Below are 72,089 nucleotides of genomic sequence, written 5' to 3'. Positions count from 1 at the left end.
TAATATGTTACAGTATTATTTATATTTGCTTACAATTTTGTAAAATCTCTGTAATGAATCCATTACAAAACGTAACTTGACATGTAATTGGCACATGTTCCTTGAAAGCATCCTCAAAATGTTCCAGAGCAGCAGAAATGTTCAGTCAGTCCATGATAAGGTGAATCTTGACATCCATTGACTGATAAGTGACCTTGTTGTAATAAAAAAAATTCTACTTCAGGAAAATGTGTGTGTGTGTGTGTGTATGGGAAACATCCTTTACAACGCAACTTTTACAACGCACTACCATTACGACGCAACCTTTACAACGCAAGTCATTACAACGAATTGCGCTGGAGGGCGCTCTAGGATAGGGAATAGTTTAATTACTATCCAACACTTTCCCTACTATCCACGGGGACTGGAGTTGGAATAGTAAATTAAACTATTCACTATCCAGCGCCCCCCCAACGCAAGTCGTTCTAACGACTTGCGTTGTAAAACCTGTGTCGTAATGGCATGCGTTGCAAAAGCATGCATTGTTTCCAAAGAACCCATTGGCTTAGAATAGAGGTGATAATGCAAGGAGGGCAAATCTATTTTAAGGAAAAGGTGCTCCGTGGCAGAGGTAGAGCGTCCTGAGTTGTAGTGGTATTAATGAAATATGCAGCTGTAGTTTATTGCGGAACAACAAATTATTATTGTATATTGATTTTATTTATGCCATAAGGTGTTACTGCCCATAGTACATGTAAAGTAATTAAGGCGCACTAAGTAATGTTGTATAGGCTAGAACTGAAAAGTAAAAAAAAGCAGGAGGCCTGTTTGTTGCTTATGTGATTTAGTCAGAGAACATAGGGGCCTGAAAGAACATATATTTTTATGTGCTGTCCATGCTGGAAGGGCATGAAGGGTGCAGTGTAGTTGTTGTTCAAGCCTGTGGTGAGGTGTAAGTAGGCAGTGTTGGGTAAAGTGTTAAAAGAGCCTAAAGGTAGATTGTGAAGCTTTGCAGTTGGAAAGGCAGAGGAGCTTAGTGGTGCTTAGACCTGTGGGTGGGTGGAGGAGGCATTCTCACAGTGGCTCTAAGATTGTGGTGTCTGTTTGTTTACAAGTAGCCGAAAGATAAGTGTTATAACTTGGACGTTTGTGCATGAAAGCACAAAGGAGTGAAATTACCATCCTGGAGCCGGTAAACTTGCTGCCTGAGTGGAAGTTAGGACTTTGTAAAAGCAGGAGGGGTGGGGTTGTCTAGGGACAGAATAGGAATATGTAGATGGGTGTAGTGAAGCTGAGGTTTATGTGGTTCATGGTGCCACTGTACCCGCTGCACAAATGTAATGTCTGGTCTGGTAAGTGTAGCTCAGAATGACCAATATGTATTTTGTTGGTGTGTGTGCCCCAAAGCAGGGTGATAAGTTGCGGTGTTAGTAAACAATATCCATGAAAGAGCACACTTTACATTTTACCATTGAACTAGAGTCAAAATGTATATTCTGGTGCAGTTAGTGTGTGGCATCCCCAGGTGCAAGTAAAGGAATTATGTTCTTCTTGTCTGTTTAAACTGAAGCATTAGCGTAGGTTTAATCTTTCCATAAGTACTTGTTGTCCTGGTGTCACTGCTCTTGCTGTTTGGAGATAAAGTGAGCTCCTGTTCAAAGGATAGGGAAGAAAGAGGTGGTTTGAGGTCCTTAGAGGAGCAGTGATGTTGTGTTATTGTTTGTGAAGTGACTTTGCCTACTTGCCTCTTTTGAACTTGTCCTGGTGTAATTTTCAGACAAAGGGACACGTTTAGCAGCGCCTACACTGTTGTCTGCTTTCATTCTAAGCAGCAACATGCAGGTGGGGTGGGTTTTAATTTTGTTTATATTTTCACCTCCAGTTGGGCCAAAGATAAAGCTCGAAGTTAAGGGGCGATCAGACCTCTTTTTATTCAAATATGATCCTGGTTGGGTGCAGTCTGGGGGCTCACACCTAGATGCAAATGGAAAGAAGGGGAAAGAAAGACTCACAGCTTGTCACTTCACAGGTGCTTAAGAGAGGCATGCTTTTGGCTTTCTTCAGTCCCTGTATTTCATAGAAATGCATGCACTGTAAGAAAGTCAGATGTGCTGGTATGTTCCAGTATTTGTATAAATAACAATGTAAATATCACTTTTTTATTTCTTTTATAGCGCTACTTATCCCAGTGCAGGGTGTCAGAGCATTTTACATAACATACTATATATAACCTATAAATTGTCAATACATCATGTAAGTATATAACCAATTTACAAGATGTTTGTTGCATAAAACAGTGAGGATTAGAAGGTATAGGAGTCAGATGTCCTTTAAAGCTTACTGTGCTTTATTAGAAGGATTATCATTTATTAACTGCAAGTAACTAATGGATCTCTGTGTTGAAAGCAGTAACACACTTATTTAGTTAAGATAAAAATCTGTCATCCGCAAGTTACAAGATGTGCTATTTAAGGGTTATGTTACAGCCTCGTAAATTGGAGCATAGGAGGGGCATGAGCCAGCTCCATGTGGAGAGTAATCTACATTCCGCTTTCCTATAAATGTAAATGTAAATGTAGACATACTTGTAAAGCGCACTGATACTCCTGAGTGTCCTGGCGCTGTACATATACCGCTAGGGAACCCTTCCTGTTTTTTCCCCGTGAAATGTCCACTCCTGGGCATTCCCAGGGTGCAACCAGGCATCCCTAGCGCTGTAGGGGGCCGTTGTGGAGACTAAGCAAGCTATTAAACAGAGTTGCAGCGTGGGGCCCATGCTTAGAGTAGGCACCGATGCGAGAAATCAGGTCCGAGGAATTATGAGCCCTAGATCCGCCGAGACCAGCCAAGGCAGGAATTGAACCCTGGTCCCGGGCCAGACCTCTGCATCAGGGTCTGCCGCTTCTAACCAGTGAGCCACACTTCTCCACATAACACATAAACACTCTCATTTTGAAGTCAGTGAAAGCAAGGTAAACACTAAGCTCCCTCCTGAGATACTGCTTGACATATGACCTCTGTCTTTGAATGCACAGCAAATGTGACAAGATAGAAGTAGATTGAATGACCTTTATGCAAAGAGAGTTCTTAGAATAATACAGTAAACAAAGTTTGGGCATAGGGAGGGACAAACTTAAGCTGGACAACCAAAAGCCAATAAAGCCAGCAAATAAAAGGCTAGAAAAGGTGGGTTACAAACCACAAAGCCAGTGGTAAGCAACAGACGAATACGTTCCTGGGTCCGCTTTCTGAATGACCCCAAATTGTCTTTAGCAGACCAGACAGCTGTGCTAATAGTAGAAGAAAAAAGATGAAAGAAAAAATGGATCCATCCGCATAAATCACAAAATTCATGAAATTGATACAAAATGTAATTGTAACTGCTTTTCATGTTGAATTTCCTCAAATATAATTTTCTCTCGCCTTTAAAGTAAAGATGTTTCCAGTATAAAATTGTCAATCACATGTGCTCCATTGACTCCAGTTCTGAATAACTAGCCACGTCTGACAGTTCCTAAATTTGCTTTTAAATGAAAAGTAGTGTAATAGGAGTTACAAGGGTGATCTAGCTAGCTAAGCTATTATAGTTGTAGGCACAGATGTAAATATGTATTTACAACTATTTCAGCGCATCAGCCCCAAGTGCAACAAACTTTCAACATTACAACAACGTGCAACAAGGGCTTGGAGCTGAATTACATTTCCTGTAATTCTCTGAAGCAGATAAACCCAACTTTTCCATCTTGCCTGGTGACCACTATAAGTAAAAGAGCATTGCAGTTCTCTTTATTATAATTTCATAGGGCCAGACTGTGTATGACGCTTCCTATCACTGCTCTTGGAAAGTTCAACACCAGCATAAAAACTCAAGGTATTTACCATTTTCTGGTAAACCTAAAAACACACCTTTATTTGTTATCTCCATCATGAGAGGCAATCTCTTAGTTTGCAAAATAAAAGTAAATGAATCAGATGGCTACAGACAGCCTGGGAAGGTATTTCTCAATCTGTAACATGCTACAGAAGTGATCCATCTAGCTAAACAATTGCAGTGCATGTTAAAACAGAACCAACAAAGTAATGGAATGTATTTCTAAACTTTAAACACAATGGGCCCTATTCACAAAAGTGCATTTATGGGTGAAACTTTAAAGACACACAAATGTACCCATGGGCCTTGTGTAAATCTCCATCTAAATTTAGCGTAGATATTCCGGAGGAGTTTTACTTCTAGTTGTAGGAGCGTAGACTTACATTAGCAGGTGGGGGCATCAACGCGTACAACTTAAAATACGCCTGTGAAGTACTAATAGTAAATTTACATGCGTAATTCAGGAGTAAATTCACCTTGCAGTTCCCCATAGGCAGGTGGACGTATCTGTCCACACTACACAGAAATGCAAATTGCAAAGAATAGGGAAATGGGGATCACCTGAGGGTGAGGTTCTGTGAATTCTGAACCCGTGGGTTCCATTTTGTGTATGGCAGCCATTTTGTGGTTGCCCTCACATAGGCCGATGATTGTGGCTGAACTAGTCTTTTTAAGGACATATACACCTTAGCTCGAGTTCGTGCTGACTCCTGTTTGACCTGAGTGAACTGACCCTGTTGCCTGAAGCTGACCTTGTTAAACCAGTTCCTGCCCTTTAGCTGATCAAGATTAAGGATCAGAGCACAGGACATCATAAAGTTTTACTACACACAAACATGCCTTATCCTAACTTCTATCTGTTTCTGTTCCTTCTTTTATGGTCTGTTTATGATATGGGTTGTGGTCTTTTTATTATGGATTTGTCCGGCTTGTGTAAGAAGGAATGTTAGGTATTTTGCATGCTTGCAAAAGCTAGGACTGCCCCTTACTTGTATGCTGAAGTTTGTAACCCTAAGCATATAAAAGGCCTCTGTTTTCTGTATTCTTCAGACTACCTCATTCAGTTGCTACGGCTTCTGTGTGACGTGGCCTCACTTATTAAATTTAATAAAGATATCCTTTCATATTTCAGCTTCTGTGCCAAGTTCTTCTTCCTATTAGTAAGTATTCCCTGAGAATGAAGATTTCATTTCTTCAAATGGCGCGGCCAACGTGGGCCTCATCAGAGAAGTGACTTTCTGTGGAAGTGATCTTGTCAGAAGACTGAAATCTACTGAGGAGAACAGGACGGGACTCTACTACTCTGTGCACAGGAATTCTGGAGATTCTCTGTTTCTGCAGCCCAGTATATTTCTGCTCTTCCTGATTTTGATCCTCCACATGATGTCACTCCTGACTGAGAACCTTTTTGGCGTGAGTATTCTAAAAAAGACCGTTAGGTCATGTAAAACTTGACAGTTAGAATTTGGATAACCTTTTGATTAGTAAGAATAAGAAGTACAAGTGGGTCGCTCCCACGACTTTGTTTGGTTTCTTGGTTTTGATTTGGTTATTGCAATTACCAAAGCCGAGGGTCTCGTATATTTGCAAGTATATCGTTTGTGATAACCCCTTGAAGTTTGAAGCTAGATTAGTGAGCTATAAGATGCCTGGTCTTAGCAAATTTAGGACTGTAACTTTGTAACTTTGGAATTTGTGTTGGCCAACTTTTGTATTTGTATAGGTTTGTATATGCGAATTGCAATTTGTGTAGAACAGGTAATGAGGAGAATTTTCTCTATTTGGTTTAGTTGAACGGTGCACGTACGAAAAAGTACATTAAGCACTACATTGATTATAATATTGTATATTTTGCAATATTTTTGGCATGCCTGTTTAAAAGCTCACATAAGAAGAATGTGTGGCTGTATTTGGAAGGTACCATAGTGTGATGTGAAATTAATTAGCCGGCTCTCCTAGAGGGAATACTTAAATAGGTTTAAGTATACAAACATATTTCTTCCTTGGTGATTCTGTAATCCCCAGGGAATTAAAATATGACAAAATACAAACAAGGATCCTTTATTCTGTGCATTTTTTTGATATGTAGAACAATTTTTGGTGTTCTGCTAGCCAAAATTAGTGAATTGAGTGTATTTTCGCTTCTTGGACATACATCAGTCTGTTGGGCTGTTTTTGAAGTCTTTTGGAACACTATTGAGAAGCGTTTCTTGTAAATATGACTTACAACTAGTATTTACAAATGGTTTGGTTTAAGTACAGTCTGTGGGCTGTCCTTTGTTTTTGTTCTGAGTATTGGGTTGTGGATTAAATGTGTGTTTAAATGACTATGTGGTTTTCCCATTAGTGCAATTTCTGTAAGTGAATAGCGTTGGCGCTATTTATGAAATGTATGGCTAAAGCGCACCGTATTGTGTGTCCTGAGTGTTTCACCCCTTTCTGTTTATGTCTGAAATAAGGGATGCAGCTTGCTTTTATATGTGGTATTATCAAAAATGATTGGGTTTATTAAAAATAATTATTAAATTATGAAAAATAATTATTAAAAATAAGTGCTACAAAATTAGTTTTTTACTATTCATTAAGCTTAATACTCATACTATGACCCCCTAGCATTAACATTTAATTTGAGTTGTGTTGCACTGCATAATGAGGACATTAGCATATGACATCTCACTTAGCGCAGGCGTAAAAAAACTCATTTTTCTAAGGATTTACATGAGATATGTCTAAATGTCTAATATCTGTAATGTGTAAAGAACATTCTGAGGATGATTAATATGTAACATACTTATAGGATATTTTTTTTTAAGTGCCCCAAATATCAAAGTCGAATTTGGGTATTTTTGCCATTTATAATAGCTTTAAAGTGCTTTAGGCTTCAGAAAATGCATACTGTTGGACCCGGCCTCGTGGCGTGGTCCTACCCCTCCCGCATGGAGGGCCCCGGACGACATCGGCCCTCCATCCAGCCCGGGTCGGCCTCGGGCACACCTCTGCACGCCCTCCAAGCCACCAGATCCGCCACCCCCCGGCGCACCACCACTGACACGGCACCCTAGGGCTGCCCCAGCATTGCCGGTCCGGTGCCCACCCCGGACCCTCATTCCAGGCCCGACGCCATCTTGGGCCCATCACGTCACAGACACGTGGTCCCAGACCAGCCGCGGCCACGGCCCCAGCGAGCCCGCCATCGAGGCACCAAGAACCCTCCGGGTGGTAGAGTGGCCCCTCCACCAGAGACAAGGAGAGCGGAGTTTCGATGGCTCTCCAACCGTCCCCGGATGTCTGGTTTCGATCGCCCTCCGGCCTCCCTGGGCTCTGGCTCTACCCCCCCGCTGGGTGTCTGGACACCATCATCCCGGCCCCTCGGACCCCCAGGCGAGAGGGTCCGGACATCAATGGACTCCAGACCTATATCTGGGCCAGCCCCGGAGTCGGACGGCAGTTGTATCCCGGAGTCGAGAAGCCCTGCTGATGCTATCGCGGCTGACCCTGTGACGAACTCCCCTTGCTGTTCTACTTGGAACCTGCTGGCGCTGCCGCGGTCCACACTCGCTGAACCATCTCGGAACCTGCTGGCGCTGCCGCGGTCCACACTCGCTGAACCATCTCGGAACCTGCTGGCGCTGCCGCGGTCCACACTCGCTGAACCATCTCGGAACCTGCTGGCGCTGCCGCGGTCCACACTCGCTGAACCATCTTGGAACCTGCTGGCGCTGCCGCGGTCCACACTCGCTGAACCATCTTGGAACCTGCTGGCGCTGCCGCGGTCCACACTCGCTGAGCCATCTTGGAGCCTGCTGGCGCTGCCGCGGCCCCACCTCCCGGGACTCCCCAGCTCGAGGATTGAGAGCTGTGCGTAGAGTCTCCTTGCCACCGACCACCTATAAGACTGTCCCACTACCTTGCCCCTTTGTCACGAGACTTTCCAGATCTCGGGATCTGCTGTATATATTGAAACAATACTTATTGCCAGATAAAGATTGAAAACTCTATCTACGTGTGGTGTATATTTGTAGTGGTGTGGTTACTCTGCTGTATGATTCTAGGAGAGGGCCCTCCCGTCGGAGGCCTCTCGACCTCGCTCGGTCCCTTCTCTGAAGGAGGGGTAGACCTAGGGGTGGTCAGTCAGATACCTTCTGCCTCACCCGGGTTAGCCTTTCTAACATTGGTGGCAGGCGCTGCGATCCGAGCCAACGCAAAATCGTACAGAGAGTGATCTACCCGCTACAACCAAAAAACACACAGAGACCATGACGACCCAAGGAACCAACCTACCGGCCGAATTCCAGAAAGAGAAGATAGAAGAATACAGCCACAAAGAACTAAAACTATTCTGTAAAGACATGGGTATCGCTACCACTGGCCTGAGCACAAAAGAGGACTTCAAATCGGCCCTACAAGCCTGGGTGGAATCCCGAGACAGACCACCCCAAGAGGAGAATAGCCCGAACGTGCAACAGGAAACCAGTGCACCCTCGACGGGGGAAAGAACCGCAACACTAAACGCGGACCTCATCTATGAAGACGCTCGAGAACGAGAGCGCAACCGGCTACACGAATTGGAGCTTGCACGACTCCGGCTAGACGGAGAACTCCAGCTAGCGGAAAGAAAGATAGCCCTCGAGCAACTACGGCTGGAGGGGGATCTAGAAGAGAAACGGAGACAACGTGACCTCGAAGAAAAACGACTAGCCTATGAACACGAACGAGGCCTGAGAGAACTAGAAATCAAGGCCAAGGGCAACGAAGATAGCGCGGCCGGGGCCACGACCTCAGCCCCTCCCGTGGACACCAAGGTTCACCTACCGAAAGATGTAGTCAAAGAATACTACAAGAACGATGATATCCAGCAATGGTTCAAAGCCTACGAGGTGGCCATGACCGCCCATCGGGTGCCCCTGAAGGATTGGGGCGCCGGCCTGTGGGGAAAGTTCGTCAACGAAGGGAGGGACGCCCTGCTGGAACTCCCTGACACCGAAATGACCTCCTATGAGCACATGAAAACGGCCCTACTCACGCGCCACGGACTCACCCCCGAAATGTACCGGCAGAGGTTCCGAGACTGTAAACAAATCCCCCGTACCACTTGGGTAGAATATGTGAACTTTTTAGCAGAGCCTTCGAGGGGTGGGTCAAAGGCCGTCAGGTCACTACCTACCAGCAGTTGGTCGACCTTATGTTGTGGGAGCACCTCTCCAACAACTGCTTCATTGAACTACGACAGCACCTCCTCGACAGCAAGTTGACCGAGCCGCGAAAGCTAGCGGTCGAAGCAGATCGGTGGGCGAGCAACCGCGTCCACCGGAACACCACCGGAGAATACGGACGAGGGTCCCCGGGGAACCACCGGCCGCGAGGCGGCGGGTCTGGCATCAGCCGAGGCCGAGACCTCCCGGCGGGGTCTTCGCCCGCCTCCTATACACCGACCACCAGCCCCAGGGGGGCCCATCCAGCCCGGCCGGGGCCACGCCCCACCGTTACGTGCCACAGATGCCAGCGGCTGGGTCACTATGCCAATGACCCTCTCTGCCCCATGAACCAGCGGCCCGGCCCCACCGGGCCCCCCGGTCGACAAATCGCTGCGGCTGCTCTGAGCGAAGAAAAGGAGGAAGAAGAGGTCCCTATGGAACCAGAAGAATGGGAGTCCGCGGCCATGTGCCTCGCCTCCCTGGGCGACAAAGACATGATCCCCCGAGACCAGATTCCGATCAACACCCAGAAGTACCGCCAGTGGGTCACCATCAACGGACGCCGGGCCGGGGCTCTCCGTGACACGGGGGCCAGCATAACCGCCGTCCGCTGCCATCTGGTGACCCCAGAACAAATCTTGCCCCACGGTCGGTGCCCTGTCCGGTCAGCGGACAATTCCGAGAGCCTGTGCCAGATGGCCCGCATCCCCTTCGAGTGGGGAGGAGTGTCCGGCCTGCTGAAAGTCACCGTCCGAGACGATGCCCCGGTGGACTGCCTCCTAGGGAACGACCTGGAAAGTTCCCCCTGGGCACAGATCGAGCGAAGAGAGCATCTGGGGATGCTAGGCCTTCCTGAATGGGTTTGCGTAACGACCCGATCCATGTCCACCCGGGGCCCCGTCCCAGCCGAAGACGAACCCGAAGAACCTGAATGGCCGGCACCTCTGCCACCCGCCACTGCCACGGCCGAACTCGAACTGGGGCCGCAGAGCCCCAACCATGAAGAACTTCCCGAGCTCGGGCCCCTTCTCGAACTAGCCCAGTGGCGCCAAGAAGGGGGCCCCACCCGCGAGCAGTTCCCGCGGGAACAAAAGACATGTCCGTCCCTTGAGGGACTCCGACAACAAGCCGCCACGCAAGCCACAGGAGACTCCTCGGGGTCCCACTGGATCTATTGGGACCAGGACCTCCTGTACAGTGAACAAAAGATCGCCGAGGTGGGGGACGGTCAAGTGCTAGTCGTCCCCCTCCACTTCAGAGACTTTCTCTTAAACCTGGCACATGACGTGCCCCTCGCCGGGCACCTGGGGCAGGACAAAACCTACAGCCGCCTGGTGACCCACTTTTATTGGCCGCAGATGCGCCGCGATGTGTACAACCACTGCCGAACCTGTCCGACCTGCCAAGCCAGCGGAAAGAGTGGGGGGAAAATCAAGGCCCCACTCCAACCGTTTCCCGTGGTGACCACTCCCTTCGAGCGAGTAGGGGTCGACATCGTGGGGCCCCTGGATCCTCCCACCTCTCAGGGGCACTGCTTCATCCTCGTCCTGGTGGACCATGCCACCCGCTACCCAGAAGCTATCCCCCTCCGGACTATCACAGCCCCCGTAGTGGGTCGGGCGCTGATGGGGATCTTCTCCAGAGTCGGCTTCCCCCGAGAGGTCGTCAGTGATCGGGGCACAAACTTTATATCGAAGTATATGCGGTCCCTGTGGCAACAGTGCGGGGTCGCGTATAAGTTCACCACCCAGTATCACCCTCAAGGCAATGGACTAGTGGAGCGATTTAATAGGACCCTGAAAGGGATGATCATGGGCCCTCCAAGCCACCAGATCCGCCACCCGGCGGCCCACCACCACTGACACGGCACCCTAGGGCCGCCCCAGCATTGCCGGTCTGGTGCCCATCCCGGACCCTCATTCCAGGCCCGACGCCATCTTGGGCCCATCACGTCACAGACACGTGGTCCCGAACCAGCCGCGGCCACGGCCCCAGCGAGCCCGCCATCGAGGCACCAAGAACCCTCCGGGTGGTAGAGTGGCCCCTCCACCAGAGACAAGGAGAGGGGAGTTTCGATGGCTCTCCAACCGTCCCCGGATGTCTGGTAGTGATCGCCCTCCGGCCTCCCTGGGCTCTGGCTCCACCCCCCTGCTGGGTGTCTGGACACCATCATCCCGGCCCCTCGGACCCCCAGGCGAGAGGGTCCGGACATCAAAGGACTCCAGACCTATATCTGGGCCAGCCCCGGAGTCGGACGGCAGTTGTATCCCGGAGTCGAGAAGCCCTGCTGATGCTATCGCGGCTGACCCTGTGACGAACTCCCCTTGCTGTTCTACTTGAAACCTGCTGGCGCTGCCGCGGTCCACACTCGCTGAACCATCTTGGAACCTGCTGGAGCTGCCGCGGTCCACACTCGCTGAACCATCTTGGAACCTGCTGGCGCTGCCGCGGTCCACACTCGCTGAACCATCTTGGAACCTGCTGGCGCTGCCGCGGTCCACACTCGCTGAGCCATCTTGGAGCCTGCTGGCGCTGCCGCGGCCCCACCTCCCGGTACTCCCCAGCTCGAGGATTGAGAGCTGTGCGTAGAGTCTCCTTGCCACCGACCACCTATAAAACTGTCCCGCTACCTTGCCCCTTTGTCACGAGACTTTCCAGATCTCGGGATCTGCTGTATATATTGAAACGATACTTATTGCCAGATAAAGATTAAAACTCTATCTACGTGTGGTGTATATTTGTAGTGGTGTGGTTACTCTGCTGTACGATTCTAGGAGAGGGCCCTCCCGTCAGAGGCCTCTCGACCTCGCTCGGTCCCTTCTCTGAAGGAGGGGTAGACCTAGGGGTGGTCAGTCAGACACCTTCTGCCTCCCCCGGGTTAGCCTTTCTAACACATACATTTAGGTATAATACAAATTTGCAGGCTGTCCCCATTTGGGGTTTGCTTTTAAATGACCCAGTGAGATCCATTTAAGGTTGATGAAATAAGTACCATTGCAACACGCATTTGTTCTAAAAACTGGTATGTGTGTTATTAGGTTCTGTGAATTATTCATAGTAAATATTGTTTAATAATCTGGAAACAGAGATACTTTTTTTAGCGCCTAAAAAGGAGACATTATTTTTCAAAATAGAGTGAATTATTGCAGGTTATGGGGGAATTAGGTAGGCCTTTTGCCTTTGTCAGCCTCAGAATGAGCAGAGGGTGGGGGCTAGTAGAGCTGCAGAGGCTTGCTCAAGTGCTAAGGTGTTATCTTTAGTTTCCCTGTAAACAATGGAAGGAGGCTGTCATGTTGACATTTGTGACCTTTTAAATTAGGGCCTTGTCTCTGTGAAATGCAGAATGACCTTGCTAAACAGGCCTCTAAAAGTAAGGGTTTCTGGTTTCTCCACAAAATTAAAGAACTTAATTCCAAAGGGAAAATATGAAAAAGGTTTCTTTGAAAGTCCCAACACATGCTAAATGCTCTGCAGAAATGATATATTTGTATCTCTGCCTCTAAAAAAATAATGTCTGCTAGTTGCTTTTATTTGACCGAAAATGAAGCATTGCATTAAGTCTTAGACAGAAAATAAGACAAAGCTTTTTATTGAAATTTTGAAGGCTACATGCCTAAGTGAGAACGATTTTCCAATTAAGAATTATTTTTTACAGTGGAAATTGTGGCCCAAAGATAACATGGAGTGTCAGTGAACGAATTTTACTTTTGGAAAGTTAAAATGGCTTAATGTTGCAAGCTGACTGACAAGATGGTAACATTTAAGTAATGGAAATGTATTTTTGTGTCTGTTCATGTGTATTATGTTTTGTCTTCTGATCAAAAGTTATAATTGATGTCTGTTTGTTATGAGAAATGTCTCTCTTTTGTGTGTTGTGTATTTTTTTTGCTTCTGCCCACAGATCATTCATGGATTGTTCTGGGTGATTTTAAGGCTGACAAGACACGTGAGTTTGGTTGGTTAAAAAGGGATGTGTTTTTGCGTAGCCTTTGGGAAGAAATGTTCATGTGTTTTTTTTGTTTTTTTTTTATGTTTGTGTATTTGGTCCTATCATGAATTGTTCCTGCGGGTCCTGTGTGTCAGAAGAGACATAGTGGGTTGTATTTGACAGCCAAATGTCCACTAAATGGTGATTTGATGTCAAAAGGAGGGTGAGGATTTTAAACCTGACAAATTAAGCAAGCCCAAATATTGAGTTTTGGGCTGCAGGTTTACAGTGCATAAAGTAAAGGACTTGAAGTGTGTGCGTCGCCGCTCATTTACATATGCTATTGTCTTGTCTATGTTTTTGTGCTTGATATACAGCAAGTATATCTGATGGCTTGACATGTCCGTTTTGTGCGTTTTTTTTGCATGTTTTTTGTTTTATGTTGTTGTTTTTGATACTATTACAAGTTTACCTGTGTTGTGAAGGGATATACATGACGATGTGTATCCTGCAAACAGTTGGGTAGATTTGCTTTGACACTAAATTTCACAGTAAGACAGACAACACTTCATCAGTGTATGTCAAACTTGGCTTTATTGGTATTTGAAGGAAAATAAAAAAGAGATATACAGAATCAAAGTGCGTCACATGCTGCCCCTCCCCTTAAGGAACAGGCAGCCCTACATTTATGTATCCTGATTGGACGTAAGGATAAAATTATAGATCTGTGACTCTTGTACATGGTGACCTAATTTCTATATTACATTAGTCAGTTTTGTTCGGTTTCCTAAGTAGTGTATGGCTTTGTACCATAAAGGAAACAAGGTTTCATTTTTCCCTGAAGAAAGGAACTAGAACATTAGCTGAGATTACCGTACCTAGTCCCATTTCTCTTTTCCATATTCCTTTCACTAGTCAGCCTTTATTATTGTAGGTGTATTGTTCAGGTTCACACTTCCAGATTGCAGTAATGTACTAGGAACCCCCTATATTATGTATAATTCCCTTTTATATGACCAGACTGTTTTTTAAGAATTTTCTTTAGGCCTACCTCGATGTTTTCCAGTCTGACCGTCATGGTAATGATGGACTGGTTAACTGAATCAATGCTATTATAAGACCAGTTTCCACATTTTGATCATTAACCTGTGTATTGCATAGAGCACTTGATGCAGTTATTAAAAGGGAGGTATCTACATGTCCCTGATAATCTGTATCATGTGATTTCTTTTTTGAGATGTTCTAGATAAGGAGTTTAGGAACACCTAGACTTAATCATTGAGAGAAAAAATGTGTTTACCCCATTAGACGATGTCACTATGTGTGAGGACATCCATTTAGATAAAATTCTCATATAGTTATCTACCCTTAGATGGTAGAGGATATGCTCTCACATGGAAACCCAATTGAAGAAATTAGAGGCACTGTTTTGCTTATTGCCTTTGTCTTTGTATTCTATGAGAATGACAGTGTGTTCTAGACCAGAATTGTCTCATGGCGTATGGCCACTCCCTCGCAGATTGCAGGCCACCTGCTTGCAATCCTCTTGTTAAAAACAAACTGTTTTTGTACTAAATTGAAGGAAAATAACAAATGTGTCCCATTTCCTACGTCACTAGGTTCTGCGTGATTAAGTCATAATAACCTGCGGACCTTTGATGAAAAGCTAATTCCCATCAGTGACAGTCTCAGCACCCAGAAAAGCAGCAAGGCTGGACAGTGATCGCCAGAGCGCCATCCAGGGTATCTCCAAAGAATCGTACTTGCTCCATCAGACGGCATTGGACATCACAGAACCAGTTTCAGTGCAAAAGAGCGAAAGAGAAGGATTCCAGTTATTTTAAGGTTTTAGTTTTTCATCTGTCATGTGCTGGTAACCTCTGACAGTAGGCAGTCCATTGAGCCCTTTGGCCTGAGTTTTGGCCACACACCCCTTTTCTTTGCTCCAACGGAAAGGTAGTGCACCGTAGGATCCAAGACTGGCAAAGGGCACTACATTGTGGTACCTATGATTAAATGAAAGAGCAGCCCGAGCATCCTCTGACACTGAAAAGCGAGTGTTGGAGTCTGAAAGTGTTGCTGAGTATGAAAGCCTGTTGCTCTTTCCTGATTAATAGTACTTGGGTCTGCATGAGATGATCTGTGCCCATGATCAATGGAGAGCACACTATCTGTAGTGCCTGCCGCAGAGGAGAGATATTGGTGCACTGCCTTGAGACATTGAGACTTTCAAATAAGCTGCAAGTGTTTGCCAGGAGGGCACTCCAACGGATACTGAGAAGGACCATTTTCATGAAAGGCCTGAATGAAGAGTCCCATGCGGAAGAAAACAACAGAAGAGGATTTGATGAACAATAGAAGACTGCCGGAGAGGCTTGGACGGACTCTGGGTATTCCCCGTGCGATTGCATAAAATGGGTGTCAGGAGACTGATTTTTGCTGTTTTGCTGGCATTATTTTAAAGTAGTATTCTGTTTAGTAAAAGCAGAATAAGTCCGTTCTCTGTGGAAGAGTATCCCTTTTCACCTCAGAGCATTGATGAGGATCACCACTGTTTCACCTGAACATATAATAAGTTACTGAAATGCATAGGAGCCATAAAAATGTTACTAGATAATTTTAGGATTTGCTTTCCGCTTAGAGTTGTGAAAAATGATAATTTTGCTTGTAATAGTGGTCATTACTTTCTCCTGTTGTCTATATGTTCTTAATAACGTGTTCTCTAGTGTTTTTAAGCATGACGTTGTCTTATGTGGGTTGAATTGTTTTTGCTACTCAATTGACACCTGTACCCACCTCCCAACCTATGTCTCTTCCTACTACTACTTCTTTGCATTCTTTCCATACTTTACCTGAACATGAACTGGTTAGGAGGTCAGAGTTTACTAATAATTCCTTTGTACAGTTTCAGCATCAACACCAGTTAGTAATGAACACCACTAATTGTTGGGTGTGTGGTCTTATGCCACATACTACAGATAGAGGTATTCCCTATTTGGTTCTGCCATTTAGTTACAATGGGTCTGTATTGGCATATCAGACGATGTTTATTTATGCCAACGAAGTCTATCCCTTGCGTTCCATGAAAGATAACTCGAGTAATAATGCCTTAGTGAAGGGAATAACGGATAATATTGATATTGATTCAGATACAGACTGAGTGATTGCCTATGTAAGGGCAAAAGGAGGGTCTGAGGTTCTGTTAATTCTGAACCCGTGGGTTCCATTTTGTGTATGGCAGCCATTTTGTGGTTGCCCTCACATAGGCCGATGATTGTGGCTGAACTAGTCTTTTTAAGGACATGTACACCTTAGCTCGAGTTCGTGCTGACTCCTGTTTGACCTGAGTGAACTGACCCTGTTGCCTGAAGCTGACCTTGTTAAACCAGTTCCTGCCCTTTAGCTGATCAAGATTAAGGATCAGAGCACAGGACATCATAAAGTTTTACTGCACACAAACATGCCTTATCCTACATCTATCTGTTTCTGTTCCTTCTTTTATGGTCTGTTTATGATAGGGGTTGTGGTCTTTTTTTTATGGGTTTGTCCGGCTTGTGTAAGAAGGAATGTTAGGTATTTTGCATGCTTGCAAAAGCTAGGACTGCCCCTTACTTGTATGCTGAAGTTTGTAACCCTAAGCATATAAAAGGCCTCTGTTTTCTGTATTCTTCAGACTACCTCATTCAGTTGCTACGGCTTCTGTGTGACGTGGCCTCACTTATTAAATTTAATAAAGATGTCTTTTCATATTTCAGCTTCTGTGCCAAGTTCTTCTTTCTATTAGTAAGTATTCCCTGAGAATGAAGATTTCATTTCTTTAAGGGCAAACCTTATTACTGGGAACACATCAATATAGCCCACACCAATGGTTCTGCTTTCTTCCCACTTTGTCTTGAGTGTGTGCAAAGAAGTATTAGATGCAAGTTGAGTCATGTTTTCTTTATAATTCATTAAAAGTTTATATACGTATACTCTGTCTGCGCATTTATTATGTTTACATGTTTTAGTGGTCTATATACATTTAGACAAAGTCAAGTCTATGCATGTATGCAACAACTAAATTTATGACCATTTTTTAATTAATTTAATTTTTATTATGTTTTCAGTATTTTACTAGATGATTTGCAAAGGTGTGTTCAATGTCTAAGGTTATTCGACTTTTGTTTCATTTTATTTTATATTCATAGTCTTATTCACGACCTCCATTTATTTATATGTGAATATTTGCAGTGCCTATGAGTCGTTTCGACTGAAGTGGTACTAGAGTGCAAGGTGTACATGTGTGAATTGAACATGACCTACATTTTTGTAGGTGTTATTTTTTGGGGCTTTCTTTATACCCCACCTTTATTTTCACTCTGCTCCCCCCGGTTTGTAGCAAATACCCCAATTTTCCATCCTCGCCAAGTTTACACCAAAATGAGGATTACATTAAACGAGTTCCATTAACTCTAAGAGCTGACAGGACAACCATGGGTATAGATAGTGTTATGCTCAACACTTTGTGAATTTAAGAGTAAGTGCAGAGTACTACAGTAGTGCCACAACACATGCACGTAAATACTATTGTTAATTGGTTGCAATGAGTTTATTTTTTCCTAAAGTGCAAGTCACAAGTATTTAACTCAATCCACATCATTAAAAACCATGTCTACCCATATCTCTATTTAATGTCAATTCTTCCATCTGCTGCCAGACATGGGGGAAATCAGTAATACCAAAAATAGCCACTAGATGGCAGTAGAAGCACAAAGACCATCTGTGATCAGTTACAGATTCAATGTCCTTACTTCAATATTAGAATGTTAACTGATGGGCTAGAAGATTTACATAACACAATAATGTACAGTTTCTAACTCCGGTCTTAACATATTTAAGGAGAAGAGCAGAGATTACTGACAAGTATCATGCTTCATGGGCGATGTTATGAGTAGTGCGCCTTTGGTTTGTCGATAGTGTGGAAGTATTGATTCATCCATTTATTTTACTATTTAAGTGTATATCAATTTATGAGAAGGGCGAAGACCTTGGAATATAGAATACTGATGAGAACATAACAATTACGCACATAATAATATGTAACAACTGTTACAGTCCCCAAACTAGAACGCTGTGTTTGTGTCACTAAAGTGACTCAAAACGAGGCTAAATCTTTCTCACCTATTTACTTTCTAGCGTAAAACCTGTTTTACACTGAAACATCACTTGAAAGTAACGCAAAGCAGCACATAGCGCAACGTTGTATTACTTAGCGCCAAGGGAGGCGTGCCACGGGTGGTGCATGGGCGTTCCCATGCAACTACCCGAGGTGTCTGTCGCTAAGCCCTTTTTACGTAAAAAAAAGTAGACAAGGTTTACTGTCAGAAAATAGCGCCCATTTCAGATAGGCACTTGAAGGAGAAATTATTTCCTGACTTTGCATGTGTGTTGCACTGCAGTGAGAAAATATTTAAAGTCAGTCTATGCATAGTGTTTTGTATTGGAAGGGTAACCGTCCAGTTCAAAACTTATGCTAGACTCATGGAGACCCCCTTGCACTATTGAGCAAAGGTCTGTCTGTGGCGCACGGCTGCACATTTCCGCGCCAGCACTAGGGAGAGGGGAGGAGAGTGCCATATTTCTGTAAATAAGGTGCTCTGCTACTCTCTCCGCACTCAGCACAGCATTTGTGGCCGCTCCGCTGCATTCCGTGACAAACTAGTAAATCTGGCCCTAGGTCTGACCAATCAAAGGCTAAGACGTCAGCAGCAAATGTATGAAAAAGTGGCGAGCACAACAAGTCACCTGGCTGCACTGTACTGCGTCACTGGGAAAGGGCAGGAATGTGCCGGCAATTAAGGCATACGGGCATTCCCGACTTATCCCCGTGCGCTGGTGCACAATGGACTGCCTAACGCCAAAGCAGGTACCCGAGCACCACGGTGCAAGGGTGTCTGCGTTGCATGCAGGATTGTTTTTTTGCAGGAAGGTGTACCGTCCTGCTTAAAAACAATCCTGATAGGCTTTTTCCTCTTTCTATGTGTATGAAAGAGAAGAAAACACAGAAAAATAAAGATGTTTTTCCTTGTTACGCTTCACCTGGGGAGGCATATCTTTTTGGCACATTCCCAGGATTACAAAGTCTTGTAAATCTGGGAATGCGGTAAAAACCATGGGAGTTGCAACATAGTGATTTGCGCTGCGTTGTGTGATTACAGATTTTTGGAGCCACTCAAAGCTATGCAAAATGGCTTTATGTGGCTAAAGAAAATTGGATGTCGAGGTTTGCATTGTGCATGCACCACGTCGCATGGTGCAAACGTGACATAACCCTCTCATGGCGGCTCGCAGAAGTAATGATGTGGGTCGGTGAGACGGAGCGGGGCTGGATGGGGGGGTAGTGGAGTCCAACATACAATGGCAGATATGTATTTATTCATTTACGTTCACCTTTGCCGTCGTATGTCAGACTCCACTACCCCCCCCACCCTTCCCTGCTCCGCCTCACTGCCCCACAACGTTACCTCTGCGAGCCGCCACTGCCTCTCATAAATATGCCCCTCAATCTTTAGGTGAAAGAACTCACAAACAGTTTAGTTTCAAGGAATTTCCTGAAACGCAAACACATTCCCTGCTCTAAAGTGAGGGCCGAAATCGTTCAGACTTAGATCAGAGTCTTTTTGCCCTGCTCTCCCACGTGGTCGTCATGTTTCCGACACCTTTATGCGCGTCAGGGGAGTAGGTCCAAAGATTCTGACCATAAATTCCTAGCAAGGGTGTCCTGGAGGACAACTTTAGAGTCTTTGATCCAGGAAACCTGGAACAGTTTGAAATTGGGATCCAATGGGAGCCAGTGGGAATGCTTTTAGTACAAGGGTAGGAGAGGATGTAGCCTAATGGCTAGAGCTGTCGACCTTGAAGCTGGTGAACCGGGTGTGAGTCTCAGCAAGGAACGCACAAAATCTTGTGATTCTGGGCAAATCACAGAATCTCTCCTTGCCTAACAAAATGAATGTGTCTGTCTATAATGCTACTGGTGCTCATGTAAAGCACTGATACCTTCGAGTCAAGTTTGTGCTATTTAAAACTCCGGGGCGAAAAAAGGGTAACTTTGCAATACCATAGTTTCAGCCATACCCTTCCACAGAGGGAGGGGTTGAGGTAGACGTATTGCAATTACCTAAGCACCCAATAAAATGGTGTCTTGCAAGATCCATTCAGCTGATCTTAGATAAGTTTGTAAGAGAGGAACCCTTTTTCCAAGCACAGTTAGTTACCTGTTGTCAGTCACCATTGGCCGCAGCGTTGAATCAAGGGGTAAAAGATAGATCTACAGCTCTTCGGCGTCGGTCAGAAAGCGAGTTTAACAACGCCCTTGTATACTTTTTAATGCATGTCAGGCATCTTTATAAAGGACCAGATTTGATTCAAATGGATGAGTTTAAGGAATGTATTCCCACCTGCTCCATGAAAGAGGCGGTCATGAAGACTGAATCTTTGACCTTGTTCAGGAAATGCTAATTTATAGGTGTAGTTAGAAGTGTGTAATCAGGCTCAACAATCCCCCTGCTCTTTCTTTGTGTGGCTTAGATACCTAAAGAATGTATGCACAATAGAGTATTAAGCTTCTTAATGTAAATAAATAATTGAGTATTACTTTTGTGGTTTTTAGAGAGCAGGTGAAGGTCTGATTTAGATTGGTGGTAACCGATAACCGGCCAGTTTCTGAAGCTAGCACTGACTATAGTGGATTTATTTATACCCAAACGCTAGTATACGGGAGGAAAATCCACTGATGGGTCCTTCTCCGGCTTTAATATCGGAGCCCATATTACGTAATGAGCGTTCAGTCGCTATTTGCACCGTCAGTGCACCTGATTACAAGTATTGAGCCGCCCTGATTGTAGAACAATTTTGGAATGAAGCAAGTTGAATGCACTTTTAATAAACCTGGTGTAGTACACACAGTTGAAGAACTATTAACCACAAACAAATTGAGGAGGCTTGACACCAGGCGTGTTTATGCCCCATAAAGAACACCTCATTGTGCAAAATGGGACATGGAAAAAAAATACCAGAAGATCAAATAGTAGGGTGTCAGAGAGGTGAAGAGGGAAAATGATTGTGGGTGGAGAATTTTTCCCCAAGATTCCAGTATGTCAGTGCACACAAAATTTTGCACCATGCATAGTCAGTCGACTTAGTTATCTAAAAGTAACGTATCGATGGATGAAGCAGGAGAGATAAGTGGCGTGGTCCCCAAGAATTTAATAGGGCCTCTGCATTGGATGTGTCTTGTGGGACCACCAACAATGTAGCATCAGATGAAACTCTTAAACTTAAAGAATGTTCAAAAAGTATAAAAGATATCGTCCAATTTGATGTTCAACAGATTATGGAAATTGGTAAATTTCCCCAACAATCCATTGCATGTCCAAAAATTATTGCGTACGCTTCCTACCAGCGTCACGATCATCGAGCCTTCCAAACAAATTTTCTCATTAAGGGATTCATTTGATTGACTTCATCGCTCAACCACTGGTTTCTGCTTTCAAACATTTGATGGGAAACAAACAAAAATCATAAAAGAGCAGGCAGAAGGTATTGTTTGCGCCTGTATTCTAGGCTATCCCAGTACTACATGGCAACAAAGTATTGTGACCGTAAAGAACGGTGAGGTGCCATGGCAACAGCATACAGGGAGGATTCACAACAAGTCTGCCTCTGAATTAGTTTGTGTGCAGGGCGCGGCCTTCTAAAGCATTTTTCCATGCATGAATCATTTGGCCATGCCCAGGGATTTTCCAGCGCCTACAGGGATCATCAGATGCAGGGCATGGATTTCTTGCATAATTCCCCTACAGGAGGTGAGGAATGGGTATTTGTGCATTTTGGGTTGGGTTCTATTAGGATCACCGGGGAAAAAAAACACAACCTGGAGGTAAGGTTTGCGTAACTAAGGCAGATCATGATTTTGTTAAACAATTTTTTTTATTTATTTTGACATTGTTTTCTTCCAAATCTGTTGGTCTTAGGGTGAGTAGCTTCCAAGTGCTTGCCAACACAACCTCAGCAATTCCCACATCATCGCACTTCATCCCTATTACCGGACGGGGAGGTGGTGAATGGCGAGCATTGTCTCTGCAACAAACTCAAGTAGGTCTTCCCGAAAGGATCATGTAACAATAGCTAAGAGTGACTGTGGTATTTTTTTTCTTCAGTTTTATATAGCGTGAACTCGACCTGAAGGTATCAGAGCGCTTTAGATGAGCACCAGTTGCGTTACAGATGGACACATTCATTTGTTTCGTTAGGCACGGGGAGATTAAGTGATTTTCCCAGACTTGCAGGATGTTGAGCGTGCTGCCAGACTCAAACCTGGCTCCCCAGCTTCAAAGCCGACCGCTCTAGCCGTTAAGTCATTGTGAGAAAGTGCCATCTTTCTTGTCTTGGTATGCCCCCACTTTTTTCTGAACTGCTGATGTGCTTTGACTGAGTGTGCCCTGGGCTCCTGCCAACCAGGTACACAGGGCCTGTTTTCCTTCCCTAAAAACTGTGTTGAAACAAAACCCAATTGGTATCTCTCTCCACCTATCAGCCCCTAGTAAATGGTACCCTGGGTACCCAGGGCATGGTGACCAGAGAAGACCCCTAAGGGCTGCAGCACTTATTGTGCCACCCTTAGGGGCCCTGTACCGGTACCCACACATTGCCTTTGCAGGCTGAGTGTCTAGGTACAGAACTAAACAAAGAGTCGACATGGCACACATCCCTGTGTGCCATGCCCACAAACCCACTGCCCTGGCATACATCAGTCACCCCTCTAGCTGGGTGCCCTATGCCAGAGGTGTGGGCACAGGTGCATGAGCCCTGTGCCCCTACAGTGCCCCGGGCCATTCCTGGGCACTGTAAGTGCAGTGATGCCATTAAGAGTATATGGTGCGGGAGGTTGTCATTACGAACTCCACAGCACCATAATGGCTACACTGAAGACTGACAAGTTTGGTAACAAACTTCTCAGCACATTAAACCCACACGATGCCAGTGTGAGATTTAATGTAAAATGCACCAGAGGCCATCTTAGAGATGCCCCCCTGAAAACCTAACCTACAATCCACGTCTGGCTGAGTGGCTGCAGGGGCTGCCACACACCAGACATGTTGCTGGAACCCTGGGTATGAGAGCCCCCGCTCTCCTGGGCCTGCAACAATGCACATCCTGGGGGGAGGAGCTACGCTACGAATCAAGATGGCCGCGTAAGCTCCCGGCTCCGCTGACCTCCGCCAGCAGCTCGATTATCCTGTCTTAATCCTGACCTTACACCTGATTTTCTTGTTTATGAAGGTCTACTGCTTCTAAAGGTGCAATCCCGAGATTTCTACCTCATCGGCTGACGAAGATACGCCGTGTTTCCATTCTCGGCCTAACAACGTGTGGAAGCCGGGGCCTCGATTTCTAGACTATCCGGGTCAGAGTTGAACAACATCGGCCGTGAGACCTGGACTGAGCCCGGTCTCCCGAAGAGTGCCTGAATTGTTGACTTTTTGTGACTATCCTTTGAACGATCTACACCGAGGACACACCAGCGTGCCACGCCGGCTGCTGTGGTGGGGGTCCGGTGCCCGGAGACCTTACTGCCCTCCCGGGGTCGACGGGCTGGGGCCCTCTCTGACGGCGAAGGTGTGTTCTGTAAGACGAGGAGCGCCCATTACTTGATATCAGATTTGCGTGGCCTGCGACTCCGGAGAAGCCGACCTCCAGGGTTCAAGTCCGGCTCTGTCGCCTATTGAGAGGGGATGGAGCGGACGGAAGGCGCGCCATCGCTGCAGGCCGTTGTGGCCGCCATTGGGGCGCTCCATTCGCACACAGTCGCTGTGTTTCGGACACTGATGGTGAAAGTGGACGGTATCCTGGAACCGGAGGACTACACCTCGATTGGTTTCCAGCTAGAGATGGTACCAGCGGTGCATTGCACATCAGAGGTCGAGGTCCCCGTGCATAACCCGGAGTTCATGAACCTTGACGGTCCCCTATTACCGACAAGCCAGACCGTGCTTCTCGCTAGCGTCTCTTGCCTGATCCTGCTGCCGCCTAACGCATCTATAGACGGTCTTCCATGTGGCTACGAGTTCCTTGGTGATGGTTTGGGATACTCGCTGTTTTTGGACACCTTTCCTCGTTCGAGCCGTGAACTTTTATCCTGTATTCGATCCTCCTGTGCTGACAAGAACTTTTGTGGACGCTTTGCCTTTTCCTTCAAAATGGCGGCTCGAGTGGCAAAGACTCTTATGACGGACCGTACTGGCCAGGGCTGAACTTTATCGCTGGGTTCCGATAAAATAGCTTTTAGCGATGCCGGGGTTGTGCCTATATTGTGACGAGAATTGGGTGGTTGTTGTTTATCCTCCCCTGACTGGTTTGTATAGTTGCTAAATATTGATTTTACCATGTCTCGGGGTGGTCGCTGTTGGCGGGGGGTACGGGAGACCGGGAGTGTGTTTGATTTCTCCTACTCCGCTTTCTCTTTTCCCTTCCTTTAGGGTAGTTCTTGGGCGACAGGCACGCTGCTAGTGGGGTTAGGCCGTAGCCATTGCAGGGGGTGCAGGGTGGGGGGTTAGGGGTGGGTTTTTTTATTTTGCCTTCTTTTGTTCTATGGCCCCTTTTGTCTTTTCTTTTTCCTTCTACGAGAGATGGGCTGTTTATTTTTCACGAATCCTTTATTGTCCGGGTGTCTTCGCTGGCTTAATTATCCTGTAACATTGTGGACGAGGTCACGCGGGTGGGATTGCTTTGATTGCTTAATAGATTGCTTATTTCCTATTTCCGTTATGTGTACCCGTGATGGGCCTTTTACTTCTTACAGTGATTATTGTTTGTACATTTCCCCCGCCTGGCCCTGTTCTGTATTTTACTGCGAAACACCTGATATCTGTATTGCCTGCTCTTGTTTTACTGTTAAAATAAAAAAAATATATTTTAAAAAAACAATGCACATCCTGGGTGAGGTGCTAGGTCTCCTCCCCCAGGATGGGCAGGGGGAAGCTTCTAAGGCATGCCGCCTCTGTGAGCTTCTGCAGACCATTTGTTGTACCCAGCAACCAGCCCCCAACCGTCCTGACCCCCACTCTGGCGGGAAGACTGGTGGGAAGACTGGTGGGAAAAACTACGTCAGGAAGGGGGGTGTGCCAGCCTGTGCCAACCCCACCCTCAGATGGGGGAGGCGAGACGAAGCACGACCCCGGGCCCGGGCAATCTTGTAGATGGGGAGCCCTGCCCAATCCCAGCTAGGCTCCTGTCCCCCTCCCACAGGAGAGGAGCAGGCTAAGGGGTGTACTCACCCCAGGACAGGGACCCATTGGTCCTTGTCCTTGCCCAACCTGTAACACCCCTAAATTTACTATTTAGGGGCTCCCTGAACCATCCTTCCTCGGATCCCGATACCAAAAAAGAAGAAAGAAGATCAAGAAGAAGAAGACCCGCCCTGCAGCTGCTAACAGGACAACAACAACTGACTTGGCCCCAGCCCTACCGGCCTGTTGATCCTGGAACCTGCTCCTGCCTAAACCCGGTGACCCCCGCGGACAGCAACCTTGGGACACCCAGAGGATCTGCCTGCCTTGACCCTCTTGAAGATTGGAACCCCCATCAGCAGAGGCTCTGCTGCAACAACCCACCTGGTGCCCATCAGGAAGCTCCGGACCAGCCCACTCTGCACCAGCCAAACCCGGGCCGGGCCAACCCGAACCAACACCACGTGGACGTCCCCCTGGTGACTGGGACCCGAAGTCCAGTGCCCAAAGACCCTCCTCGACGAAACAGCCGACGCCTGCAGACTCAGAACCAGGGGCCACCCCAACCGCGACCAGCAGAGGGTAAGCTTTTCCGACACCCAAAGACACCCCTGCAAACGGCGCCCTACAACCCCCTGTGCCTCCCTTTGGGGTACCTACCTGTGCTCCAAGATCCCAACTTACCTCTCCAAGTGCTGGTCGCCCCTGGAGAGTCTCCGTCCCCGAGCCTGCAGCCCTTGTTCCTTCTTCAAGATCCTCATTGGATAACATTGAGCGCCCGACAGCTCAAAAGCACCCTGCACCCAGCCGCCCGAGTGCCGCTGGCTGTGACCCCTTTGTCCTATCCTACTTCCCCCCTTGCCCTGAGCAAGTGACCAGGAGCCCAGCTCCCAGAGCCGCGTGGCCTGCTAGCCAGCAGCCACCAACCGAAGGCCCCCTTTCCCTCATTGGATATCATTCGGCCTACCTACCTCTGCATCTTGCCGCACCTGTGACGCAGGGATTGAACTAACTGTACTTAGCTGACCCTGGGGGACCACTGAGTCTATGCCCAGAACCTTAACTTCACCAACCAAGTACTCACCTGGAAACCGGTAACTAACTAACCTGCCATTGGATAACATTGACCCATTTTGACTCAAAAATGTTCTAAGTGTGAAGTTTTGAAAACTGAAAATATTCCTATAAAATCAGCCAAAGTCCGAATTCTAAAGTACTCACCTGGGATAAGGGGAGAAGCCAGTACTGTACCTTTCAGCCCAGTACTGAACCGCAAAAGTAATCCCTAGCGGGTTTACTAGTGATCTGTATTTTCTCCATAGGAACCCATTGTCTGCTTTTCTATGAAATTTCTTTTAAGTGGCTACGTTTGAAATCTGCATATATTCTTTAAAAATCATACGAAATACTGAAACGCAATTACCTACCTGTTTTGAGTTAAGCCCCAAGTGCTGGCCCGATGAGAACAGTGCTGGGTTACAAAAGTAACCCGATCGTACTTTACCTGCAACCAGAATTCCCTCCCATTGAATAACATTGTCAGATTTACGTTGAAAAGTTTCTAAGTGTGAACTTTTAAAACCGCTTTATATTCATGAAAATTCACTACAGTAACTAAAACGTTTTTGCTAATCTGGTTTCAGCTTAGACCCCAGGACTGAATCTAAGGTCTAGTCCTGGAACTACCAAAGTAATCCATAAAGTAATCAACTGTATGTATACAATATGTAGAAAACCCATTGAGCTCAATGCTAGAGTGTGTTTTAGGATTAAGTTGCTTACTACCAATACTATAATCATTGTGTGCACAAATTTTATCGCTCCTTTGCAAAGTATTTACATGAGTGTATTCATAAAAAGAAAAGTATATTTTTACAACTGTTGGTTCTAAAAATAAAACAACTATATCTGTGGATATAAAAACAATTGGCCTGGAGTTCAGTCCTTGAGTGTGTGAAACTTTTTGCTGACTGATTGTGTACAACAAATGCTTTACACTGTCCTCTGGTACTGCCTTACTGCTCGACAAGCTACCACTTTGGAGAGTAAGGTCAGTTCTGACTTTAACCTCTGTTATACCTCTGGGGTTTGTGGACTCTATACACACTGTACTTCATTCTAGTCCAGTATATATAGAGCCACTTTCTCACAGTCATGTCCACTTGAGCTATAGCAAATGGCTCAGAGCACAAGGATGCTGTCTGTTAGATAACTGCTCATTAATACCTGCACAGATACCTGTGCTTTGAGCGAGATGGAATGGTCAGCGCACCTTTGTGCTCCCATCCATCAAACACGTATTGGCATAGCCAATAGGTTTCGCCTTTGGGACCTTATAGGTGTTTAGCCAGAATGATTGGCTTTGTCAATATCTTTAAGCTATGTTGTAGAGTATTGTGGCTGCTGTGCAGCATTTTGACAAGTTATGATTAAAAAAGTGTTATAAGCATTTGTGTTGCCTTGTATATAACCAAAGACGACAACAGGCGAGTGGAAGTTGGGAAATTGTATCTGATTTACAACTCGAGCAGCGGACGGACACTAGGGGACAATCAACAGATGCTGGATTCCGAGGGCAGACTGAAGTTGTGCTGAGTGATGCCGAGGTGGTGGTGTGCTGGTGTGGAGGTGATGCTCAGGTGACACTGAATGATACTCAGGTGGTGCTGAGTGATGCTGAGATGGTGGCGTGCTGGTGCAGAGGTGATGCTCAAGTGAAATAAGTGGATAATAGAAGAAAAGAAATAAAAATTAAAGTACAATGTCTGATAAAAATGTAGTTGGCGGTAATCATAGTAAATCAGATGTGTGTGTGTGAGAAGGTCCTAGTGGGGAAGGCTTGTTGGAAGCTAGGGAAAGGAGAGTGGCAGAGAAATAGAAGGTGTGGCAGGGAAAATGGAAATGTTGCGGCTATGGTGGGAACATGGAATATGCGAGAGAAACTGCCTAAGCAATGGTAATTGAACGGAGAAGCTTTTGGGGATGAAAAAAAGTGGTTGAAAATGGGGAGCGAGGGGAATTCCTGGGAAAGGAATGGGCGACTGGGACAAGAAAAGACCTGCCTATAGTGCAGTGGTCTTCAAACGTGTTTACGTCGTGCGACCCCGTAAAAAAAATGTTTTAAATGAGGGCCCTCCCAGAATTTTTCACGATTATTCTATTCAATTTCCAATGTTTAAATATGTCTAGACTTATTTAAGCATTACAGTTATGTTAAACCTTTTAAAAATGCAATCAAATACATGAATATCAAACATACTATTCTGGTTAGCTAGGCCTTACTAACATGTAAAAGTGTGATTATCCGAACTAGGGCAGAGAAGTTTGAAGAATCCCTTCCCTTTTGACACATACCACCAGCCAGATATAAATGACAAAAGAGGTTAGTAATGGGCCATTGCAACGGGGCTTACTGCTGATCATTTGTTTTCAGCTTAAAACAAAGCACTGCTATCAGCATGATGCTTCTTTGAACCAGAGCCTGGCGCCCCCTGGGATCAGTTAAGGCCCCCCAGTTTGAAGAACCCTGCTATAGTGTGTGGGTGAAGTATACAGGAGGAAGGTTTACCGTACCTGTGTGCTAGGCAGTGAAGGAGTGGCTGGGGAACGCATGGCAGGAATAGCATGGGAGTGCTGGAAAGTGTGTGTTTTTGTGAGGTGCGGAAACAAGAGTGGGGAGTGTATGTGTTGTGATGTTGGACTGACTAGGGCCATGATGGGATAAAAAGGACAGGCACGGTGGTGAATGGGACTGATTTAGGAATATGGGAAAGGAAAGAGTGACCCGTAGCTGCCTCACTGTTTTGGGGTTTGGATAGGATTGTGTACGTAGGTAAGGAACAAGAGTGGATGCAGAAGCACTTTTCTGGGTAGGGGCGTAATAAGGGGTAAAGTAGATGTGAGTTGGGACAGCTGAAGGATATGGGGGCGAAGAAGTGCCTGGGAGATGGGACTGACTTGGTGCTATGGGAGGGTAGGGCTGAATGAAAAACCCAGGCTAATGGTAGTCACCGTGGTGGCCATCTTTAGAAGCAGCCTGTTCCATTAAATGTTAGTGTTTGACACCTAATTAAGAATGTCATTAACTATTAAAGCTTTTTTTTTTATTATTATTTTTTGGGGTTTTAGCTGAATAAACGTTGTACTAGTATTCCTTCGAGTGTAATAATCAACTCAAGGTTTTTTAATAAAATAATTGATCAGACGGCAATTAAGACTAGACAGTGCAGGGTCCTTTTTGACTACATTTGTATTCTATGCAGACCAGAAATTGAATACTTGTTTTGCCCAATAACATTAAGCTTCTGGAATGTAGAAGCGCAATGAAGACTGTGGGGCAGATTTACAAGCGCCTTGCGACACTTTTGTATCACTTTTCCCATGTTAAAAGTGACGCAAGGGACTTGTAAATCTGCCCCGGTATTACTACTACTGCAATTATACCTCATCTTATTCGTGAGACAATGGCAGTCTCCAGTGAAGCAGTGCCATAAAAGTGGGAACATATTTGGAACCACTCGGCATAACATAAGACTAGCAATTGAGGTAACTATTAAGACGGCCCTGTGATTTATTTTAGCATTTTGCAATTAAATTGATCGAAATACAAACTATTAATCAGGGAACTTAACCTTGATGAAGACTTTGAAACACTCTTGTCCTGAACTCTGGACACAATAGAAGGAATGGCAAGCTGCACCCGCACTTTGCATTGTGATTGCCGACCAGGAGGAACCGTGAACGTGTTGGATGGTCAACTAGAAACAATGAGTGAAATCTGATGGGAGGGAACCAGACACCCAAAAGAGGGACATTTCCAACAAATGCACCAAACAAAGCCAACATTTGAGAATGGCGCAACAAAGAACACATGGAAATCGATGGGCGTTCTTGAAGCCCAAAGAGGAGATACAGCCTTTCCTACAGACAGTGCATGCGCGTTGCCTAGGCTCGACCTAAAAAGTGGAGTAATCCACCTTGCTCGTAAAGGAAGAAGGAGATATTGTGACCCTTCTACCTGGTTAGAGTGATGGCAACTGGGAGGTGAGCTAGAATGTGTGTTGTGTGTCCACTCAGGTGCTCATACACACATTCAAGACACTACACAACTGAGGCCCCACCTACCTGAACAGTTGCATTTCCATTCACAAACACCTCCACTCCACAGGACTCCTACTCGCACACATCCCACACACACACAGACCCAGATCAGGAGGATGGGCATTCCCGTACAATGCTCCTAATGCGTAGAACAACCTTTTAGTCCATATCAGAGCCTCATTCTCTCTTCTTGAATTCCATAAGAAGCGGAAGACCTGGCTTTTTACTTAACTACCATAGACAGGTCTAGGCGCGCATACACACCTGCTCAGTGCCAGAATACCCTTGCATGTGTGCTTTGCAAATGCATATAACAAATCCAGGCATTAAAGTACCTCATGTGAGCCCAGCCATGAGTGAGACCAAATTGAGAGGATTCTATCATCATTATTCTGCAGTCATGAGCAACAACATCCATCTTGTGGCAGGGGAAGCATTTGAAGCTTACAAGATGGCTGCCACTGCTGACTGTGTGAGTAACAGAACACCAAAGAGGGGCCATAGCGGAAGGAAACTTTAACACATATGGCTAGTGGAGAATGATAAGCATTGATGAGACACAAATTCACTCCTAGGACATCTGATCGGCCAGCCTAAAGCAGAGCGCTCTCCAGTGAGATACTTCCACTGGCTCCTCCTTTTGCTCTTCAGGTGGTTTGTTCAAGGCGGTTATTAATGCTAGCAGACATCAGGCACTACCCAGGAATGGGTCTGTTCATTTTTGGTCAACCAGAGTCAACAGAAGAGGATCGGTGCCACTAAGCCCTGAATAAAAAGTAAGTCTGGGTTTGCCAGGGTTCTTTGCTATCACTGCTGCATTTTTAGGTTTTCAGGCAGACATTCACCCATGTGATGGCACAATGCATGGCCCATTTTCAAATGTATGCGGACGACACTCCGGGAGTGGAAGATCACAAGGAGGTCTGGAAAATACCAGAATGCCTGGGATACATTTACTTAGGAGTAGAGGACAGCTACCTATGATATCTGAGGCCAAGGCGGAGACATGGCAGATTTGATCAGAAACACTTTACCCTTCAAAGTGCTTTAGGTCCTGTGAATGTCAAGTCCACAGGCTGTCAGTCATGAACCAGGGCGTTCTGTGCGAGTCTGAACTTGGTATGATGAATGGTGTTGTCAAGAAAAGGAAGAGCTTCCTTGTGAGGCTCTGGAAGGTTCCCAGTACTCCTCCAGGCAAACCTTTTGTGATGGAACTTGAGTACATGAGTTCAATCCCTCATAGACCTTCCACAAGGGAGCTCCCAAAAAGGACGTGTGACAACTCAACAAATCCAAGCTCGACTGCCAAGGTGACCTCTACCCTTAATTGTAGTGCAGGGTTCAATACCAGGTAAAAACATTGATACCCAGGAGCATGGAGGCCCACTCAAATTTAGAAAGGATCCTTATGAAGGTTTGACCTGGTCCTAGGAGCCACTGACATAGGGAGCTATAAAGAGCAGGAAAAGTGAAATAAAGGGAGAAAGTTTGATACAGTCGTGTATAGCACATGAATATAGTTCCCGGTGAGGTCAGATGCCCAGTAGACCATAATGCAGAAGGTAGGAGCCTTGAAGCATAATATGATCTGGGAGAAATTGGTAGTATAAAATATAAAGTAAACCTATATATTGATGCCAACACTCTTTGTGGGTCGCGTTTTATCAGTGAAGGAACCAGTTGGGTCTTGCAGTGTAGTGTGCATGGTAATGTCCTGTATACAACCAAAGACTTCCATTTACTTTTTTCATAAAACAGTATGTTTCCTTCCATGTTTTTTAAGAGTGATAATTGTATTCTATTCCACCCCCTTTATCTCTTCCGCTTTAGCCAACATTTTCTTAAGGTGCAGCAATATCACTCACTCCTGCTGAGGCGAGGGCCAGAAAAGCACTCCAAGAACCACACGCGATTTTAACATGGTCTTTTTAGTTATTTTATTAGGAAGATTTTATTCAACGCTTATGCAGTTTGTACAAAATAACACACTATGCTCCAAATAGTGAAAGTGGTGCAAACAGCATTTGAAATGCACATCGGCAATATTCATCAGGGCGTGAGGTACAGCCGGCTATGTGAATACAGTACAATGTGAGCGAGACTATACTGGAGTTGAGCGAAGCTCCGCCAACACTAGGCGTTGAGAATATTACCGCTTCATGTGTGGTGCATGACTCCGTACACACACACAGATAATGCTTATGTGGTCCCAAGGTGCATGGTGCTATTGCATGGTCTAACAGTTCAATTAGTAGATTATAGACACCCTTGTATTCCACACACACAAACAGTGGCAGGACACGTAGGTGGTTACAACAAATAATGCAATGTCCCTATATAAAGCAGAGGATAAATGCACCATATATGGACTGAGGAATGCCTTGATGGTTGATACAATATATTGTGGAATTCACTACATCATCATAAAATAACTTTCCCATGTAAGCACCGCAGCATGCAATGCTTACAGGTAAACCAGTGCATGCTTGTCCTTTATATACATAATGTAACTTTGCCATATATATACTATAGTGTGCCTTGAGTGTGTAGAAAGGATACAGTGTGATCTGTGCCTTATGGCACATGTGGAGCTTGCCAGTGGAAGCATCAAGTCCAAAACTATGGATAACACCAATCGTTACACTTCTACAACTTCTCGTGGGCTCCCTCGGATGTGCTATGTGTGCTTGTCTGGGGTGCAGAAAGCTAAGAGGGCATAAGGAGACCCTGGCCATGGCAGAGGGGCTATATAAAAATATACTGATGTTAAGTAGCCTAGGTCCACCACTTTGCCAATTTCCCAACACGAAAGGTCAATGTGCCCCAAAAATATTTTCTAACAACCCAGGTTAACCAGAGAAACAAAATGCGGTGAATGGGGAAGACCAGCCGCCTGACCATCCGCAGCTGTTTTCCACTTTTCCTCTGATTCCAGTGGCTTTGGGAAGAGATCTTCGGTAATATTTAGGAGATATATTCCTAGGTCAGGTTATGGATCTACCTGGTTTCCAGCCACCCGGCAGAGCAGTTTTTACAACAAATGCTTGAATATAAAGCTTGAAAGTCTATGGAGAGGAGAAACGATGGCGATCCAGCCCTTAATACTCGCTCCCTGAAGTGGCGACCACGATGTTACGCAGGTAGTTGAGGTTGAAGCACTTGGCTCTTTCAGACTCCGACTTACTGCAACATTTCTCAGTGTCTTTCCAGGAGTCTTTCTTGGTGGAGCAGAGCATCTCAATGAAGGCGGCCTTCTGCAGGAAACAAAGAAAGAGCGGACAGGTCAGAGCCACAGAAACCAGCCACGACGGAGCTCTTTGTAGAGAAACAAGCAGTTCATCGCAAATCACTGCATTGTCTAATGCAAGCTGGAGATCAGTATGGAAGCGGTATAGCCGAAATAGGACAGGGAACCCCCCACACACACGCCCCCCCCCCCCCCCCCCCCCAAGACAAAATCACTTTACAGGTATGGGAGCGGGGGGAGAACAACATCCAAAACAGGGACAAATGGGGTATGATTTTAAGGCATAATCAATGACCTTTTTTGACACATGGACATTTTTGATAAATGTGTCATTTGTGTTAGTCATTGCAACACAGTAGTATTGAAATATAAGCTTTATGGAAATTGTTAAAAAATCTAAATTAAAAAGTATGATTTTTGGAAAATGATATAGAGTGTAAATGTGGTCCTTCCACTTTTGGATTTACTCCTTCTGTAAATGCTAAGCCAGGCTAGGGGGACCTCTTGTTCCGGAACCCGGTATAAGACATTGTGCATAAATGTAGAAAAATATAACAAAGCACATTTGCTACAGTTGCTCTCACTTTTATCTCCTTAATAGTCATAACAGGTGACCTGGATAGCCATCATTGCTCAGAATACTCAGTGACACCCGCTATCAAATCAGAAAATACTGCAGCCAGCCGCGACAAGGACCATGTACTAGCCGACATGATGCTGTTGCAGATATTTGAGAGACCATGATTGCTTAACATATTGTATTCATCCTTGGGCCAAGCTCTCTGTGCGCAATGCATCTCCTTAAAACATCTTATAGTTTCAAAGCAAAGAATGGCAAAGATAATTTAAAAGTTTATTTACCTGTAACAATAGTTTTATACTGCGGTATCTGTCAGTGATTCCTGTGCTTTACATTCCTGTACTTCGCAGCTCCTCAGTCCAGACTGAATAAAAATATTTGTTGAGCGCGCTATCATATCATAATAGGGCATCCTGGTGATAAGGGAAATCCAGAGGAGGGGAAGCATGTGCTAACAAAGGAAAAGCCAGATATTTTTTTTCCCCGAAACAACATGAGATTGGAATTGACCCAGAGCTCTGGGTTGTGGGAAGAGAAGTGTTTCAAGTTTTTGCACCCAAATAAGGAAACAGGCACCTCACATACATGTCCTCATGCTTTTAGTGATGCACTGGAGATTGGTGGTCATGGAGCACAGGTTCCAGAGGGAGCACAAGAAGTGATCCGATCAGGAGCGGCCAGTGCAGGTAAGAGCAGTGGGGTGTATTCGACAGAAAATTATTTATTTCATTTTCTCTCGTCGTCCTCTGTCAAATCCCCCCCATTCTGCCCCTCCGCTCTTACCTGGACGGGTCGGTCCTGGATTCGATGCTGAAAACAGAGAAGATTTGTTTCATGGAACGCACTGTCACAGACACACATTGCCTTAAAGACGGTTTACATGGCCAGTGAGAGTCTACAAAGAACAGAAAGGCGTTCGGAGATAACAGAGCAATGAGGCACCCTTGGGTAAGATACACATCAGTGTTCTACGTCAGTTGAAGGCGGCTTATGATCTGTTAGAGTATTTCAGTTGTCTCGTGGAAGAGTCTTACTGCAATGAGGAGGTAGAGGAATAACAAGTCCACGTATGTATTAAAAACACACAGATGACTGATCCGTTGGGAGAAGGAAAGGCAGTGGTCCAAGATGAATACAAAATATCCTTTCAAGTCCGCCAGGATGGTCAAAGGCACAGATACCCCAGCCACAAAGAAAAACCATGAAGTCAGGGGGGCTCCAAGGAGCCACTTCCATTCCACAGACACCAGAAACCCATCCTAGACTAGTCCAGGAGCGTACTGCTTTCAATTCAAGGAGGCGATCTGTCAGTTGACTTATTCTTCAAGAATTTTAGAGGGGAAGGAGTGACAAAGAGATAGGCCAGAAGTTGTTGAGAAGCTTTGGATCTGCCTGCCGAAGATGTTTTTCAACAAATAAAACAAACATGCCGCCTCGCTTGGACCCAACGAAGAGACAAGATAAGATCAGGAGCTGCAGTCACGCATAGGCAGGTCACGGGTCTTGTGGATATCCAGATGTAATGGAGAAAGCAAGAAGAGTTATAGAAAAGTCAAAGAGAAGGTTGACCTTCTATACAAGGCTAACGGTGCTGAAGCCATCTCCTTGTGTGAGAGATTGTGCTCTGATGTCAAAAGTGAGAGGGAGATTTGCGTCTTAGTAGAAATTAGACAAATAATTGCAGTTTGCAATAAGGCCTTTTGAACTTCGCAGCAAACACCGGCTCAAAGAGATCTCAAACTACGATGTAAACCAACCTCCATTTTTACTGAAAGCTTTGCCCGCTTCCTATATGTTCACTCTGCCAAGAATTCAGGAGTCCCCAGTGACCCGATACGCATTTGTTGGCCAAATACAGTGTATGACTCTTACCTTTTCATATTCAGAGGCTCAGGTACGTCACTCCCATTCTTCCACATGTGTGTTGAAAAACTTGTTTAATCCTTGATTTTATCTAGGATTGACTACAGTAAATCTCTTTATCTGGGATTAACCAAGTAATCTGGTTTTAAAACACTGCATCCAGACTCTTGTTCAGTTTTCTAGCACAGCCTATTTCTTCTCACTTAATCTGCCGGCATTACCTCGTCGTAGCCAAGCCAATGGTCTTTAACAAGGGGACTGTTTTTATTCAGAGACGTTTAATTCACTACACGCCTTCTAGCTCTGTGAGCTCCATCTCAACTGATCTTCTTGCAGCTCCTTCATTCTCTAAACTCTAGCATTGGTGATTATTCCTTTTTTCACTCAGTTTCCAAGTATTACACAAATGTTCCTCTCATTATGTGCCCTGAAACCATCCACTTAATTTTACATCAGAAGATTATAACTTGGGTCTTTCCGCTGACCATGTAGAAAGGCGTCTAACGATTCCTCAGAATGAGGAGAACCTAGTAGGGCAGCAGTGCGCTTTTATAAAACACTCATTCATTCATTGTTCAGCAGGATGGGATATGTTGAATAAAAGTATGCAAGAGAAAGTTTTGGTTTAATGCAACCTTCTCTTCCCTATTCTAGACCTCGAGGCACTTCTAGCTTCGAGCATGGGTAAATAATGCTCTATTGTACCATGGAAAAAGTAAGAAAACAGGCAGCGCACTAGACTAATTGAGGTAGAAATTATATATAACCATTGTCGGAAAGTATGGATTTGGTCTCAACTAGGCCCAGGGGCGGCTCTAGGCTCATGGTGTCCCTGGGCAGGAAGCGTAGGTAGGGGGCCCCGGAAGAGGGGGTCCGGGCGGGGCGGAGCGCGGAGGCCAGTGAAGAAGAGGGGGGGGGGGTCAGGGTGTTTGGAAGTGAAACAATGCCGGAGGCCGCCAAATCCCTGCCAGGGGCTGCCACGCAAATATGTATCCATCCTCAAAGGATTATTATATTAAGGATATATATTGGCGTGGTGGCCCCTGGGGTTTGGTGGCCCTGTGCAGGTGCACAGCTTGCACATGCCGCCCCTGCTAGGCCTGAGAAAAATATATGTTACGCTGGTGAACTTTTGATAATTTTGCATTACTCTTGGTCAGCAAGATGACACATTGTGCAAATATAGGCTATTTGGGTAAAAAGGTATTGGGAGTGTGACATTCGCTGTAAAAGATGTATCGTATGCACATTAGGACAAAGCAAATAACAGAACCAGAGGAGCTGTTATGCGCGGTGCTTTTGTTTTGTGTAAAGTTTTGGTGCAATAAAATGCATCTTGAGGCTAAAAGTGGGTGTAAGGATGGCTTTCGTGCTAATAAAACAGCCCCTAATGGCAGTTTTGCATTTCGCATTATTATGCACAATAGTTTCAAAAAATCACGTAATCTCGCAAACTACGAGAGTTTCACGCACTCGAAGATTAAGCACAGATTTATTTATACCCTTATGAACAACAGGAAGTGGACAGCAATTGACACTCTGTATAAGAAAAACTGACTAGAATCGCCAGGATCTGCCTGGGTTCCTTGAACCTGCAAGGAATATTTTCTTTTAAGTTCAAAGAGGATATTCTTCCTATGAGGGCCTCCCTACTTGAAGTTAAAGACCCGGGCTTCGTAACCACTCCTGGCATGACAGCTGGTAGTTAGATCTCCGTCTGTCTAACTGCGACAGACTTTGAGGTGTCTGTTGGTCACAGCAACAACAAAGTGTTCAAAACTGGCCTTGCATCAACAGTATCTGACACTCTCTTGATATTTGGAAGAGCTGGGTACCACTGATCATCCCTCTGCTTATGAACTTTACACAATGAGAGTAGTGAGTACTCCACAGATTAGCGTAGAGCATTTCACCCAGGTGTAGTGAGTGCAGAACCAAGTATGTGGCATTAGTTGTAGATGTGAACCATGTGCAGAGCTACCATCTTGATCAACGCAGGGCATTTATACCTATGGACGGAGAACGTAGACCTAATCCAGTGACAAACTGTATGCAGTGAGAATGCACAGGGAGGACCCTGATAACCAAAGTGCCTCAGAGCTATGGGCAGTAAGCATGTAAAGTGTCCAGGTGCTATGGTGCATTCAGTGGCATACTGCGTTTGCTGCCCTGCGACGGCAGCAGATAAGAGCGGGGAGGTTCTGCCGATTACTGCGGTTCCCCCCTCACGACGCCCCCTCCCCATGTCACTGGATACATTTGATTTCATACAGCCAGTATATAGTTACTCTAGTACCTCACCGGAATTCTTTCAATACAGTTTTTCTTCTCACAGTAGACATTTGCGGCACACAGCAAGCGGATGACCCAGGGTTACATTTTGTTAGTGTGGGTCTGGAATATTGAGGGGTCACAATAGCGTACCCAGAAATCGAGGAACCAAATATTGAAAGGTATGTTTGTATAGATTTTCTATACCTAACAGCATATACACACCTTGGCGACAAATCTATGTCTTCATGGTACGTAGATGTGGACTTGAAAATCGTAAATCCTTGCCTCCCACTGTGCCCTTGCCTCTTCAGTATTTTGTCTCTCAATATTCTGGTCAACATATTGTGAGCCTTCGATGTTCAGCTTTGATATTCCCTTCCAAAATCATTCTTGGTTAGGATAATCACATAAATCTGTCCCAACCCGGCACCCAGCGCATGCCGCCACGTACCTTTTGTTCCGCACATTGTATTCCTTCCTCCATCGTCTGCTGGCAGCAGTCGTCTGTCAGGCTTTTGACTAGCAAAGGAATTTGTTTCCTAACAAAGACAAAAAAACAAACTCTTTTTCACTCTTAAAAAATGGTGATGTTTTACCATCATTCATATGCCCAAAATCATTCACCGCGTGAAAATCTGCCATTTTGAATGGTCATTTACAGAATGACGGCACTTTACATGTGCTGGAAGGGTGAAAGGAATTTTTCGGCCCAAAGAAATAGTGGGGAAAAAAAGAAAGCCAAAAAACATTTTTCTTTAAAACACCAAAACATCAGACAAGAACCAGGAAGTAATGAAGGGCTACAGTTAAAATAATATATACTTATTAGGAAAGGAAACTTTAAAAAAGAGGGGTCACAGCGGTTCTTCCCCAAATATAAGAAGTCTAAAAAAACAAAAAACAATTCAGTAGATGGTGCTGTACAGCCATATGCTGAAAAATCTAAATTAATGTCAGTTAAAAACAATGTTTAAACGGAAAATAATGTAAAAAAAAAACTAGAGAAGATAGGATCCACAAATTAATAATTCCGATATTAATCTTCCAAGATTAATTTCAAAGTAATTCATGGATATGAAAATTAATCGCATGCATCCACTGGAAATGGGGTTGAGTGATGAATAAAACAATGAGGACCTCTAAAATCAGAATATCAAAGATAACCGGGATCTCAAAGATCTGGTTCATTTGTTTCAAAAACAGAAGAAACTATGTAAACTACTGCCCTCTTATGGCCTGTCATTGTCACAACCAATGTTGTGTCCACAATATACCCAGAAAAGTTCAGAAGGTGACTAGCTCTGTAGAGCGCTATTTCACACATCCCATTGTTTTTAGGACTAACAAAGTGTGATAACATAGAAAGGGAGACACAGCATCAATTCTGCGTTGGAGAGGATTATAGCAGTGAGCAATCACAAAACAATGTTTTTATACCAGGGCGCCATATTCTGTATTTAATCTCCATGTAGCAGCATGATCTACCCTCTCACCTCACAAGTCAGAGGCACCCTTTAGTCTATTATTTTATGCTCACCCCGGTTGAGGATCAATAAATATGTTATTAATAATAAATATATATATATATATATATATATATATATATATATATATATATATATCTTTATTTCTCTTTTTATTTTTTATCGGGAAAAAACTTAGGTAAAGTTTAGCTTAGGTTGATGAGCGATCAAAAATGGTTACAAAATAAGACCTCAAAAGGCAGGAAATAGACCAGTTCATGTAGAAACTTAACCTTAACTCCCACCCTGCGATGCCTTCTTCATAACCTTCACACCTATGATACTTGTAATCTATAATACCAGTAAGAAGGTATGAGTAACTTCTAGGACTGCACAGAATGACAACTAGAAATTGATAAAAGAAGGAACTCAGGCACACAAAGCAGAAACTGCAAAGGTATGGTTTTATAGAAGGAGAAATGAATAACAAAGGATGACACATCAGGGTACCAAACAACTATGCATCACCTTGTTACAGCCTTTAAATAAGCAACAGTAGCTACGAAGATCAAAAAACACAATTGCCCAATGGGTTTGTTCCTTTCCACTCGAACTTACTATCCAACACATTTTTATTGTGACATACTCCATTGCTATTCACTAACCAACTTTAACACAAGATGGGCTGTGGGCATTAAGGGTAAGTTATTACCTTTTCTGGTTTATTTCCTATTGCTTTGTTCTTCGCTTTCTAACCAGTATTCACTCACATTCACTTCAACTAAAGTGTTTTTTTTTAAATTTCGATTTTATTTTTGCGATACAAAATCCAATGCATAGTGGGAGTGCACCCAGGCCTAATGTGGATCTGTGTCCTATGTTAGGAATGAGATTTCACTGCTTATAATTACTCAATTTAAACTCTTTAGGCAATAAGAACCATCACTGTGCACAGATTTAATGAGCCTCGATGGTACTATGCATTAACGAGCATTAATGGCCCCCCATAACATGGTTTTACCAGGGCAGGAACTCCCCATAGAAGTTATTGTAGAGGACAGTCTACATTAAAGCATTGCTATGCGGGCGCCATACAGAGCATCAGTAGTTGATAACATAAGTAGAAATATGTCTTTATATCTCTTTGTTGTCATTTAATAACAAGGGAAACATGCTGAACGACACTACATTTACAGAATTGGTGAAGTTCAGAGTTTACCACAAGGCATCTTTTCTATTTTCTCAAGTTACTGCAGGACACAGGGAGAGATTAAAATACAGAGCTTTGTTTTTGCCTTTTGTTTGTAATTTACTAAAGCTCAGTGAAGAACCGTGAATTCATGGAGATTTACAGGGATGTCATGGTCCATGGACCAAGCTGCCAGCATCTTCCTAGCATTTCCCCAAAGGCCTGGAGAATTTGGGGTTAGTTGGGGACCACTTCCATCGTTGCCAGGATTTCCCCAATTGAGACCGTGCCTTGGTCCTCTTTCACTCTCAAACAGTGAGTGTAAAAAAGGACGCGACAGCCTACACCGTCAAAAAATCATCAATTTAAGGAACATTGAGGTCTACAGAGTGATGCAGTGTAGTATGGGGATTACTTCTACACCCTGGTGTCGTCGACCACCAGTGCCTTCTACTTTGCATTAGTGAGCTATACCACTGAGCACCTGCCCGCAGCATGATGGCATCGCAAATACAAAAACCTTAGGGTCTCTATTCTGAGTCCACACCTTACCTGGAAGCTATTGCCACCTTTTGATTGGATTGTAATGTGGACTTAAATTACAGCTCCCATGATGCAGATGCTAATAATGCAACGATATGTTTAAGCTGAGAAATATAAGAATACACAAAAACTACAGGCCAGATTGTCATTATACAGCATGTTCAATGTTGCTTCAAAGTTTTTTCCTGAACTGCGCCGCTGGACCCCAGGGTTGCCGGCTAAATGGCTGTGTTAACTTATCAATGTTTCTCTTGAATATCCTTTATTTTTTCAGCTGCCGGCTCCTGTGGATTGCAGGCTATGTGACATGTATTTCTTTATTTATTCTTCGAACAATAAAGGTCTTCAAAAAATTTTTTTTTTAAATGGGGATTACTTCTACACTACAGTATTAGGGTCCCTGTAGCATTGTGACCAATGTGTGCTGTAGTGTAGGGAATGTACACTGCTATTCTTGAGCCTCTGGACTGTAGTGTCCCATCTCAGTCGTGCAGCAGAAACCATTGCTATGATAACACATTCCTTGTGTTTTAGGGATAGATGTAAACCTCTCCTAACGTCTATTTTTCTGGGATGAATCTAAAATGCACATATCCCCCAGATGCCGCTACAACCGAACGGTAAACAACGTTTACCACAAATCTTTCTCCCCGCAGGTAATCACAATGCAGTCGTTGCGACGACTGCATTGTGATTCCGCATACCATTACTCCGCAAGTCGGAACAACGACTTGCGGGGGGGGGGGGGTGTTGGATTTAAAATCCATCACCTTCCCTAGTGGCCGCACAGTCTGGAGTTGGAATAGTACATTATACCAACATCCAGCACCCCCCCTCCGCAAGTCGTTGTTCCGACTTGCGGAGTAATGGTATGCGGAATCACAACGCGGTCGTTGTAACGACCACGTGGTGATTCCCTGCGGGGAGAAATACAGCGGGATAATATCATACATTCCATTTGAACCATGTGGGGCTCTACAAGATGGCTTCTCTTCCAGTCCACAGACAAAATAACTCTGCCTGGTTATAGACAAGCCACTTTTCTTCTTCTTCATAAACTGGGTCTAGCGTACATCTGTTCCGTCACAATGTACCACCTCTTCCTGTTCCCCGATATGTTCCCTTACGCTCTCATCGTTCCTGTGTTCCCGCCTTCTTCAGAATCGCCCTTTCTTCCTGTTACACTAGTGATCTATTATATTCTGACTTCGGAAAAATCTCCGAAACTTTCTATTCTTTCACCATTACTAAGACAGTTCCTTTTAATACGATACTTGATGAGATTACTTTACATCTTTTTCATAGACCAGTGTGTATTGTTTTTGAAACTTATTTCTCATAGACAAATCCACTGCCCTCCCACTCCCAGGCAAACCCTCACCATGCCACCATTCCTAGACATGTTGTTCTCTCTCTTCCTCTGATTCCTAACTAATACCTATCTTTGCTTTCTTTTACAGCAAGCTCCCTTTATCCCATTCCTCGAGAAGCTCTCTTCACCCGTCCCTACACAGCCTCCTTTCTTTTACTATTAGTACACCTAGCCTCTCAATTGCCATTCCAAGATAAGCTCCCATATGTTCCTGAACGCGCTTCTACACCCTCTCCTCTTGGACAAGGCACATCTCTTCCCATTCGCGGACGAGCTTCCTTCCCTTCTCCATACTCCTCAGTTCCCAGACAAGAGCCCTTCTTATTCCATCTTAGATTCCTCCTTTTTTCCTTTCCAAGTCAAGCTTCCTAGGCATCCTATCCTGATACATGCTCCTTCCTCTTTTAATTCCCACACACACTTCTCTCTCGTCCCATTCTTAAACCCATGCTCCTTTCTCCCACCCCTAGACTAGCCTCCTTATCATCCCCATGGCTAAACTCACTCCTTGTTCCTTTCATTTTTAGACAAACGTCCTGCTCATCCCATCTTTAAACACACCTTCTCTCATCTCTTCCTTGCACCCCCCCCCCCCCATCTCCTCACATTTGAAGCAAGATAGCTTCAGATCCCATACTTGGGCATACTCCCTACTTCTCTCATGTATAGACAATCTTTCTTATAATCTCATCCTTACATAGGTTCTCTTTTCCTCTCATTCTCGGGGTGGAGTAACAATAGCCCCCGCAGCTCTCGCGGTGTGAGAGCTCCAGGGACCCCTCTCTGGCACTGTCCACGGGCGGCCTGAGAGCTCCTGACCGGGTCCGTAGAGTGGGGGGCTCCATGCCCTTTGCAGGACCCCCCCCTCAACTTTTGTTATGCCGCTGCATTTTCTGCAAGCTTGTTTCTCACTCCATCCCTAAACATACTGCCTACTGCGCGTATATATATGACCGCATTCTTCTAATCACATACTTAAATACACCCCTTTCTCCTTTCATTCCTATACAAGCTTTCTTCTCATCCCCTCCTTAACCCATCTTCCTACAGCTACTATTCCTACATAAGCTTCCTTTTCACTCCTTCCCTGAACCCATTTTCCTACAGCTGCTATTCCTACACAGGCTTCCTTTCCACCCTTCCTTAAACTATCTCCCTCCTGCTTTCATTCCTACACAAGCTTCCTTTTCATCCCTTCCTTAACCCATCTTCCTACAGCTGTTATTCCTACATAAGCTTCCTTTTCACTCCTTCCCTCAACCCATTTTCCTACAGCTGCTATTCCTACACAGGCTTCTTTTCCACCCTTCCCTTAAACCATCTTCCTACAGCTGTCATTCCTCCACAAGCTTCCTTTTCATCCCTTCCTTAACCCATTTTCCTACAGCTGCTATTCCTACACAGGCTTCCTTTCCACCCTTCCTGAAACTATCCCCCTCCTGCTTTCATTCCTACACAAGCTTCCTTTTCATCCCTTCCTTAACCCATCTTCCTACAGCTACTATTCCTACATAAGCTTCCTTTTCACTCCTTCCCTGAACCCATTTTCCTACAGCTGCTATTCCTACACAGGCTTCCTTTCCACCCTTCCTTAAACTATCTCCCTACTGCTTTCATTCCTACACAAGCTTCCTTTTCATCCCTTCCCTTAAACCATCTTCCTACAGCTGTCATTCCTCCACAAGCTTCCTTTTCATCCCTTCCTTAAACCATCTCCCCACTGCTTTCACTCATACACAAGCTCCCTTCTCAGCTCTTCCTTAACCCATCTACCTACAGCTGTCTTTTCCCCACAAGCTTCCTTTTCATCCCTTCCTTAAACACAACTCTACTCCTCTCCTTTGTAGACAAGCTTTCTTCTAATCGCATTCTTAATCACAACCACTATTGGTGTTCCTAGAAACAGGGCCCAGACACTCACTGTTTGGTCTGCAGTTTTGCGCTTCCACAGATCATGGCCAGGGCTGTGGCGTTGATAAACCCCAGGTCAATAGTCTCGAGTTGCTTGTCGTAGCCAGGATGAGGGGCTCTACTGGCGAAGCAGGCCAACTGGGCAGAGGGCTCCAGTTCTTCACAGCATTCGTAGTGCCTCGTTTTCACCTGCAGTTCTTGTCGACAGAAGTCTAGAAGCACATCTTCCCACTAGAGAGGAGAGAAAGAAAGAAAGCATGTAAACTATGTGAAAGGAAATGGTGCTTGGACTTGGCTGTCGCGGTTTACCGCCTGGTGTTCATTCCAAGATGGCAGCTGCAGTATGCAGAAGTCATATGTTTTGGGTGCTCTAGGATGTCATACTCATTTAGTATATATGCACCATCCTTATTCTCGAGTTATCAGCAGCCTGTTAAACACATTCTCATCCCCTAGAACAGCATCCAGCTTGGAGGCAATGTTTTGTAAGAACTATGAAAGTTGAGTGATACCAGCTTGTTACCTAGGGGCACCAATGAATGTTTATAGGGTGGTAGCTACCTACGTTCACCCTTAAAATAAGGCTAATGACTATTATTAATCAGGGGAGGAGTGATGGCTGTCAATCATACCTGGACAGCCAAACCAAAACCAGGGATGGGGCCTTAAGTAGCATTAATTTAAGGCTGACAACGTCCTCTTCCTTCAGGTAGCGATTGTTATGCCCGCTTTCTCAAACAGTAATCATCAATTATTTCTGCTAACTGCTAAAGATCTCTCCCCTATCAGTGAAAAGCATACTAATTTAGATTAATATCTGATTGTTGTCTAATATCCTTGCCTTTGCTAAAAAAAAATAATAATAATTGTACTAAGTATAACAACTATTTCAGATGTTTAACTCCATTCTATGAGCAATTCCTAATTATGCATAGGTTGGCACATTACAGGGAAGGCATGCACTTTCTGGTTGAGGGGGCTTTTGAGAGGGTATTGCTGTTCACCCCTCCTCAGTACAATATGTGGTCCCCAGAAGAGGCATGTATGCTTATTAGAGACAGAACATACATTAATGAATTCTACTCAATGTTGAAGTTAGCTTTCAAAGTGGGAACTAACAAGTCAGCCTTAATGGGAATGTTGGCTGGTATGCTCTGCAGACCCTGAAAATATTAGGTGGTGTAGCTGGCCTTAATCCCTTATGGGATGTGAATGTTATCTACATTGATGGCCAGTGGTATTCACTATTTACAACTTCCTCCAATCGCTTTTTGTGATTAATTTGTGCAAGTGTTTTCAGGTGCTCAGCAGTATCACTTAATTCTTCAAACCAGAACTTTTTTTATGGCTGTCTACCACATGGTGTCACTGTCTGTTTATTTCAGCAGAGCACATTAGTTTAGTAATTCCATATGCACTAAAACATAATAGTATAGGCACTGAAATTTTGCTGCATTGGCAGGGGCAGTGGATAGTACATGCTGCAGTTGCATCCTAGGAGATACCTTTAGCCCTGGCACTTATTGTTTTAGAAATTAAGGCACTAGTTTGATGTTATGCTATAAGTGACATGGGGCGTGCCCGGACGTAGGTCACTTGCTTGCTGTGCCAAATGATCCAAGCTATACCTCGCTGCTGAGGCCTAACACTGCCAAAACCAGTCCCTCTGCTCACTTCTGAGTGGGTTTTGACTGTAAGTTCTGGTTTTTATGTATGATGAACACGTCATCATACATCTTTAAATGCTCCTTACATTACTTATTATGATCGGATTGTGTAGGGGTGCTCGACATCTTTTCCATTTTAAAGCATGATTCCATCAATATGTCAACATTAGTGATATCATACATGAAGTGCAGTGGTAAGGTGTGTGTGAAATAACTTTTATGACATCATGAATCATCCATGGTGGGAGCTACGGTAAAGTTGCCCCCGTAACGTGTTAATATTTGGTCTATTTAGATTTTATTTGTACACACTTTAGTTCCCATGTCAAAATTAACTAATCCTTGAACAAACTTTTCTGAGAGGGAGTGAAAGATAGAGACGGTAAATGGAAAAACTGAAATTATACATCCACGTTCTCAGTACCATTGAAGTATATATTTGTGTGTAAAATGCTGTGATTTTATGGATGTTAATTTCCTTCCTGCTTGCTTCTTAATTTTGACTGGTGTCAATTGTTCAGGGTAATGTTATAGTAAGCACTCCAACCCCCACGCCTACACTTACCACTGCGTGGGCACAGGTGATGTTCTCATTTTTGCAGCAATTCTTAAGATCGATCTCCATGCGGTTGATCGCTTTGATTTGCCGCTGCAGCCATCCGTACCCAGTCTGGGGGTAGTCCTTGGTGGTGTACTGGGGTCGGAACTTCCTGAGCCGGCAGATGTTCTGGATGCAGCTATCTGAGGGTTCTCCTGGAGGGAAGGACAGCTTGGGCACCTTCACCCTACGGCTGCTTCCAGGTTTTGCTTTGCGGCACTTGCCGGATGCAGAGGCCTGGTCTTCAGAGCAAGGGCTGAGAGATCGGGGGTTGGCTAGCTCTGGGACATCGATACTCTCCCCTTCCAAAGGTTCAGGTGGACTGTCAATCGTAGACTCATAGCCAGAGTCGGGAGCCTCTTTCGCAAAGCAGGCCTCTCTCGCGGACCCTCTCCGTTTACAGCACTGGTGGTGCCTGGTCTTCACAGAGAACTCCTCTTCACAGTACTGGTCCAGGCCATTCTTCCACTAAACATCATATAAGAGAGACACAAAGATATCAAAACCTATTAATAACGCAAGCCAAAAAGGGAACAGCAGAAAGAGAGGGAAAGGTGGTAGGTGAGATAAGAATCAATAGGCAAGTGCCACTAAAAGACTGCTGGGACCCAGTCACATGTTAGGCACACCTCTGAAAGGTCAATAGGCCTGAGGTAGAGTCCGTCACATGACATGTAGACCAGCCGTGTGATCAACCAGGCCCGGTCCTACTTATTGGTTCCCATGCAAGTGCCATGCAACACTCCAGACCTTCTTTAGTTCCAGAGGCTGGTCTGGTAGAACAGAGAGGAGGAATCTAGTCCAGGAAATAATTGTGCACTTGTGCATGGTTGAAGAAGCCTCAAGATTCCCACTCAATCATTATTGATTAAGGCATAGATGCATCAAGATAAAATCCCATCGCAGACTGGGCACTTTTGTGACCGGCATTTTTGCATTTGGGATGCATCACCCCAAATGCAAAAATCGCAATTTTAGAAATCGCAAAGTTGCGATTACTTGCATTTAAGGATTCTCAAATTGAGATTCCTTAAATGCAATGCATTAAAGTTAAAAAAAATAGCGATTTCGCTAATAGGGGTCACAAATTACCATGAAGTTGAACTTCATGGTAATTTGCAAAAAGTTTGAAAAATCCACTAAAGTGCATTTTTCAAAGTTCCATTTTACACACAAACATGCCCTTAGGGCATGTGTGTGCGCAAGATGTACCCATATGCAGATTTCAGGGGTGCAACAGGGTGTCCTTTTGACACCCTGGCACCCTTAAAATTGCAATCTCAATTTGCGATTCTCTAATTGAGAATCGCAAATTGAGATTGTCCTCCCATTCATTCCTATGGGCCTCTAGGCCCATAGGAATGAATGGGGAGGTATTCCCTAATTGCAACTCGCAATTTGCGAGTCGCAATTAAGGAATTTTAAGAAATCGCTATTATTTTAGTGATTTCTTCATGCATAGCATTTTGCAATTCCTTATTAGCGAATCGTTATTTTTCGCTAATAAGGATTAGCAAAATGGGTTCTTAATGCATCTGGGGATAAGACTCCTCTATTCTCACAAGGAGCCGATGAGCATCCGCCATTTGCTGGACAAAGCATATGAGTTCTCACCAGCTTCAGGAGACAGATGGGAAGGGCCCATGTCCTGCAGACTTTCACTAATCGTTGGCCAACACCCAAAAAAGAAAAACCCAAAACAAACCCATCATCCCCCAAAATCCTGGTTTGAAAGGGTAAAGCAATTAAAGTCCAATCACCACAGATCAGTACGCTGTAGCTATGGCAAGGCTTTGGCTAGATCTTTCAGATTTTGCTCATTTCTTAACAATCATTTGGTGAGTATTAGTAATGGAACAGAGTCCCTTGGGGGCATACGAGAGCTTTATAAAAACACTTAACATAACATAACATTCACTGCTCTCAGCCGTCTTTGGCAGGTAATCTGTTGTGTACCCTGGGAAAATAAATATAAAAGTGTCTCCCATGTGGATTTAAATGAAATATGCATGTCCGAAAAAAGCAGTAGCTTCATGGCCCGGATATTTCATAAACAAAGACACCACAATGAAATCGGTGGGGGCTCTGGATTTTTTCACAACGTCACCAGAGTTGCCTTGGCAGCTCACAATGACACATGAACCACTCCTGGTGTCTGATTTTGCAGGCTGCATGTAAATGTGTAAATGTAAATGTGTAGTACTTGTATAGCGCTCGAATCACCGATGAGGCATCTCGGCGCTTGTTCCCATACTGCTGTGGAACCCTTCCTGGCTTCTCCCTGTGAAGTGCCCACCCCTGGGCACCCCCAAGGTGAAGCCAGGCATCCTAGCGCTGTTGAGGCCGTTGTGGAGATTAAGCAAGCTATTGCCCAGAGTTGCAGAGTGGGACCCATGATTAGAATAGGCACCGAGGCGAGAATTATCAGGTCCGAGAAAATTGAGCCCGAGAACCGCCGAGGCGGGAATTGAACCCTGGTCCCGGGCTAGACCGCTGCATCAGGGTCTGCCGCTCTAACCATTGAGCCACACTTCTCCACACTTCTGCATGACTGGGGACCTCGCCCATATCTTCTCGAGTACGCCTCCCCTCCTTAACTTCGCCGCTCCAGGAGAGTCAAGTTCCCCAAAGTAGTAACAAGATTACCTAATTTACAATATTATTAGTTACCCAATAAGTAAATAATAGTACTCACAAAGGACTGTTGTTTAGAAAGTCCTGACTGCCATGCAATTCAGAAATGGCTTAATACTACTTCCTGCGCAAAGCCTCAGATCTTTCATCACAACCACAACCACAATAGTAAGACTATGACACACTGTCCTACTCCGCACCATGACACACACTAATCTGTGTGAAGAGTGGACAGCGTGCTCTATCACAGCAAGTGTGCGGTTCCAAGTGCAGGCACACATCTGTGCCTTAATTCGGTACAATGCATTATTAAAAGACAGACCCGCTGTTTAAACCCAGATCTTTTGACTGGGTGTGAGTGTTTGATTGGTTCGGATGCTCCGTCCATCACCACCCCTTTTTGTACCGCCACGTCTGTAATATAGCATTGTGCAGAGACAAAGTGTTCCATCATTTGCAAGGGGCTGTGCCCCCCATCAATGGAGGACGGGCTCTCTTATGATCCCTTGGCACAAAATGTGACATATATCTGAAGCCCCTTCAATTATACCAAAGTGTCTCAGGGGCACACAAAGTGAGCACAAATACCCATTGTTGAGGGCACTTATTTTATAATTTGGCCCATGGTCAGGAATCACTAATAACCAACTATCCACATCAGAGTCTGGCTGCATAAATATTCACTGCGTACACAGCGGACAGATGGATCTCATTACCAGAGTAGGACATGTCTTCTCATCACTTCCTTCCTACAACAGAACCTGAGGACATAAACACTCACAACTCCATGTACGAAGCTAACAAACTCTACCCACTTCTCAAACATAGCTGACATCCACTCACCACTTCCTGAGCACAGCTGAGCCGATCCTCCAGGTAGCAGCATTGGCTGAAGCCCTCCTCAATATTGGTGATAGCATCACCCTGGCGGCTAAGATGGCTGAACCCAGTCTGCGGCAGGTTGTGGGAACCGTAGTTGGACCGCACTCTTTCGTCCACGCAGATGTTCGCAATGTTGTCACTGCTGGGCTTGCCCGGAGGGAAATCTGGCAGGTTGCCTCTCATCGGGGGAGCAATGTCGGCTGTTGGGCAGGAGTCTTGATCCTCACATTTCGGCGTGGGTTTACGGCCTCTTGGAGAAAACACAGGCTCGCCCATCATAAGGAGCGGAGGCAGTTCAACTAAATAGGAACAAAGCACAGGTAATAATGTAGGTTTGTAAATGAACTACTATATGAGCAGATAACAATAAATAGTACAGTCTGGCAATTTGTGTATAAAAGGCTAAAAAAACACTCAAATCAACAACGTTAAATACCTATCAGAATAACCAAAGCCGTACAGTGAAATAAAGTTGTAATCTAAAACCTTGCCTCCTAAAACAACATGTAAACCATCATGTACGACAGGTGTGGTAAGGACTCTCTCGCTACCCTAAGGCAGAAAAGTCAACAGGCTGTGGTCATCGAGCAATATAGATTCACCCAACTCCAAACATAGCTTTAATCCGAAACATAAAACAAACCATACGTAAATGCACAATCCTAATCATAAGTGTAGCTATATCCTTTACGTTATTCCTGATGATTACCACAAGTTGAACTCTACTGCTCTGATAAAATCAAAATTATAGATCTACTTTTAATCAGTGACACAACTAAAAGGCCATGAAACTCTCCTATTATTGTTGCTTAGCCTGGACACTAATATTGCATTAAAATAAAAAAGAAAATACTTATTTCCTTTAAGGCATAAAAATATTCTCCTTTTTAAAGTAATGATCTTTGACAAGGCTAGCTCATCCTTAATGGCTAGTTCTAGTTATCAGAGTCAAGAAGCCACAATTGTGTGGGAAATTGTCCATAACACTAGAATACTTATACACCATTCATTACACAGTGTAAACGTTACTCTTAATTCTATCCTTAATCCATTAACTTGCCATTACTATAAATAATAGCTCATGGTTGGGTAGTAATGTTTTTTTTCTTAATGTCAACATTTAGCCTAAGACCAAGTGAAAGTCCTTCTTAATCCTAAAGCTAACACTAACCGTTTTCCCAGGAGGTAATTAGTAACATCTTCCAAGTTTCCAAGATACTCTGAAACAGACCTCAAGGTTTGGACACACAAACCTGATTAACCAGGCTAGATTGAACCACACGCCCATGGTGGCAGGACCATCCGGGTACTGGGGAGCCAGCTCTGGAAGACCCATTGCTTAGATATGAGAAATGAATCAAATATGGCAATTATTTCATGAAAAGCTGAAACGGAATCCCTTCGAGAGGCTTCCACAGCTCATCTCTAAACCTTTGGGATAGCAAACTCAACCCCTTAAAATATACACTATGACCCTTTGAACGAAATTCCAACACAACTGGTAAAACCTTGTTTGGGATCTAGCAGTCCAGGAGGCTTCGGTTCCCACGCCTCAGGAAGAGATGGGTTTAGTCATAAACTGCCTTCCAACAGAGACACCTGCACCAGGAAGTGGCTGTTTTGTAAAAAGCCCCCACATTAAAACACAGATAAATAACTTCTTTTGAACCATAACTGTCTAACCTTATGATAGCTAGTAGCGGTCATTTTCACCTCAAGGTATGGCACCAGAATATCGAGGTCTAAATATTGCCCAAGAACAAAATGTGTCTTTAATATAATTTATAAAAGTATTTCCCCTTTGCATGGAATAGAAACGCTATACTGAAAGGAGAGATACTTCTGTAAACAATACTTAAGTGACAATAGTCATGTCAGATGACGTGTTTGTTATCAATATTGTGACATGCAACCCAAGGTAAACTTTTCTCTCTCAGGACAACTAGTAAACTCAGTTCTTAATTCTAAAACATGACCCAGGCGGTACCCAACAGGACCTCTTCCAAACCCTGTCCCATCCGTGGACCCGGTCTGTGAGTTGGATGACCAGAGAGTATCCACCAATAAGAAGACCGTCAGGCATCGACTTCAGTTTACCTGAAGGCCAAGAGGTAGCAGAAATCTCATCAAGCATCTTCTGACCACCAGTGACATCACAGGGTTGACCTCATGTGCCTCAGCATCTATTGGCACTATGATGCTGGATGGAGGACAGCTAAGATCTTTCTTCGGGAATTTAGGGCACTACATTTTTCTATAGCTGCCCTTCTCGTCATGGGTGGTAGAACATGGGTAGAGAACGTGCCGAAAGTACCAACGTTTTGGGGGAGTGGTAGAATCTACTACCGGCTACCCTTTACACCCATGCCCCTAGTAAGTATATCGGGAAACAAAGAAGAGATCCTCAGCTCAATATTCACTGGTCCCAAGGAGAAACGATACATACCTTCTTTCTGAAGAATGTCGTACGGAAGTTCTGGGACCTCCTCCTGCTGGTGCATGATCTCCTCCTGAGCCACGAACGTCTGCTCGTGCGCCGTATCCTCGTGGTGCACTAGCTCCTGCTGGTATGTGATCTCCTGCTGAGGTACAAAACCCCTTCTTAACTCAGTTACATCGAGGTCAGGGTACCGGATACCTGGAAAGAAGAAATTAGATTGGGGTTGGTATAAAGAACTTGGCAAAAATTTGAAAGTATTGGTGGTTAATTATTTCTAACAGACAAGTGCAGGACTGTCATTATGGTGCCCCCCAAAATGGGTTAGGTGGCATCCTAGCAACGGGTGAAGAAGCTATCGTTGTGCAGGTAGGGCTTCTAGCCACTTGTCGCCATGTCACAAGGAACACACATTCCTTTCCAGGGCTTTCACTTAGCTTAGTGCGTCCTGGAAGCTGTATTCTTGGTTCATCACAACCGAACGGACAAGCCCAAAAGCAATGAACGTAAAACCCAGGTTGGGATATGTAGTCCCAATCGATATTGAGTAAGTGAAAGCACAAAGACTACAAATTCTTTATAAAGTTGAGTGTCAAGTTGTTCGGTGTCATTAATCATTTTTTTTAATTTCAAAAACTTCCTCAGTGTTATCCCATTGTATTACTTCAATTTCTCTTTGTCCCATATATTTTTCTCTGCCCCGTGTTATGTTTTTTCGATTCCCCGTATCCATTGTTTCCTCTTACCACTTTTTCCTTTTTTTTAAATTTCTCTAACTGTCCACTGGCATTTTTTTGTTTGCTTTTTTATGTTTTCCCTTTGTTTATTTTCTCTTCCTTAAGAGAGAGTTGGATGTCCTCATGCCACTGCTTTCGCTCACCCATCCTCTTGCCTTCGTCCTCTTCTGCACAGTCTGCCCCTAACAGAGTGTTCTTTTCGAAAGGTTAAAGTAATAAGACTTTTCGATTTGTAATTTTATTAAAGTTTGAAAACTGCCGCATTCGAAGTGCTATATTTCATAGTGACGGAGAAATAGTTTTAACATAATACCGAAGTTGGCGGTGGTCTCATAGCGGAAGTGTGCCCAGTGTAAAATGATGGGCAAAACAGGGTGGACACTTGCACTGGTCAAGTGATAATACTACAGATGTCCCAGCACTGCAGAGAGCCCTTATAGGCCAGTTGGGGTACCCTTGGTTGGGGATTTTTTTTGTTAGTCAGGGTAGAATGATGCTACATTCCCGATTAAAAAGGTCATTGAACCTTACTACCAAAGACTGGATCACTCATGTAAGACCAGCAACTTGTAAATGAGAAGCTAGGGCCCACCTCCCCACCCAGCGGACAGGCCCCTTTTATCGGTTTCTTGATCCGACAGCTGATCAAACCGAAGAGTTCTGACTTCTGACCACAACACTCAAGAAAAAACAACTCTAAAAAAACAAATGTTTTTGTCAATGTTCACTATGGGGAAGGTGTCCCTTGGGACCCCCCCCCCCTTAATATTTTCAAATGGGTTACCACCTCCTTTGAGTTGTTTGTGAAATATTAATATATAGCGACCGGATTTCAGTCACAAAACATTAATAAATCCCATTAACCGCATGCGCGCTAGCGGTTTTCCCGCTGCGCGCTGCGATTCGCAAAACCCCTCGTTACGTGACAAGGTCAGCTCGTCACACGCGCAGCGCAGGTAACGCCCATGACGAGCTGACCTTGTCACGCGCGTCGAAGGGGTTAAGATTAACTATTTGCAAGGGGTGCCACAAACATGCCCCTTCAAAATAGCGAGTTGGTATGTACTTGCACCCCCAAATTGAGATTTGAAAACATATCTAATCGCGATTTGGGTTTTGTACACACCAAAAGGTCATTTTATAGTTATTTTTGAGAATCGGAGCCCAGCCAACAGCAAAATCCCTTCGTACATCTGGCCCCTCGTGCCGTGTAGAATGGCACAGTGACAGTTCACTGCAGTAGCCAATGCAACCGACGAAGGCAGCAGTGGACCCTCGAACTGAAGACTGCAGTGAGGTACCCACTTAGTTGGGCCACACAGTCAAAAACTGCAGTGGTCCATCCTGCCAACAGTGGCTGTGCAGCCGAAGACTGCAACAAGAGCAGGGCCAGACTGGCCGTCGCGGGCAACAGGTGGGGGGCGATTTTTGCAGTGGTGGGGCTGTTTTCGTTACTGGGGTCGGTTTTGCAGCAGTGCTGTTATATCGGGTCCAAGTAACAAAAGCAGCAGGGGGGCTGGTCCGTCAACATTGCCAGGGCTGCTTTGGGTTCCCAGTCCGGCCCTGGCAAGAGTTGGTGGTACACCGAACCAGGGGCGGCTCTAGGCTCATGGCGGCCATGGGCAGGGAGCGTCTGTAGGGGGCCCCGGAAGAGGGGGTCCAGGCGGGGCGGAGCCCCCCGGAGCTCAGGAAGGGGGTCAGGGTGTTTGGAAGTGGAAAAGAGCCGGAGGTCGCCAAATCCCTGCCACTGGGGCCGTCATGCAAATATGTATCCATCCTCAGAGGATTATTATATTAAGGCTATATATTGGTGTGGCGGCCCCTGGTGTTTGGCGGCCCTGTGCAGGTGCACAGCTTGCATATGCCTAAGACCAGCCCTGACCGGACCATGCCACCATACACTGCGGTAGCCCATACCGCAGAGCCAGCTGTGCAAAGGACTGATCCACAGAAAAACTGGGGGGAAAAGTAGTGCAGGAAATTTGGGGTGCATTTGAACACTGTTGTGCATAGAGATGTAAGTTGAAGAGTGTAGTGTGTGGAAAGCTAAGCATGAAGCCTGCGGTGCAGTGAATTCTCCCACAAAACACTGCACCGTGCAGAACAGTCAAAAACACAGTGTAAACCTACAGTGCAGTGCATGCAGTGTAAGTCTACAGTGCAGGAATCCGGTGGGCTGCTATCCCCCTGCTTTTGTGTAGATTTTCTTCCTTGTGCACACACTTGGCTGAGCCCTGCATATTTTTTCTCCCATGGACAAGTTCAAACGCACCCAGGCGGGGTGAGTCACCGCCACAAGACAAGCTTTTAACAAAACAAACAGGGCTCAGATAAAGAGGCAGTGTGTACCTAACGGTGGACACAGCAGTGTGTGTCTACCTGTCAGGCGTACACTTCACAATGTTTAAGTCATGAAACATATTAAAATATATTGCACGTTATTTCCTCAAAGTATACACGCCTCTGTGTAAACAGGCATCTCGTGTGAAGCATCAAACTTTGTATCGCTACCTCACAAGGCAAACGTCAAAGTGCGCTCCACAGCCCGGCCACACAGTTCCCGCCAAATGTAAGGTAAATCCAGTACTTGTATAGCGCACGAATCACCCCCAAAGGGGTATCTCGGCGCTGGGGGCTGTTGGGAAGATTAAGCGAGCTATTGCCCAGAGTCGCATGGTGCTGGGCAGGCCCCTGCCGCCGGAGCTGGGGATCGAACCGTGATCTCCAGCGTCCAGCATCAGTCGCCCTGGCCGCGGGGACCTGTGGGCTGTGCCGTCTTAACGCATGGGCATGCTGGGCAGTTGCCTGTGGGCCCCGAGAGCATAGGGCCCCATGCAGACCAGAATTTAACACTCATTTTCCGTTAAACATTTTTATTCCTGTGAGTGGTTGTGCAGGCAGAACCCAGTTCACTGCTTTTCCCGGGGGCCTATGCTGCTGTTAAGACGGCCCTGCCTGTGGGCAGGGCTGCAAACAGTGGGAGAGGCATTTCTTGGAGCTGAACCAAACATTGGAAATCATTACACCAGATCAGACCTGCAGAGAGCAGTTTTGACTCTTTCCAGGAGGGGCTGTGGCGATCTCACACACCCAGATTGTTGGTCTGTCGGACACAGCTGCTGTCTCTTGACCTGTTGTTATCAATGCTACAAAACATACACAGAGTGGCCTTTATGGCCCCCACCCAGAGGCGCATTCACTCTCACGCGGCCGGACAGGCTTTTTGGGGCACCAGGCATTTTCCTGGTGGGTTGGTGACCTTGGAGACCGGCAGGGGCGGCTATAGGCTCATGGCGGCCCTGGGCATGGAGTGCAGGTAGGGGGCCCCGGAAGAGGGGTTCCGGGCGGAGCGGGAGGCCAGTGAAGAGGGGGGAGTCGGGGTGTTTGGAAGTGGGACAGAGCTGGAGGCCGCCAAATCCCTGCCAGGGGCCGCCACGCAAATATGTATCCATCCTCAGAGGATTATTATATGAAGGATATATATTGGCGTGGCGGCCCTGTGCAGGTGCACAGCTTGCACATGCCTATGGCCGCCACTGAGACCGGCTCTGAAAGCCCCGGGCCACTCCTGGTGCCTCTGTCACTTTCCCCAGATGTCTGAGGTTAATTGCAGCAGCCACGGGCGATACTTCGAGGGGGAAAAAGAGGGAGGGAAGAGGAGAGAAAGCATTCAGAGAGGGAGGAGAGAAGGAGACAGAGAGCATGGATGGAAAGAGAGAGATAGCACGAGGAGACGAGGGGCGTGGGCTGGTTTGAGCATTTTTGCATTTGACTACCTATTTTGGGGGGCGTGGGCTGGTTTGAGCATTTTTGCATTTGACTACCTATTTTGGGGGTGACTTCCTGCTTGGAAGAGTTAAACCAGACACGGGAATGACCAGAAGGTTTGGTTGCTGAAATGTTACGGTCCGCGTACCGAAATGCTAGGTTGAATTCTTTGGTGCCACCATCAGTAGGTACCACAGTGCCCCAAAATGTAATAGATAGATCCTCACTGCCAGGGGATGGGATAATACATTTTCCATTTGCCTGGATAGCAAATATCCATGCACAAGTCCTGCTGAAAGCATACTTAAAAGTGTGACAGGAACATAGCGGCCATTTTGCTTAGCGTAGGCACGTCCATTTTGTTAGTGGTAAGCTTAGGAAAAACATCTTTTGGACAACACTCTTTTTTTAGGTCTTGAACACACGTCAAATTCAGTTGAGGTGCAAATCTTTAAGGAGCCCTGGGGTTGAGCTCTGTGTATATACTTATCAGCTGCTTCCAGAGACAGCGACTTCCTCTTTGGTATTAAGTGACTTAAATAGCAACTTGCCTATATTTGTAACCCTGTGGTCTGCCAGTGTCATCCTGTTTACACCACACAGCATCACTACTGTGTCACCATAACAGACCTCCATGGAAGATTACAAGGAACTCTTCTTAGCGTGGTCTCCTTGCGAGCCAGTTTGAGGTGTATCCTAAACCCCTTCGATGCCCGATGCTGCCTGGGAAATGCTAGAGTCGGGTGGAGATTATAATAATAATAATTTCTATTTGTAAAGCGTGAACATATCACCCCTTAATGTTTCAAGGTGCTGGCGGCTGTCCGGAAGATTGAGTGAGCTACTACCCCAGAGTCACATGATGCTGAGCTGCTGCGGGGGATCCAACCAGGAGCCCTGCACCTTGCGGAGTCAGCCGCTCTGGCCGCTGCGCCACACCTCTCCCTCTAAAAAGATTGGTTGTAGCCACAGATCACCCGAGGCGTGTAAGGCAACCTGCGAAGTAAATGGTGTGCGGAGAGACTATAGTATATCCTTAGTGGGTGAAAAAAGCTTGTGCACTAAACTAGAATAAGAAAGGCTCCTGATCTATATACTTGCTGTGTATTTGACAGTGTGACAATATAGCCACTGCCGTACATGGACTTGTAGTTGTGTGTCACCGGCAAGTGTGTAAAGTTTGCACACAATGGTGTCACTTTGGCTCGGAGAAGGGAATCCATTTCTTCTCCGTGTTGTCCAAGGTTGAGATGTACAAAAGAAGCTCTCCTTTCTGTGAGAGTCTGTATTGTCAGTGATCCAGCTTTATCCATAGGCCTAAGGAGAGGTGGCTACATGTCCTTGGTACATAAGCTAATTTCTTGGAATTATTTCTAGTGTGATACGGGTCACTTAATCTATTCGCAGAACATATGCAAACAAAACAGACTACCCTGTCTACCAAAAGTATTGGTCCACCTTCCTAATGTAAATAGCGCAAACCATCATCTTTCCACCAGTAGTGCCCCGCTGGCTTTATGGATGGAAATCCGACTACTCTTGACAGCCTGTGGAAGTCCTAGCCGTTAGAGTAATGGCATCTCACCACCCCCTACTTATGCTGACAATATGATGTGAACTTTTTTTGTGTCCATCACAGTCAGAGAAAACCTGTCGGAGATTAATGAAACATTGGTATAATGTCCACCACACCCAGTGGGAAAAAAACGCTGGGTGTAAGGGTCATTAATAAATACATACATATTCAGTGAAAAAAACAAAGGTTACAGGGGCGTTATAGTTAGGTTTACATTTTACCCACACAAAACCATAGAAATTCAGCCGTTATAGTTATGTTAAGAAACTCAAACTCATGGCCTAAAGTTACTTAACAGCACAAGTTATGGTTTCTTCAGATAAGTATAACTATGACTGCTAAATTTCTATGTTTTTTGTGTGGTTAAAATGTGAACCTAACTAAAACGTCCCCGTAACCTTTGGTTTTTTTCAGTGAATTGGTTTGGTTTTTTAACGTAAACTAATATATAATTGGATTTGTGTGTACCCGCGGGTCCGCAGAGGATCTGTGTCCCTAGATCTACTAAGGTTTACTTCTTTAACCCCTTCCGCGCTCACGACGAGCTCAGCTCGTCATGAGTTACGGCGCTCGTACGCTGATGACGAGCTGAGCTCGTCATGTAACGCAGCTTTTAGAAAAACGCAGCGCACAGCGGGAAAACCTCTAGCGCGCATGCGGTTAATAACTCTAAAACTACTTAACAGATTTACACTAAATTACTAAAAGGGCTCTCTCTGGACCAACAGCTAGCTTTCTGCCAAATTTGGTGTAAATCTGTTCAGCCTGTAGCCACATCCAAAAACTTGCAAAATCCTCCCCATATACATTGAATGGGAAAAAATCGTTTTGGCACCTTATTTTTCTCAGCCCCCGCTTAGCAAATCACCCCGAACCTTTCCATTCAGAACTAGGCAAAAAAAGCCAATTTTTGGGGGAAATTTCTGGAAGATTCGTCAAACGGAGCTAAAGTTATTAGCAAAACAAAAAACGCTTGTCTATGGGAAAAGTTGATCCTAACTAGAACTACCTACTGATGGCTAGTAGGTAATATAATAATATACATATATTATTTATTTAATTTTTTTTTTTAGAAACTCCTACTTTGAGTGTTTCTTTTTGAAAAACAAAAAAGTTGGTGGATAGCCATCAAAATCGATGCCTGCCATCCACCAAACGTTTGGTACCTACGGAGGAAACGCAGTGACAGCGATTCCTCCAAAGGTACAGAGCTGACTGCTGGCCTAGCAGTGATCTCTAAATATGGTGATCCTCCGTCTCTCAAAATGACGGGCATAATGTCCCTGCCACCCTTACGGACAGAGTAAATGCCACTATATTCTAAATGAGGCCCAAACTCCATTGCACGTTGAGTTCGTAAAATATATGTAGCCGCTGACAGTCATGTAATTGGGTAATTGGAAAGTAGACAACTGTAATGTTGCAGAACTCCAAAGAGCTTAGTGATGCAAATCAGCGTCTTCCAGAGACACTAACGTCCTCTTTGATAACACGTAACTTCAAGAACAGCTTGCCCTAAAACTGTATTTATAACCCGGTGGTCAGCCAATGTCACTCTTTCCGAACCTCACAGTTTCACTTCCTTGCCACCATAACAGACACGCTTGTGAGATTAGGAGAAACTCTTTTCTTAGCATGGTCTCTTTAAAATCCAAATTGTACTGGATCTTAAACCTCTTCTCTGCCCAAAGCTGCCTGTGAGATCCTTGAGTCAGGAGGAGATATGTTGTTACCCAGGATCACGCTGCGTATGTGAGGCAAGCCATGAATTAAATGGTGTGCCGAGATATTTTACTATACGGTGATGCGGCAATTTCTTGACCTATCAAGAAAATAGTTTTACACACAAGGCAAAACCCTTGCAAAACTAGATATGTTTGCATAGCACTATGCTTGACCTTTGCGCACCATGAAAATATGAGCTACTTAAGTGGAGGAGCCTGCTCCTAGAACCGCAGAGCCATGCTCGGGTACTGATGGGCACCAGGATCACTGAAGCCTATACTCAAAGTCAATGACCCTACAATGGGTTTGATGGAAGCGGCCAATCAAATCACCAGAACTTGGTATAAGGAGATAGGAGGGTCCAATGAGCTCTCCAATGGGACATGAGTATTGTGACCACTGGAGGCAGTGCCAGGGTTAGTAAGAGTTTACAATCACTGGATCCTCTACTCTGGGCAGTAGGGATTCATCTGGACTTTCTTGAGCAGGCAGAATCATGACCACCTATGTCTGGAACCTAGGGAATCGGGAGTGATCAAACCTGACTCAGATGGAAGGGAGTTTTGGGGCAAATAATTCTGTTCCCAGGGCAAAGCAGTGGCGAGAAAGGAACAATATAATAAATTAATTAAAAGTATTGAAGTAATTCAACTTGTGTTTGAGGAGAGTAGTGACTTCGCTGCGTGTCTCCTGCCTGTACCCCTCGGGATCATGGTACGCTACCAATGAAAAATAAGCACATTGCTATTAGAAAATAATCTAGCTGAGGACTACTCTTGGTAATTTACAAACATTCAAATTATTACAACATGTATTTGCTCATGTTGAAGGATTTATTTACTTTCACGTGAACATATGCAAATGAGTTACCACTTGCATATACAAACATGTAAACAAGAAACCTCTTGACAAACCAAATAAATATTTCACATGAATTAAATACATCCTCTTTTAGTGTAAGTACAGAAAGACCGTAGTATTTGTATGTTTGAAATTACCACGAGCAGTGTACCTGACAGGTTTACTAAAAGCTACATGCTTATTCTTCTGAGGAGAATGTAGGAGATTACATTTGTTTCAAAGGCAAGAGGTGTGAGACCCACCCTAGACGCACAGTAATTTGGTGCCTGCACCTAGAGCAGTAGATGGCCATGACCACAGGATCCTGTATCCAGGACTTGCGGCACCCTGCCCGATGCGGAGAGGAGACCAGAGCCATTTTATCCTACCCCAAAAGCAGCGGGTGGTGGAGGTCTACAGAGGATGTGATGGGAAGTGGAACCACAGAGACAAGATCCAGTATCCAGACTGGAAGGGAATCCTTCTGAAGACGGAATAGAGACACATAGCCAGAGGAAAACGGCCATCAGGTACTCATCTCGGAGGGTGCCCAGTCTCAGATCTACACGGATACATCTTCACTCGGGCAGACTACAGGTTCTTGGCTCAACCCCAGTGGTCAAACATCCTCAGACTTTGGAGATGCTCACATGTTGGCTGCAAGGCTCGGGGGCCTCACCTTGATTGTGGCACATCCTCAACTCAGGATGATGATGTGCTGGAGGGAAGGCGCTGGACGTCACAGGGTGTCCACATTCAAAGCGGTTGAGATCGCTACAAGTCAATGCATGGAGGGTTTGAGAAAACAATGCAAAACCGAAGGGCTGAAGACGGCTGATAGTCAGAAACAGGTCCTAGGATGCTTGATTCCGGTCCAGGGAAGACATGACTTAGCAGTTTGGGCTGGACTGTTCCCATGAGGCACGGGGTCAAGACTGATTTGTATATGGCCATGTCTGAACTGGGGTGGCGTGGTGAGCAAAATAACGATGGATTAAACCCAGATCTGTGACTGGGGGTGAATGTTTTGCCAATGTGCAACATTCCGTCCATCACCTTGTGTGTTCTGAGAAAACAATGACCAGCCTCCGGAGCCCCTGCTGCCAGCGGGCACACACTGCAAACTACACATGGATCTCCGTCCTAAAGGCGACACTGAAACGGGCCATCGCGAAGCTAAAGATCAATCTTCAGTTTGTAGCAACATCTTCTTTTCTCTCCCCGCAGCACTCTTAACCAGTCTTGCGTTGGGTGAGGCAGCGGTATTGGGTCTTATGATGGCGACACTTGTCAAACCAAACTTCTGATGACAGCACTTGGAGCAGCTGGGCCTGTTGCAAGGTCTCTACACACCAGGCATTACCTCCTCTTTGCTTTCAGGTTGCAGCAGCAATAAGTATTTTTGCTGCGTCTAGGGGTACATTCCCTACTCTTGCCTGGGAGGCAGCGTTGGTCTACTATCTGTGGTCCTCCCTGTCTTTGCACCAGTCTGCAGAACCTCTTTAAGTCACAGGATGACTGCTGATTTGGACAAAAAGGCGAGTTTACATTAAGAAACAGTGCTTGGTGGCCCAAGGCAACAGACCACTCAGATTAAAGATGTTCCCAATCTTTTAGAATCAACCAATGCTTGCAAAATACATCTTCCTTATACAGCTAACTTCCTGGCAACAGGCTCCAGAAGGCGCAGAGTCACTCTGATTTCCTTAGAGGTGTTAGGCATCCCACAATCTACCACAAAACGTGTGTGTGGGAGGTGGGGGGTGGCACAGGAGCGCTTGTAGGTCCAGCATACGAGCTCCAAGATAAATCTCAACAATAAAGGGTATGCAGTTCCAGAGGGGGGAGAAAGACTGATGCTAAACAACCACTAGCCAATCATGGTCTGTTGTCGCGCTCTTGTCGCCAGCAGCTCAGTGCCCAGGAAGTGGGTGATGGGCGGGGAGGCCATCTCCTTTGTGAAGGCGTACAGCAGTGGCCATCTCTTGGCCACCGTGTATTGTTCGGGTGTTGGCCCTCTCCGGCTGATCTGCGGCAACCATCTTCATCCAGGAAAGGTGAACACAAAGGCACCATGTTCTCGTTCAATGAATCCAACCCAGACACATAGGGGCTAATTCACAAAAGAATTTACGAGTACCCGAAGTAGTACTACAGGAGTACGCTTACATACTTCGGCATGAGTTTGTGAATCAGCCGAATAAGTACAACTCCCTGTAAGTTAGTGCAAAAGAGGGCACAATCCTGTCTATTTGTACCAATATAAATATTAGCACAGTATTCTCATTGTAGATGTGTTGGGCACTTCACAAGGACTCTCTCTCGTCCCTTTGTGAATCAGCCCCATGGACAGGACTTTAAAGTGGTTTCTACAGGGGGAGGGCAGCTGAGCAGGAGGCATTACGGCATGAGACACCTTTCTGGCAACTGCTCTGCCATATAGAGAGCCAATGAACCTTAGAGGCTGAATATGCTGGGTGGTGGGGCAGATTTCTAGCTACCACTAAACCCTCCAAAAAACCCTAGTTCCTGACCATTTGGCTAACACTTTCTCCCAGAGGGTGTCACTCTGTTGGTGGGTAGCCTGCAAACCACCTACCGCAAATGTTAGAGGAATCAAAATAGCAAATGTTAGAGGAATCTTAAGAGAGGTTTTTAAGGAACTTATAGAGTTAGTCAGAATGAGAAAATTCGGAGCAGATGGTACATTTGTTCTGTGACAGGGACACACCCCGGATGTGATAAGGCAGAGGGGAATGTAAATCAGAATAAGGAGAGGTGAGGAATAAAATAGAGGGGAAGAGAGGGTGGTAGAGAGGGGAGAGAGAGAGAGAGAGAGAGAAAGAGAGAGAGAAAGAAAGAAAGAGAGAGAAAGAGAGAGAAAGAGAAACAGACAGAGAGAGAGAGAGAGAGAGAGATAGATAGATATCTCGGCAGGTGTGAGCAGGCAGCAGTGACTGTCTCTGTCTACAGATGAGTCATGACTGACATCTGTAGACTGACGGAAGAGGCACCTGTGGACAGACAGCAGTGACTGCCTCTGTCAGCAGCTGGCTGTGACACCTGAGGACAGATGGTAATGACAGGCCCTGAATTGCAATACATCGCAGTGATTGGCCAGTGCAACAGGAGTCACTCAGCGCCTCCCTGACAAGGCCTGGCCAGGCTGAAGCATGACTGCTATTTCTGATGTTTCCATTCAGAGAGGGCGTGGCCTCACTGCTTGACCTCTGACTGTCGCATCAGGGTGGGGTCGAGTTTCATTTGGATGTCAGTCGTCATCGTCTGACGTGGAAACGTGAGCAAAAATGTGATGGATTGGAATGCAGCCCAAAGTAATTAACATCGTCTGAAATGAATGTAACCATTGCATTCCACGGCCTTGTTTATCCTAAGTGAGTCACACAAACTGGCGTGAGTATAAACACTGAGTGAGAGTAGACTGACCGCAATGCCAGCGCCTCAATGTGAGCAGATAGCGCTAACCATAGACCTGCCTCGTGGTCTCTCATACGCATACCTCATCATCCAACACACTGCTAGGCACTGCATTTCAAAACACGTTTTTGGGGGGTGAGGTGGCAGTTTTATATAGCACGAATTCCACCCGAGGGCATTGGAGCGCTTTACACGGGCACCAGTTGTGTTACACAAGGACACATTCATTTTGAGTAGGCACAGGGAGATACAGGGGCAGATTTACTACTTCTGGCGCATCTCCGCTAATCAGCAGGGATGCGCCAGAAGAGTTGCGACGCATCTGCCCACCCGTGCGCCACCACTGATGCGCCGCATTTACAATGCGGCACACCGTGGCGCACTGATGGGCAGATGCGTGTCTCATCCCCCGTCGGAAAGGCGGCGCATTGCTGGAGTTGCGTCGCAAGCGTAACGCAGCTCCAGCAAGGCTCGGGGGTGCCCGATCCCTAACATGCTGTGTCAATCCTCAGGCGCAGGGTTTTGACGCAGCATGGCCTTAAAAGTGACTGCAGGTGCCACTTTTAGGAGGGGTTCGTGCGCCGGACCCCCCCCCCCTGCGCAGGAACACCTACATGTGGCACAGGGCTTCACAACGTGACGCATCTCCCAGATGCGTCAAGTTGTAAATACCCCACAGCATGGCGCCGGCTTTGCGCCGCCGCCGCGTCACAAAAGTGACGCAATAGCAGCATTAAAGAGGCGCAAGGGGCTTGTAAATCTGCCCCCAAGTGATTTGCCCAGAATCACCGGATGTTGAGCCAACGCCGAGACTCGAACCTGGTTCCCTGGCTCCAAAGTCAGCAGCTCTGGCAGTTAGGCCACAACCTCTCCCACGTTAACTGCAGCTCGGTGGTCTCCACTCACAACATGGAACAAGCATTTACAATGCAATGGTTTCGCCTTTGGAAAAGTTAGAGCTATTGGCATTGTAAATGACAAATTTTGTATTTATGTGTTGGTTTTGAAAACAGATAAATAAATGGCATTGTCATTTACATTGCCATTAGCTTAATCTCTTGCAAATGTGAGACCTATTGTACCCTACGGACGAGCTCAGCAGACAGCAATTACTACCACACACACACACCCAGAGCCACACACACACACACACACACACACCCACCCAGAGCCACACACACCCACTCAGAATATTAATATTTGGCTTTTAAGGACTAAAAAGAATGTATTTACCATAACCAGGATTCCGATTTATGTACAAGGTAATGTGAGAATCTGTATTACTTGATCGAAAATCAGGTTCTGAAATGACCAAAGGGGTAAATATTCATACTAATATTCTCCTACAAGCTTCATATCTATTACCATCAAGACCTGTACCTGATATACTGGATAAGACAGGACATAAAACTCTCGCCGTCCGCTAGCCGTCTATCAAAGTGTGTATATTACTCTTGACCAAATGCATGCATTGTTGTCACCAATACCCCGTATTTGCACCTGGCAAATTCTGGTCAGTTCCCTTGTTTTAAAACTTTGCATTAATGAATTGACAGAGCACGCTGTATGTAGTTCTATGGTTCGTGTTTATTTTTGTCCGTATCACTCCGTATACAGTGTAGTGTCGCCTACTCGGTACGCCACCACTTGACATAATACTTGTAAGAAATGTACATTGTTGTTACTGTGTGCCCCTTTTACCTCCGTGTTAATTTTTATTAATTTTTGCATTATGCACTCCGTATACAGTTTTAGTGCCCACTGCTCCGTATGCTTCCAATGCACACAGTACTTGTAAGATATGTCATTGTTGTTACTGTGCTTCCCTTTCACTTCTAACTAACTCTCTCTCAATAATCTCTTGCCTATTCTTGTCCTTATTTCGGCCGATCGAACACTCCATCTTCTCCCTCTCTCGCCGGCCTGTTGTTCCTTCCAGGTCCTCCCCTCCGTCCCCGCATCAACTTCGTCACATACCGCCTTCCTATCAGTGCGCGGCATCCCCGCGACGTCACCCACCCGGAAGGGATATCCCAGCTCCTTTCCTTTCGGCCCGCTGACGAACCGCTGTAACCAAGGTAGTAAGCCTTCACCGTGACAAGCCTCTTCATTCTCTGACCCCTCGCCATACCGGCACGCATTACCCCGATTTTTTCCCGTAGCTACGACTGCACAGTTCCTTCCCGCCGCCGATGCTCCGCCCGGACACGGCCTGAACCGACCCCATTTCTCATAGGTAAGGGTTACTACTCAAGGTTTTCCTTCCTTCTCTCCCACGCACCATGCCAATGGTGCTTCACCCTAACCCCCGTTTCCCCTCCCTTGCCCCACAGGACTCTGCTGACTTGCCTGACGCCGCGGCACCTGAGCCCTTCGAAGCATTATTGAAGCAGGCACCCACGCCCCCCAAAGGTATTATGTGGCATCTCTTCTCGACCCCAGGCTGTTATGAATCACTTCCCTTATTCGGCCTCACAGCAGCCAGCCGCGCCAGTCCACACACACCTGCCTGGTTTTTCACAGGGGGCGGGAGAGGACACGGACGGCGGGAGGGGGCGGGAGGGGGCGGGAGAGGACACGGACGGCGGGAGGGGGCGGGAGAGGACACGGACGGCGGGAGGGGGCGGGAGAGGACACGGACGGCGGGAAACGTGCACAGGACAGCGAGGGGGGGCGGAAAGGCACACGGAGGGGGCGGGAATGGACAGCGCATCTGAAATCACTTTTAGTGAAAGGGGAGGGAACGGGAAAAAACGTAACTCCGCCCAGGGAAAAAATCTCGGGAACGCCCCCGAATCTGGTCCGGCCTTGACGGACAGATCCGGCACCCAATGGCTAGCCTCCATTTATGGAGCTAGCCAATGAGAGCCGGGGGACGTTCCCAAAGTCCTTATGGTCAACATAGGATTTCACCTGCGCTGAAAAGCTGCGCAGAGCGCAGCCTTTCGGCAGGCGAAACCCAAAAACTAACCACAGAGGATCAAAACTGTTGTAAAGCGGCCACTGGAATCTTAAATAAAGTAAAGCAATCTTCATTATTTCAGGTCGAATCACCTCAGGAACACATTGCTCAGAAGTGCCCCACAGGGAAGGTCTCACATCCCCAACTGTCGACATTCTAGAACATTCTTCTCTAGTCAGGAGGGCCGAACCATGGGACGGGTAAAAGGGGGGGGGGGGGGGTCAATGAAGGAAGGAAAATAGAAAATAAGCAGGTGTAAAGGGGGCAAAGTTATGACATAGACAAAATCCTCCCAACCACACAACCTGCACCGTGTAGCATGCAACCCCTGAGGGAAGCGTTTCAGCGCCCCATATAAGCGCTATATAAATGCTGCAATACAATACGATTCAACCACCTGAGTGTGAAACACAGCAGCAAATGCCCACGTGTGAACTGACACTAGTGACAACGCCGAGATAAGGAAAGCATAGAGTCAACGACACGTACAAGGCCGGCAGAACCCGCAGTGAGCAGAATGCAGTGACTGAATTTAACAGTGAGTGTCAGCGGAAAACACACGCAGCTTTGGGTGTGAACGAACAGCAGTGACAACCCTGAGTGTGAGGAGACCCTAGAGACAGCCGGTGACAGCCCTGGGGTGGAAAGGAAGTAAAAAGAGGCCATGAGTGCAAGTAGAAAGCGGGCAATTGCCATTGTGTGGGCAGACGAGTGACTGTCACTGTGGTGAGAGTCGAATCAGAGTAGGCACCCCTGAAAGAACTGAGACCGCACCAAGTAGTGAGGGTACCTGGAGTGGACAGACGGCAGTGACAGTCCTCGAGTGTGCACCCACGTAAAGCACTTAGATTCGGCATAGAGAAAACACACAAGCTCCAGTGAGAGCAGAGACTGATGACAGCCCAAGCAGTGACATCCCTGATTGACAGGGTTGTGACGACCCCTGTGATATGACAGTCAGGGAGACCACCCCACTCTACGTCATCACGGACACAGTTTCCGGTCATGAACCTTTCACCCTCACACAACAGCTTTCAAGTGCGCACATCTCATTTCTTCAGTTGAAGCAAATCCGGACTGTAACTCCCAGAATACACTACGATGTCATGAAAACAGAGGAATGTAAACAGTGACTGCCATGTCATGGAATGAGGTGGACACCCTATGACAGCAGCGCCTACAGTGACTGAGCAGAGGAGCGACAGCCCCGGGGCTGGATAGACAGAGGCGTAGGTAGTGATGGTGCAGCAGGTGCAGTGACACCAGGGCCACAGAACCCTGATAATATATATTTTACTACCCAAACAGCAGGGTCTCCTGTTCATTCCGGTGGGCATCCGGGTAGCAGCGACGATATTAAGGGGCTTACTTGCAAGCCCCTTGCGCCACTTTGGCGTCATTTTTAACATGGGAAAAATGACGCAAAAGTGGCGTAAGGGGCTTGCAAATAAGCCCATAAGTGAGCAGGGGGTCTCTAAACTGACGTTGCTATCACTGAGAGCAGCAGGTGCAGTGACACCGAGGCCCCTGGGTGTGAAGCACCCACTTTATCCCCATTAAAGTATATTTTTCAACTACCGAACCAGAGGACGGGACCCCACCCCCCTTGCTTGCTTTCGGGCCCCTGGCACCGTAGGTGCGCCCCTGAATGAATACCCGCTGAGTAAGAGCACACAGTAGATAAACTCACGTTGTTGTTGAGCCAGGCACACGCAGAGGGTCAGGTGGAAGGCCAGGGCGCGCCCCAGGATGCACTTCATGGTGAGAGGTTCAAGTGCCGTTACTTCTCTGTTCTTCCCTCTTCTCGCCGCTGTGTTACGGGCCGCTTCTCTTCCTCTGACGTCTCTGCTGTCCGTCTCCCTCCTCTGCCCTCTGCTCGCCTCTGTCAGCAGTCTGTTTGTCTGTCAGCCCCCTCCTGAGGGTGCTTTAATAGCAGCAGCACAGGGCTTCCCTGCCAGCAGCTGGACACGCCCCTCGGTGACTCACTGCTGAGCTCACCACTCAACGCGCAGACATGCAACTACTCTGTAACTCTCCTCTAGTGGTGATTACTCCACGCCTGCCGCCGGCTCCGTATTACAATCGACGCTTTTCATTACCACGTCGGCCTGTCGTCCAGCACCCGCAGTAATCCTGGCAGACAATGACAGGAAAGTTACCTGAGACTCCTCAGGGCTTCCCCACAGCCTGGATCAGGAATACCACAAAGATGCACTGACACTTTAATTCACTGCTGAATTACACAACGTTAAGCCAGGGCACAAAACAACTCTCAAAGGAACATCCTCTACCTTCTGCTTACGTCTGAATAGAGGTTTTAGACAATAAGTTTCAGGTCTCTTGCTCACTTCCCTGGAACCCACACGTCTCCATTCCACATTTCAGCATGGCAAAGTATTGTATTGTTATTGTATTGTTATTGCATTTATATAGCGTTTACTACACCTGATGAGGCGTCAAGGTGCTTTTTCAGCGAATAGCACGCTACTCCGGAACCCAAAAGGATTAGAAGTGAATTAGTATAGTGAAATATGAAATTAATTTGAGTGGTGAATATGTAAGTCTGTTATTTGGATTGAGAAGGATAGTGGAGGGATGGAAGAGCAAAAGGTTTGCATTTATATAGCGCTTGCTACCCCTGATGAGGTGTTGAAGTGCTTTTTTGGCGAGTAGCACGCTACTCTAGAACCCAAAAGTATTAGAGGTGAATTAGTGTAGTGAAATATGAAATACATTTGAGCGGTGGATGTGTTAGACTGTTATTTGGATTGACAAGGATAGTAAAGGGATAGAAGAGGGAAACGTTTGCATTTTATAGCACTTGCTACCCCTGATGAGGTGTTGAAGCGCTTTTTGGTGAGTAGCATGCAGCTCCAGAACCATAAAGGATTATTGGTGAATTAGTATAGGAAAATATGAAATTAATTTAAGCAAGTACACAAAACATGGCTGTGTGTTGCCCATGCCAAGTACGCCACCTCAAGCCACTCCAGTTTTTATTATCCAACAACACAATTTTGCCTTTTGGGAAAGCACACTGTTTTAATGGACACAAGCACTGGAAAAGCCCAAAGTCTCTCCTTTAAGATGGGAGAGCCGACCTATTGGTTTTGTAAACAATTGATTGGTTTGGCATATTCCAAGATGGAGTCTGACCGCATATGCGTATGGACGAATGGGTGGGCATCTTGAAATTCTTTCAAAGACTAGCAAGATGCTGACATGAATGCACATAAATCAGATAACATTTGGAAAAAAACATTTATTAGTTTGATAAAAAAAAAAAATAACAGGCCCAAGATGACCACCATGTCCTTGTGCATGCACATGTTTGAACTCTCTTGCATGCATCTTGGAATGGTTTGGGTCAAACTATTACATAACTCATTGCAAGATGGTTGCCAATGTGTCGGCATTTGTGCACATATGTGCTCATGCACGGAGGCCATCTTAGAAGTTTTGTTAGTTATATTTTGCTATAAATTTAGATTAAATTGTGGGGTGCCTAGCAAGTGGAAAGAAGGGATGTATAACGTTACAACGCATACTTTTACGCCTACCTTTACATCGCAAGTTTTACAACGCATACCATTACAACGCATAGTGCTTTGGGGCGCTGGTTAGTGAATAGTTTAATTTACTATTCCAACTCCAGTCCCCGTGGATAGTAGGGAAGGTGTTGGATAGTACCTTAAACCTATTCCCTATCCTAGAGCGCCCCCCAGCGCAATGCGTTGTAATGGTTTGCGTTGTAAAAGTTGCGTCGTAAAGGCACTGCGTGGTAAAAGTTGCGTTGTAAAGGATGTTTCCCGGAAAGAAGTGATCTGGCAGCAATGTGAAATTGCGGATCCTTCGCAAAAAAACAAAAGCGGGGGAAGGAACAGTGGATGAGTTGGTTCAAGGGCAGTGAGAAGCATCAACATTTTCCATGGACTCAGAATAGAGTAGTGCCTGTTAACCAAGGAATTCTTACAACACAGACAGCTATGGCAAAGTACCCTTTGCTGCATGTGTGAGATCTGAGATTCCAGTGCTCAGTAA

At 45.6% G+C, this 72,089-nt stretch overlaps 1 protein-coding gene across 1 annotated transcript; it reads right to left on the bottom strand.

Annotated features, from left to right (window-relative positions):
- Positions 1 to 32,264: 32,264 nt before the first annotated feature.
- ECM1 (extracellular matrix protein 1) lies at positions 32,265 to 69,948 on the bottom strand. Its single transcript, XM_078670741.1, has 7 exons — positions 69,739 to 69,948; positions 53,012 to 53,203; positions 50,527 to 50,864; positions 47,017 to 47,517; positions 44,795 to 45,015; positions 38,758 to 38,845; positions 32,265 to 33,596 (listed from the first exon to the last, which is right to left on the bottom strand). The coding sequence occupies exons 1-7, from the start codon at positions 69,806 to 69,808 to the stop codon at positions 33,441 to 33,443; spliced, it is 1,566 nt and encodes a 521-aa protein (XP_078526867.1). The 5' UTR covers positions 69,809 to 69,948; the 3' UTR covers positions 32,265 to 33,440.
- Positions 69,949 to 72,089: the final 2,141 nt, after the last annotated feature.

This window comes from Lissotriton helveticus, chromosome 12, assembly GCF_964261635.1.
Source record: "Lissotriton helveticus chromosome 12, aLisHel1.1, whole genome shotgun sequence".
Taxonomy (NCBI): Eukaryota; Metazoa; Chordata; class Amphibia; order Caudata; family Salamandridae; genus Lissotriton; species Lissotriton helveticus.
The sequence above is the reverse complement of the archived record's forward strand: the minus strand, read 5'-3'. Positions and strand labels throughout refer to the sequence as shown.

Coding starts and splice junctions, on each gene's coding strand:
- ECM1 (XM_078670741.1), bottom strand. CDS start 69,808: ATGAAGTGCATCCTGGGGCGCGCCCTGGCCTTCCACCTGACCCTCTGC. Junction 53,204..69,738: donor GTGCCTGGCTCAACAACAAC/GTGAGTTTATCT, acceptor TCTTCTTTCCAG/GTATCCGGTACCCTGACCTC. Junction 33,597..38,757: donor TACAATGTGCGGAACAAAAG/GTACGTGGCGGC, acceptor TGTTTCCTGCAG/AAGGCCGCCTTCATTGAGAT.